The sequence below is a fragment of the Molothrus ater genome, chromosome 5, assembly GCF_012460135.2.
Source record: "Molothrus ater isolate BHLD 08-10-18 breed brown headed cowbird chromosome 5, BPBGC_Mater_1.1, whole genome shotgun sequence".
NCBI lineage: Eukaryota > Metazoa > Chordata > Aves > Passeriformes > Icteridae > Molothrus > Molothrus ater.
Genome location: NC_050482.2, coordinates 14304673 through 14375220, shown reverse-complemented (window position 1 = coordinate 14375220; position 70548 = coordinate 14304673). Strand labels below are relative to the sequence as shown.

General features: G+C 40.7%; 2 protein-coding genes across 5 annotated transcripts; one reads left to right on the top strand and one right to left on the bottom strand.

Annotated features, from left to right (window-relative positions):
- Window positions 1-10220: 10220 nt before the first annotated feature.
- Window positions 10221-43781, bottom strand: PIK3CG (phosphatidylinositol-4,5-bisphosphate 3-kinase catalytic subunit gamma). 4 transcript variants are annotated; one of them, XM_036401245.1, is made up of 11 exons: window positions 43722-43781; window positions 35373-37388; window positions 31157-31222; window positions 30826-31051; window positions 26835-26938; window positions 24466-24612; window positions 22786-22876; window positions 19698-19828; window positions 18979-19090; window positions 16939-17096; window positions 10221-12209 (listed from the first exon to the last, which is right to left on the bottom strand). In XM_036401245.1, the coding sequence occupies exons 2-11, from the start codon at window positions 37374-37376 to the stop codon at window positions 11928-11930; spliced, it is 3321 nt and encodes a 1106-aa protein (XP_036257138.1). In that variant the 5' UTR covers window positions 37377-37388; window positions 43722-43781; the 3' UTR covers window positions 10221-11927. The 4 variants fall into 4 exon arrangements, with proteins under 4 accessions (XP_036257138.1, XP_036257136.1, XP_036257135.1 ...); XM_036401243.2 differs by lacking the exon at window positions 43722-43781 and adding an exon at window positions 43187-43402; XM_036401242.2 differs by lacking the exon at window positions 43722-43781 and adding an exon at window positions 42610-42825.
- Window positions 43782-67298: 23517 nt separating this feature from the next.
- CCDC71L (coiled-coil domain containing 71 like) lies at window positions 67299-69510 on the top strand. Its single transcript, XM_036401769.1, has one exon. The coding sequence runs from the start codon at window positions 67415-67417 to the stop codon at window positions 68267-68269; it is 855 nt and encodes a 284-aa protein (XP_036257662.1). The 5' UTR covers window positions 67299-67414; the 3' UTR covers window positions 68270-69510.
- The last annotated feature ends 1038 nt before the right edge of the window (window positions 69511-70548 follow it).

Here is a 70548-nt window from a genome sequence, read left to right as displayed (position 1 = left end):
TTTGTTTACATAAATAAAAACCAGTGCATTTTTGGAGTTTATTCTATGGCCTTAAAAAGAGTGTCCTTGGCACAGTAAGATGACCTTATCCTTAGAAAAAACAGTATTATATGTCAGAAATGTCTTTATTTCCTGACACAGCAGGACAGAAAAGCCACTTTTATTCCAAGGAATCCAGGTTGTTCATATAACAGAAACAGAAACCTAAACAGAATGAACACATCATGACACCACAATACTGATTGTCTGACTCTTGAGATAAGGGTGAGTGCCTTGGCTATTTTCCAAACAAAGAGCACTCAGTTAAGAACCAGGGTACATGTTGAGAAGGTTTTAAAGGGGAACATTACTCACAGCTCAGGAGTAGTTAAAGAATATTAAATAGGCCACAGAACTCTATTTCTTCTTTCGCTGCAACAAGTACAGGGGAAAAAATTCCCCAAATCTATAAATCTTCTATTCTCTCTTTTCTACCTGGACCACCACCTTCTCTGATTTTGAGCACCTCTGTGCTGATCTTCAACTGAAATTTGACAGAAATGGCAGCAGCCCACTTCCATGATTCAGGGACAGTCCAGTTGGTGTGACCAGTCCCTGCATGAGGTCTCTGCCACACCAGGAGTTTCAAAATTCATTTGCAGCAAAAGGCACAGTGGAAGGTTCATAATTCTTTATTCTTCAAAACATCTCAGCTATGTAATTCACACTAGTAGTTCTCAGCCTGCAAACAGGCACCTAAACTTTTCAATTGCTGGTCCCATTGCCTTTTGCTCCTTTAAAGAAATTTCTGATTTTCCCTCTGAGAGATGATGATCCCCTGAGTAATTAAAAACTTCCTAACTTGCTTCTTCTCTGCTGTTTGTGGCAGACACTCCCCAGCTGTAGGTTGGAAATTAAAATACCCAGTGCAAAGCCCTTGGCATATGTTGGTGATTCTCCCACGGAGAACGTAATGGGAGAAATACATTTGCTTTTCTGTTCTTTCAGTGCACTTGATTGTCTTTCTTATCCACCTTTTCAATTAAAAAAAAAGATTCTTTGAACAGATCTAGTATAGCTTCTTATATGGGAAGCTCTGGAGAGAGTCTTCCACTCTGTGTATGGGCAGGTCTACTTTTAATTAATGCTGATTTCCCTTCTTACTTTTGGTTGTGTCTGAGCATAATTGTTGAATTTGGAAGAACAGAGCAATTACCTTCTCCAGATCTCAGTGTTTCCTCTGTTGTTCTTGGTTGTCATCTTGTAAGCAGTTGTGTGCCTGTGGACCTTTGTGCTTGGCCAGCTTTCACTGTTGGATGAAGGTTTTATATTTTATTGCTCAGAAGCATCTTCATAAATAATCTGTTTCCAGTGTAGGACTGCAGCTAATTAATTTCTTTCTGGGGGAAAGATCAGAGGCCCTAAAGAAATGGAAATGTCATGTTTGTGTGTCAGTTTAAAGGCTGTTCTATGACCTTGCTGGTGTCTAAGCTACTAAAAACTGAACTGGTCTGTCTGACTTTATGAGAATGTAATCCATCAGAATAGATCCACAAATAAGTTGAGTTTTTTCTTGTTTCTCTGGCTTAGCTCATTTCTGAGCAAAGTATTACATTGCATTAAATATGTCTCCCACCATTGTTTATTTGCAGACCTGTTCTTTAAAGGATAAGCCAATTTCCTCTCAAATGCAGGTGATTTCTTGTGACTCACTCTGACAGCTGTGACAATCTGTTAGTCACAGAGCTATTGGTACATACCAATTTATATGTTAAAAGTAGCCAAAGGTGGAGCAGTCTCACAGGTGGTTTGGAACCTGAAAACGTTGTGTGAAGATTCATCACATTACTCTCTGCTTTTGTGGGGTTTTCTAATGATGGTATTACTTTTTAACTTTGCACTTTAGGGAGTTGTCTTACAACAGTGACTCTTACCTGGGAAAATGTCCCATCTCTGCTCCATGCTGCAGGATCCAGCATGATTCCATGGCACTGTGGGAACACATCAGGCCAAGGCTGGTAGTGGGCTGGTTGCCATTCTGGGGTGAATTGTTTCTGGCTCAGTACCATATGCCTGAGGGTGGCATGTGTCTTCTCAGGAAGGACAAATTACTCTTCTTCATGTTTGGCAAGCTCCTGCTGGCATGCCAAAGAGGGCTATATTTAGTACTGGTACTGTTTAGCCAACAAGCTGGGAAAATTGTCATGATGATATGATGAGAGATTTACCAAGGCTGTTTTCCAAGAGCTGAAGAAGACTTGGTTGAAGTGAGCTTTGAATTTCCAGCTTTGAATCTTGCTGCTTCTATTTTCTCTGGGTACAGTACATCCTGCTCCCAAACCCAGGCCCGTGGTGCTGCAGCTTGAACTGAGCTCATTCACTCTGACTTGGCATTGGTGGAATTCCTACCAAGCTGGCTATTCAGATATACAGCTTGGTACCCAAAATTCTGCTCTCCTTGTTCTGTAGAATCCTGGCTGCTCCTGCTCCCCTGGTGACATGTGCTGTCCTGGCTGCCTAAATGGTCCAGATGTGCTGAGAGCAGAGATCCAGAGAGCAGTGGCAGCTGTTCCCTCTTTGCCTCTCATCTGCACTGGGCACATGGCTTACCCACAATTCAAAAACCTCATGGGACCAAAGGCAATATGAGCCCTGACACTGCAAGAATTTCACCTCCTCTGTTCCTTTTCCTTGAAACAGCAACATCAGGAACCTCCCAAATAAATGGAGCAACACCATGGGGTTATCTTCTTTCTTACTCATTTTATTTATCTTTTTTCCACCCCAAATTGGCCACACTGTTCAACAAGAGCATCTGAAGATCATTCTCCTGGAAGGCCACGACTATGAGAAGGTCTCAGTTATCCACTGTTTGTACTAAGCTGAAGTTACATTTTCCACTGGTAATTTACTTTATACTTAGGCTTTGCATACATAGCAGTGCTAAAAAGAGGGTAAAAGAAATTACCTCTTAAGGAAAAAAAAAGGCAACCATCCCAATGTAAATATGATTTTATTGCTTTTATTTAGGCTCAGTGAAGGAATGGAAGTTCATAGGGGACAAGCTAAACTAAATAGGCTTTTTATTAACAAAATATTTCGTGGTTTGCTCACAACTCAGCTCAAGACACATGAAAAAAAGATTAAGGAGGACTCTAATTCTCTAATATCATAGCCCTCCCTTAAAAGTCCATATGACCATTTAATTACGTCTTGACACACATTCTCATAAGCAAAGGACTTTTTGAGTAATTCTTTAAAATATTCACAAAATGTACCTTAATCCTTTGCTTGGCCCTTTAAATCTTCTTTTCCATCTGAAGCAAGTGTTGCTTTTGGCTGTTGTAGCTATAGCCAAAACATGAAAAATCATCTGGGCTTGGGTTGGCTGTGTTGGAATTTTCTCTTCTATATGGTAAGCAGGAAGTCCACAAGGCTGGCTAATACTGTACATATCTTCTCTTTATTTTTAGTTTTGCTATTGCTGGCAGGATATTGCACAGTGAAGAGCGCAGTGTTATCCTCTTTCCCTGTGTGTCCCTTCTGTGTACATAAAAAATTAGGTTGTTCTGCTGATTTAATTACTGTGAGGACAGATCACCTCCTTAGGAGTCTTGTCACAATACTGACATTTCTTGTGGAAGTTTTCAGTGATTTGACACTTCTTATTATAATACAATTTCTAGCCTATCTTCCAGTGAACGAGTATTGATTAATAATTCCTGGCATTACAAACAAATCACAGCTCTTTTGCTTATTTTCAGTAGTTAAGTAAACTAGGGGAAGGTCTTGACAACCCTAATTTGCTGCGCTTGGTAGATGATTGACTATTTTTGTATATTTCTCAGCTTTACATCCATTGGGCCAAGAAAAATCTGGAGAGCAGGTTGTGCATGTCTGGGACATCCACCCTGTACAGACCTGTTAAATCCCTCAGATGTTTGTTGCTGACTATAACTTTAATAAATCCCTGCAGGTCCCTTAGGTAGCAAACACTGCCATGTAACTCACAGCTATGAACATTCCTCGGGTCATAAACTCCCTCTAGTCTATCCTCTGCCAGGGAGGCATTTGTTTGCATCTTCCAATAGAGCCTTTTTCCATGAATAAAGTAGCATTAAGACAAGTGCAAGACACACACTAGTTGTTGAATGGCAATACACGCTCCTCCTTTTAGCTTGGTATGTGGCTTTGTAAACCATAGATTTTAGGAAAAATGACATGGTAAATTAACAAGAAACATAATCCCTGGCAATTTGTAGAGTCTAAATGGCATACAAAGATGTGAAAATGCATTGGAGAATGAAGTTTCTTTGCTGTACACCACTCCCCTCACAGCCTGCAAGCTTTGTGGGGCTCTGTCACAGCCTGATTTGCTGTATTGTCAGCTCCCAGGTTTGACTGAGTTTGAAGAATTACCACAGTAATCAGCTATCACAAGTAATGGTTTCTCTGAGCTAAGAAAGAGCAGCTGCCAGTCCCTGCTGTGCTCTGTGTGCTGGGCATTGCTGCCAAGCTCCTTGGGTTCCAGTTCTGTGGTTTTGAACAAAGGAAGCAGTCTCTGGCTATTTCTGACCTTTCTTGCTGGGGAAGTGCACAGCCCACCCTCCCTGCGTGCACCTTCCCAGAGGTCTCCTGAGTCCCTGCTCTGAGCCACTGAGGTGTGCTGGTTGTAATGACCAGGTACTGTTTCTGCACTCCATACTCCAGAGCTGACTCTGTTTCTCCCTTCCACAGTTCTTTGGTAGCCAAGAACACTTTGTTGTTTCACAAATTAACCAGAATTACTAAATCCTCCTCAAGGATAGATTGCCCTAAAAGATTCAATGTCTAATTGATCTCATTTTTTAATAGGCACTGAGCAGTCTGGGGGGGGTTAATAGTTTCTCCAAACGTTGTGGGTTTTTCAATTCTTTGTTATATTTTTTCCCTATGGGCTTCTGTGTTTTTGTGCCATATTTTATGTCTTTTAAATAATTCCCTTTGTGGATTTGTGACATTTCTGACATTTACAAATATGTCTTTTCCATTTTTGAATGGAAATGTTGCTACATGAGTGTTTGTTCCCATATCTACACACATGGAGCTTCTCCCTGTAGCAGTGCCAGCAAGTTGTCCACTTCCAATGGTGTTTAAATTGTGTTTCAAGGGTTGTGGTGTCCTTTTTTGAGGTCTTGCTCAAAACTATGTGACATCTGTATAACAACAAATCCTGGCAAGTTGTTACAAGCTATACTTTGGTTTCTAAGCCTTCTTGAAAAAATGGTGCATTTAATAATTTTTCTAAGATTCAGTTTCAGCAAGTGGCAGCCTCTTCTTTTGCATCCCCAGGTTATAATCTCTTGATCTTGTAAATAACACTAATAAATATTTCTTGTAGTTGATAATTGATGCAGTTTTAAATTAGGATAATACAATTATGATTAAGACTTTTCCATATATCTTTTTCATTGTCCTATCCCTTGTGAAGATGGCATTCCAAAGGGTGCTCTCTGCAGCACTGCTCTACAGGGAGTACTGAAAGCAAGTAACTTGCTTCTCAGAAAGTGCAGCTGCTGATCCCACTAGCTAAACTGGTCACAGGGTTGGACAGCATGCATACATGACACCAGGGGGGACAGCTAGATGGTGGCCCCACATTATTGCTTTTTTTGAGTCTTGAATGTTCTGGAAAAGGGCTGTATTTCGCTTATTATTGCAATTAATTTTCCAGTCAAATGTGTATTCACTATAAAGTCCTTTTCTACCTTGAGCCCATGATAATAGCATTAAGGAGGGTGAACATAGAGCATTAAATCTGGGAAAGCTTAGTCTTCCAATGCTTTACATCTTGAAGCATACACACACAGCTTTTCTGCATTTCTTTTATGTTTGTTTCCTTGTCAGAGTCAGGAGAATTTTTAGCAAGTTTCTCCAGTGCAGGTGTTGACAGCATGTCCAGCTACCAGTACTTTTGACATGTGGTTCTTTTGCTGACATTCAGCTGTGCATTTCCTGGCTGTAAGATGCAGGCAGTTTATTCTAGTTTTAGATTCTGAGGTCTGAAGAACAGCAACAAGAGAAGAGAAATGAGAAATTAGGGTAAAGATCCTGAGCAGCAGCAGAAAAATAGTCATTCATATTAAAGTTTTATCTACCAATTTAAAAAAAAAAAGAAAAAACATAATGTTTTATAAACTATTCTCACAGAATAGTCCTGATAACACCACTACTTGTGTGGCATGAATCCCATGAAAGGCCCTTTCAGTAACATACTCTATCTGCTGAGCTCTGAACCCTGCAGAGCACACAGTTCATCCTGGCACTTAAACCCTGTCCCTACACCCATTTTTGCCTGAGCTGCTGCAACTGAGTCCCCATTCCCCTGGGAGGGCTGAGCTGCACCCAGTGGCCACCTCTTACCCACTGGAATTTGTTTTCAATCCCCACAGGACCTTCAAGTCTCTGGTCTTTTTAGAGGCCACTCTTAACCCACATCTTGGTGTGGTGTCGCAATGACAGAATCCCAAAAACTGTATTCTGAACTATTAATGTGTAATTAGCACCTCCCTATAATTGCCTGCCTTTGCATGAACCATCACCTTGAACTCTCCCTGCCTGGAGAGTTTTGGTTTCAGACTACTTTAAAGTTACTGAGATCTCTGGTATTTTTTCTCTCCAAGTAGACAGAATTAGTTTTACAAGATTTGGAAAATACATCATATTCTGCGGGAAGGAAACAGGTTTGTAAAACAGAGATGCTGTCATGAATGTCATCAAAATGAAGAATATCTTTGGCTGGAGGGAAAGCATTTCCTGAGGAGACCTGTTTATTTCACCAAGATTTTTTCATGCAGACATTTGACAGCTGAGCAGAGGATCTGCCATCCTGCATCAGGGACAGAGTCTGTCCAGGCCAGTATCCTGTCCCTGACAGGGACCAGCTCCAAATACTTCAGAGAAAAATGCATTTCCATCATGATGGGAAATAGCTTCCTCATGTGATGAGTTTACTGCCAGTCCCAGACACTTGCTGGTTGATTTGGAGAAGAAGCAGTAGGCTAATTTTTTTTTCTTTCTTAATCTCAGGTTATTTAATAGTAAATACATTGGGCAAAATTCAGTTCTGGCTATATCTTGAATTGCTATTGAACTCTTCATCATGAACAGCATTGTGGCAGCATATTTCTTAGGTTATTAAACAGTCATAGCCCTCTTAGCCTTTTGCAGGATAATTAGTTTTGATAAGAAAGATACATTCAAAGGCAAAGGAACATCTGGTACAAAATCTGAGCTATAGTCTTAAAACTGTTTTCTACCATGGGTGATTAACATTTTTATTTTCTTTCAATTTCTCCTTTCAGGGATCTTTTCTGGGCATTCTTCATTACATTAGACTTGACTTTTCTCCTGTATCTACTCATTGTTAATCTTACAAAGAAATGCTGCTATCTACAGTGTATTATTTTTCTTCATGCACCTAATAAGTGGATGAGTGGCTAACTCTGACCATAGGGACTGGAGCAAGACAGCTTTGAGAGCATGACCAGCACTGGCACACGGTGACTCCTAATGCTGAGCACCAAGTGACTGCACCCAGGTGTGGGATGTGCTTGCAATTAAAACATACAGCACTTCTGCCATGCACAGGAATCTTTTGTTAGCTAAAATTAACTGGCACGTGTTCCTGGCAGTGCTGCTGCTGTTTCCAAAGTGACAGCCTCTTCTTTTGCATCCCCAGGAGAATACCTGAGCAATGGCACACGCTGCCTGCCCCAGCCTTGCCATGTCAGGTGCTGCCAGGCACCCTCTGAGACAACAAACCCCATTCCAGGAGTAGGAAGGAACTGATGGTGTCCAGTGTCCCTTGTTTATTACCAGCAGGCAGGACACCAGCACCTCTCCTGCTGGGTATGAGACCCAAAGATGCACAAAAAGCCAGGAGAAGCCATGGCCTTGTGCCTGTCTCCTTGTGTCAGCAGACCAGAACAGGTCACCACTGCCCCTTTTCCCTAAAGAGATAAAGATGTGCACCCCTCACATGGGTATAACCGTGGCATTTGTATCTTTGGTCAGTCCTTGTTTTTAACTGTGGAACTGCAGACACACAGTTTGTCTTTCTGTTTTTTCTTCTCCAGCAGGAATCTCACTTTCTGTCAAGACTTCAAATATATTAGTACCTTTTTGGGCCAATTCTGGCTTCCAAATGCAGAGTGGGGTGAGCACAGCAGGAGTCTCTCTCCCTGTTGTCCTCTCTCTAGGAGAATTCCTTGTTTCTGGAATATTGTTTTTAATATATATTATGTAAGTTGCAATGAGAAGATTCATGAAAGCACATGAGTGCTTTTTTGCAGTTTTGCAGAAAATTCAGTGTTGCTGGGATGCTCAAAGAGCCCACCAGACCCTGCAGATGGCATCCCAAATTTTAATTTTAATAATTTTTCTTTTCAAGGCTACTTTACACAAACTACATTATAAAGTCATTAGCACAGAGTTCAGACTCTATATAATCCTTGGGACTCATGTGGATTTGCAGAATGATGCTGGTAGTCAGGAGAAAGGTTTATAATTAAAATACAAGAATCATAATTTCCATTGATATTTTTCTAAAGTAATTTGCTCATATCTGTATTTCTGTATCATTGATCACATTTTAGAAAAAAAATCTGCCAAACTTGTTAAGTCTCAATACTCTGCTAATGATAGATTAAGCACTTCTAACAAGTGCAGCCAGTGTATTCAATGGAGATCTAAATATAATTACACTGTACACCTGAGCTCCATTTCAACTTCTCTTCCTGTCCTGGAATATAATTAGGATGGAGCCTTGGGGACACACTCACTGCTAACCAAAATCTCAATGACCTTGCTGGGGTCAAAGCAGATGTCAAGTCACAACTGAATATGAGGCAGTGACTCTAAGAATAGATTCAAATTTCCACTGTTAGGTTCAGTCATGATGTGAATGAAGCTACCAAGAAAACACTACAGATCTCAAAGGCAAAGTAGTCCTTAAAATAATTTTCAAAAAATAATCTTAAGGCTAACAGGAGACAGTGATGATAATTGAGACCTAAATTGAGAAAATTTAGTTATTTTCTTTTTCTGCATGCTGTGTTAGAGCTAGGTTAGTGGTTAATGACTAATTTACATTTCCTGGTTTATAACCCTTTAAAAACAGTTATTCTGCAGGGTCAGTGAGTTTGGGAGACTCAGAAAATTGTGGTTCAGCCTCCTGCTCCAGCAGTGGCATCTGTGCTAAAGCTCCAGTTCTCCAGGCCTTGGGAATGGCACTGCAGAACAGGACAGCCATGCTGTGTCTGGGACGTGCAGATGTGTCCCTGTCTGCACCTCCTCACCTGAAAAGCAGCTCCTCTCCCTGCTGAGCCTGCACTGCCTCAAACCACATCTCTGTGGTGCTTCTCCTTGTGTCAGGGCTCGCCACAGAACCAGGTCAGTGGTGGGTGGAGGTTCCAGAGGGACAGAGAATGCAGCCAGTAATCCACTGCATGATGGTGCAGCCATTTGTAAGGAGATGCTGGTGCCCACAGCTTGGTCCGTAGGTAAAGAGGAGATCTGGCAGCTACTTTTGATCTCCCAGGACTCAGGCTGGCCCAGAAGACACAAGGCAGCCCAACCATAGGCTTCACGGGCAAGGAAAGCAATGAAGAGTCTGGGAATTTGCTCAGCACTGAGGTGTTTCAGGTGTCTGCAATAAACACAATTCAATATAGCACATTGTAAACTGCTAAACTGATAAAATCATCAGTCTAAGTTTAGTGCAGGACCAAACTACTTTCTTCTGGGTGCAGATCTCTTGTAGATCTTTTCCAGCAAATAGAGGCTGCTTTAAGAGTGCCATTTCCCTTGAAGTTGTGATTAGCATTTATTTCCCCATGCTAGAGTTAAATTTAGCACTAGATCTACTTGTTTTTTAAAACTACTTTTTTAAAACTAGGAACTTACCAAATCTTCAGATTTTTCTTCATAGAACTAACCAGGAATGAATAAAATGCTCTTTGAAAGTGGCAATATTCTAGTCACATTTTTCAATTACAATAATTGCAATTCTAATACTATAGACTATTAAATTTCAATATATCTGACATTATACGGATTTATTAATATGGAATTAAAACAATTCCTCTGAGTGGGACTTCGAATATGATTTCTTACTAAGATTAGGTATTCTTTAAGAAACTGGATAAAAAACATTTATATGTATTTTGGGCTAAGCTGCTTATTCATGAATAATAATCAAATTAATAGAACATATCGATTTATTTCAGATCTATAAAATACAAATCTAAAAATATCATTTTACAGACAATATTCACCATTTAGTTTATATTTTAGTATGATCTAAAGCATATCTTTCACAGAATAATAATGTAACAGAATAACAAAATAGTCTACATTTTAACCTTAGAGATTTTCTTAACTGGAGTCTACCATTTACATCAAAAATACTTGTGCACAGTAAACAATTAAACATCTACATTTCAAGAATAGATTGGCTACATCTCATAACTGAGACACCGATTACAGTACATTTATTAAAAATCCTTCAAGAATGCACTCAGTTATAGCAGTAGTTAAAATCATGACAGTTCTGTGAAATGATCAAAGCAAATGATAACAGAATTTTAAAATTCAGTTAATCAATTATCCGTAATGTAAAGCCCACATAACACTACAATGAAGGAAGAAATTACATGGGCACAAGTGCAAAAAAGCAATATTATAAGCCATCTTCTCTCTTTGGTAACAATCAATTAGCAAGAAGTATACCATAATAATTCAAGTCAAAGACTAATACAGGCTATATGTCTTTTTCCTTTCCTACCATAGGCCGACTTGATTTGCAGGCAATCTACACTAGAGAGTTAAAATTCTACTTAACACTCCCCATTTTTTCCTCTTTTAAGTTTAAATATTGAAATTAAAGACAAGGGGTTGTTTTCTTTCATAAATAGCTTTTCAGTAGTATTGTTTCTTCAGGAATTTAAAAATAAATAGCAAAATATACACAACTTCAAAGATTACATTTAATTCCTTCTAGGTATATCCTGAAAATATATTACCAAGGAATAAATAACTTTGGGTTTTTCAGATATTTGGTAAGGTGTCAATTACTCTTAGATAAGGACTTTTCTCTGAGAGATAAGGAGTACCATTGCTTTTTCTACAAAGCTTTTCCTATACAGGTGGAATTTTAATAACTTTACACTAAGAATATAATCTGTAATATAATATGGATGTTACCCATTAAAAAGTACAGTAAAAAAAAATCTTTCAAAATTAAACCTTCAGAACTTCTTGTTCAAATCTGAGGAACTTCCCAGTAACTATGAAGCTCTCCTGGCAGTCAAGATTGGTTGTCTGTGTGAGGAGGTTACAATAACAGTAAGGCAATTTCCTCCAATGGCAGAGCCAAAGCTCTTTTCTACTGACAACATATTAAAAATCCAGAAAGGACAAAATGTTGAGGAAGGGACAACAGAAAGGGATGTAGATGAACATTCGTGTCTAAACCATCCTGAGATACATATGGATTGTCTACAGAGATTTCACTCTAACCATAGATTTTATATAAATTCTGGTTTTGAAGGACTTGACCCTCATGAACAATTAAGGTCATAGGGGTAGGTTGTCATCTTACTCAACCTCCTCCTTATATTTATCTGAAATTATTGCTTAAGAAAGAAAAAAAAATATCCAAGCCAAAACAGCAAAGGAACTAAAAGAATCCAGCAATCTGAGGTGTCATTAGAAATAGAAAAAAAAATATTATCTGCAGGAAGATCTTCTGGAGGGGCAGAGTAAAGTCCTTGCCTTTTTACAAGATCCATTTAAGCTGCCAGAAGAGTAAAGGCAATTTTGACTGCTCATTTATTCATAAATATTCAGAAATAACATGTAGGTTCAGTAACCTCCTATTCACACCTACAGTTAATTTACATAAAATATTAAGCAGAATGCTTTTCTACTCCTTGTTTGATTCCAAGCACAAGATGCAAAAACCAGTTAAACTGCACTGTCCAGCCCTTATCTCTGCAAACCTCTATCTGATCAAGAAAATGCTTCTTGGCATCTTCTTCACTTTTCCCTACTGTCAGTGCTTCCCTGATATACTCAATATCTTCTTTGCTGGTTAATTGGGGCATTCCAGTCATCAGCATCATGGAGAACAGGATGATCAGCAGGTTTGTGTGGTGTCGGAGAGCTAAATAAGCCTTCACACATACATCCTGTGAGAGAGAAGGGTTCTTTGTTAATTGAGGAGATGGATAGAGAGGGATGGTGTAGGAATTTCACAGGACTCTTATTAACCAATGCCATTCAATCACTCAAGTGTCAGTGACAGGAGACCCAACAGAGCCATTCAACTGAGTTGAAATGTGACACAAACTTCTGCACCTGCTGCTCAGTGTAACTTCATTCACCACAGCTTGGGGCAACCAGAACTGTTTGGGTGTACAACAAACAGCTCTTAATACTACATTAATTACCAAAGCATAAAACCTTAGCCTCACCAGAATTTCACAAGAATTTCTCTACCATATAACCTCTTCCTGTGGCTGTTAAAAGAGACAGCAATAATTCACTGTCTTCCTTTCCTGTTGGGATGTTCCCATTTAAAGACTGTGGCTGGCAAGTGAGACTGAACAAAGCAGCACCTCCAGGGGATTGCTCTTCATTTTCTCTAGATGCCTATTAACTGTGCAGTGGTGACGGATTATTTAACAGGGAAGATTTTCAGCCTTGGTGTTCTAAGGAATTTTGCTAGCTGACAGCTCTAGTCTTCAGGCACTCTGCCTTGCTGGAGGATTTCTATCACTATGCACTGTCATTCTGGATTCCAAAGGAGTTTTTTTAGAGCCTTTTCATTTCCATGTATAAATAATCTGTGCTTAACAACAGAACTTTTAGAAGAGTGGCGTTTCTGCAGCTTGGAAAAACATGCAATGCTTTAAAAACAATTACTTCCTGCTAAGAGACTAATATATAAACTGAAATTATTACTTCTTATATTAAATTTATAACTCATTTACTAGCAGAAATAATTACAATGCAATGAAGACATCAATCATCAATCAACTAAAAATTGGGTCTGCAATGCAGTAATGTAAAAAGATGAAAAATTTTCCAAGAACGTTGTTATTATTTAAACCACAGCTGAAGCAATGCTAATTTTTACCCAATTAAATATTCAATTTAACCTTTCAACAGCTGTATATTAAGCTTTTGAATAATACTTGGGAAATCCAAGTATTTTAATGTAAACTTCCAACAAATCCTAACAGCCCTCTAAAACACAGGGCATTTTTTACAAGATACATGTTTTTTTTCTTCTCTGAAATAGGAAGAAGTGCACAAATAGTCTTAACATCTATCACTGTTTACATCAGCAACACCAGGACACCCAACTAGACAGGTTAGGAAAACAGAAAGGAAGGAAGATGATACATTGAAGATCTGTCTGTACAATTTCTTTTTTTAGTATTGCCTGGGAACTTAAATCTTTTACTCTATTCCCAAATAAATTCTGTTCTGAAATAAGATCATACTTATGAACACCAGTGTCAGTTTAGCTCTAGCACAGCAAAAGATTAAATGCAATGGTCAAAGCACAGTTTACAATAGAAAACACCATCACCTTATCACAGGGAATAGCTTCTCTCCATAATAGCAGAAGAAAAATTTTTAAAAAGAAATTTTACTTATGTATTCTCAACTTCAAACAGAGAAATCTTGTCACAAGAGTTAGTCTGTGTTTTGTTACCCTTGAAAGAGATGAAAGGTCTTTATAGTTATATCAAAGAAGGTTTTACATTTCTGTATGGATGATGTATCTCACTGCTTCGGGTGTCTGAGACAGAAAAACAATTAGGCAGTCAAGAAAAACCTGGGATCACTGCAACTCACAGGCAATCCTTCCAGGAATTCAAAAGATTTAAAAAACCTGCATCTGTCTGTTACAGTTATTTATTCAGACAGGAACTGGATGTGGTTTTGCATTAGAATCTTCCAAGAAAAGGAATTTTTACACTTCTGAGAGAGGCGGCGAGAACCAAAAATAGCCCAGACGATAGGTGTGTGTCAAGGGCACATGTTTACTGTGGGATTGAGAAGAAAGCTGCTAACTCATCTAAAGCCAGAGGCAAAATGAGAGGAGCTGAGGAGAAACCAAAATCCCATTGCCCAACAGGAAAGAAAAAAAATAATAATAATTCTGAAAGCCTGAAACTGTCCTAATTATTATTGTCCTAAAATCTAGGCCTTTTTATAATACAAAGTGTCCAAGTTCTGTTACATAGGTCATCCCTTCCCTGTACAGTATACTGCAAAAAAGTATTTCTCAGTGATGAATTGGATACCCTTCTATTTTCTGTCACCTTTAATTACAAAATCTCATGTGTTTGATTGTCAAACAAATAAATTCACTCTTCTGCAGTGAACTTTGGTAAAAGTTATTTGTCATTTTAACCTTCTCCATCATCTGCAATATGAGCTCTGGCTAACACATCTACATGGACTATGTCCAGTGAATAACAAAGAAATAAAATTTTGTAAAAGTAGATTATTAAGTTAAAAAAAAACCCCAAAGACTGTAAAAAACAAAGGAGTCTTCTGAAGTACAAACTATTTTAATGTAGTGAAATACAAAATAATGAGAGATGTTCTTAAAAATTAATGAAGGATAAATGCTGAGACTTTCCATTAAAACATGAGTGAGTCAGCAGGCAGACTGAATGAATCCCTCAATATTAGGAAATATGATGAAACAAGCCAACTGAAAAGTGAATCTACAATTTTGGGGTTTTTTTTTTTAAACTCCTGCCATGTAATTAAAACACATACATTTTTTATAGCCAAATACGTAACGCAAATCTTGCTCTGTGTTACTTTTTTACTTGTATAGAATTATTTTTACTTTTACTGTTCTTTGAGACAGAAAAGACTTTTAATGTACTACTGCAATAGTGGTATATAAACAGTAGCTATTTGCAGCAGAACTACACATGAACTTGCATTTTTTGGTCAGTTTATTGCTGTCTGTGCCTAAACCATGTCACTAAAAATGCCCAGGTCTGCCACCACCATCACAGCTCACAACAGTAAAAGCACATTAATCACCTTTTATCTGGCTAAGGACACAAGTGGAAATGACATTGGTGCTATCACAGCATTCCTAAACTGTGCATTAGTGGGATGGTAGCAGTACTTAGAAATTAGTACTAGAGAAACAAAAAGTTGATTTAGTCAAACCCAGGACTCCATGATGTATTGAAGAGAGGCTATGACCAAACTTACTTCTGACTGATTTTGGTATTTGGGCTGCTGAAGCAAAGGTCAGATCCTCTCTAAAGAGCTGGATGATCCATATATATGAAAACAACTTTACCTCACTGCAGACACCTTTCAATTCTCCACAGTTTTAGCACGCTTTCATGCTTCTAACTATTTTCTGCTTTCAGAACAGAGGTCTTCTTTGAAATTACATACCCCAGACTGGTGTTTCAGTCCCACATTTGTGCATGACTTAACAGCTGTAGGAACAGCATCATTGTTGTACACAGCACAGCTCACAGGCTTCCCTGAGAGCATGGGCTCAGCATTCCCTTCCCATGTAGTTCCCTTCCCACAGTAGCTCCAACCCATGGCAAACCCCACCCTAACATATTTTGATCTACAAGTCCCCTTCAAAACACTTCCACTGTGATAAAGGCAGTCCTGGCAAAAATGTAGATTCAAAGATTGCAGCTGGTTCTTTAATTATTTTCAGAAGTTTCAAAGATCTTTGGTTCTTCTTTGCATGGGTCCTCTCCACACATGGCCTCTCCCTTTTGACTGTCTCTGGTGGACAATGTGATTTGTCCTATCATAAGAATACTGAAGGTGGGAATTGCAAGAGGATCCAAATGGATCCCCATCCCTGGCAGGGGAGCCTGCAGGATGTGTCCAGCCCAAAGATGGGGAACACTCATTTTTGGATGAGTGAGTAAAAGCACTGAAATGCAGTCACATATGGAGACAAAATGCTGAAGTAACTGCATATGTGCTCAGAGGGACATAGTCACCACCCACCAGGAAGAACCTTAATTAGGTACTTGGAAAAACAGACTCCATACTGGACTAGTTCACCCACAAGGAATCCAAAACATGAAATTCAGGCTTTGGCTTTGACTCACTCTACAGAAGAATTTTTCTCTTACTATCATAAGGAACCTGCTTTCTAAATCAGACACTTTACTCAAAGTCTCTAAAGACCTCAGACATACATGTACTTTTGATCAACCATGCTCTCATTCATTTCATTAAACATAGGAACTGCATACTAAACTCCCTCTTTGACCATGTTCTACACTAGCTCAAATAATCACAACTGGTTTGAAAGCACTAAATTTCAAAGAGAAGCAACAGAACAGATTTTTAATGCCATTTCTTTCACAGTTAAATCTATCCATCCACTTCACAAACCACCATCTGAGATAGCTGAGGGTCTCTACAGATTTTTACTCAGATGCAGCAGTCCAAGCCCCAGAACTCGAGGGCAGAATCAGGAGGGAATAACACTGCCCAAGCCAGCTGATGAATGCCTCACACCTGCTCATACTCCACAGAGGCTCTGCTTAGAGCCATGAGCTTCTTCTAATTGCACCAACACTGAAGCCTTCTGCAAAGTGTTTTCAATCAAGACAAGAAACAAAGAAAGAACTGCTTATCTGGTCTGCTGCTAATGAGCTTTTCAATGTGCCTTTGTGAATGTTTGAATTCTAGTTCCCATAATTGTACAGATAATTTTTTCTCTTAGATGGGCCTAAAATATCCTGGAATCGTATTACAATTCGGTACATTTTATTAACATAATACCCAGGAGCCTAGATCTTTGAAAATCAAGGCACTAATGTTCATTTTAGAGGGTAAAAAAACCCATTGCTTAATCGATTTGCAGTTAGATTCCCATTCTTTTACCTGAAATTTGTGGAAATGGAGACTTGTCTTCTTTCCAGAAGTTCCCATGACATACAGAAAATCTGGAGTCAGCACAAAAGGAACTCTCTCCTTATTAATTCCAAGGAAGCTTTTATAATTCCCAAGAATATGGCCAAAATCAATATGGAAAAGGTTACCTTCATAAAGAGAAGAAGAAGTCACATTCAGACAAATACAACAAACTGCTAAGAACACTTAGGTGTATTCACAGGAGTTTCAACCCCTTTTTTGGGTATATATGATCACTCTTAAGTTCAGCAGAAAAGACTATTTTCTTTCTTTTTCTGGGAAATAAATAGTTCGGTCCTCTTAGCAAAATTACTTTTTGTTTTTCTTTGGCAGTTGTTAAAAGTCTGGCAGAAGCTGCTGTACTATCTAAACATACACTCACAGCTTTTCAAAAATCAACCAAGGAAAGCTTGTGCCTCATAGCCAGTAACAATCAGAGCATCACTACACGAAAAGGCTTGGGGGTTATGTTTCAAATACCCATGGGATTCTGGCACTACCCATCTCCTTGGCAAATGTCATTGACTAGCACATGCTTTCTCCTCACAGACCTTCATTAGTGATTTCTAAACCACTCTGTGTGTTCCAAGTCTGCATTGTCACCCTTTGGATAGCTTTGAGAGAGTAGCAGGGCATCAGTTCCCACAAAAGCAATGAAAACCTCTCCTTTTAAGGGTCACTACACCTACAGGACTGGAGTGTGCTGCTACACTCAACATTACTTTATTACTTTCACTGGCACTCAGGAGATGGATACAATAGTATGGTTACTTAAAAACACAGATTTGTAGTAGTGGCATCTTTATAAAAAAAGATAAAACATCGAATTATATAAGATGATACTTAACAGTGATCTGTAGGTGGAATATCTTTAAACGTTCCAGATTTTAAGCCAGCTTTCAAGTTCCCCCAGCCTACCAAACCTGAGTCTCTGCAGACCTTTTAGACTGAGATCCTTCTGGCCCCTGAGGCTCAAGAGAGATCCTTTTAAAGACTCTGAGGCAAACCTGCTCATGACCACAACAGAACAACACCTCTTTTTCAGTTTCTGTCTATTGACCTGTGCCTCATGTTCTGCTCGTGGGAACACCACCACATTATATTATATATAATGTTGAAATTAAAGCATTTCTTAGTCACTTCTTCCCCAAGGGCTTCTGCTGAACTTTTTTACTGTAGTCTTCAATTAGATAATTTCTGCCTTCAGGGTACTTCTTCTCTCCAGCCTTCAACTGATAAAACTTTAATATAATCAATAATAAATATTCAGCCTTCTAACTATTTTCCATCTTCTACCAGAGACTAATTATGAAGTGAGAAGATCATGAAACTAAAAGTGAATTCCTTAGACTAAATAAAACTCCTCCATATGTACTGATTGTTCAGGGGTTCTTTCCATAGGTAAGTAAAATTAAGGATGAAACAATGTGCAGCTACAGAAGTAACTCCCAAAGTTTATAGTACAAAAAACCTGTGAGTTTCTTCAGGAGGATATAGCCATCCCACAGATTTTAGTAGGTAAAAAAACCACTCCATGTACACTTATTTCCTAAAATTTTTTACAACAGTACACAAAGCAATTACATTCCTCAGAAGTGAAAACAGTCCAGCAACATCTGAATTCTGACAGAATTCAGTTCCACTGAACACTGTGAGAATCATAGCCACACATCAGATAGATGAACAGCTGCCTGCTTTATAAAATTTTTTGGTGTTCAGACCTTAGATGTAGACAGTAAAAAAAAACATGGTTTACATTTCTAATGAGTTTGTATGAAACTGCTCCTTGGAAAATAATGACATTATTAATGATAGATATCTCCAGAATGCATGAAGGCCAACAGGGGTGAAAATACATTTCAATGATACTTGACCTTGTAAGCACCACTGACAGATCTGGTTTGTGTCTCTTCATTCATTGTTAAATGCACTATTTATTAAAATGAAACATAAATCCAATGAAGTATAGACAGTCTGCACATCTATGAAATTCTCAAAAAAACAACTCACCTGTTTCTGTAATCATGATGTTGTCATTGTGCCTGTCTCCTATTCCAAGTACAAAGGTTGCCACACAGTATCCAGCACAAGAATAAACAAATCTTTCCACAGCTGCCTGAAACTAAAAATAAATCTTAGAGATGTTAAATACTTCAATGCTAGGCACTAAATGCAACCATTCTCAAAGTTATGTACCTTTCTGTTCAAATGTATCTATCACCAGTTAGGCAAACTGTCTTATAAAATACAGCACTGCACAGCAGAGACCAAGATCACAGCCCTGCACTGCACCCCCTGTGCTGGCTCTATCCCTCAGCACAGAAAAGCAGCACAGAGCAGCTCACACATTCTGAGGAAAGAAATGTGGCAGAAAGCTGCAGTGGGTCAGTGGATGTACACAAGCAGAGTTGTGAATACCCAAACCTGCACCTGAATCCTCTAAAACCACATTTCCTTTCAGTGCTCTTAGATGTCCTCTCAACCTGCTCCTCATGTATCACTTCTAACTTCCATTGATAAAGGAGTGATTTCAGAAGCATCCTGTCTCCCAGGAGCTTGGCTGCCAGCTGGATGCTAAAGGCTCATTCACAGACACCCGCAGCTGAGTGCAGGGAAAATGAATGGATTTTTCAAAACCCCACAAGTAACAAACACAAATATATGGGCTCAATGCTCCTAAATTAGTAGGGTGCAATTAAAAATCCTTCCTAAAAATTTAAAGAACTCACCTTCTCTTCAATCATGCATCTTTCCTTGAGCCACTGGTTTAGTATTTCATCCTTAAATGCACCAGTGTTCCCAACTGTACTCTGTTGAATTTTGGCAATTGTTGTAGCATCTTTCACAATTTCGATCATTCCTTAAGAAAATAAGGAAAGGGTTAGAAGAAGTTATTAAATTTTTATCAATGCATATTAAAAATATTAAAATAAATTTTAAATTGTGTTTAAAACCAACTGCAGATCTTCATAGGTTGTGAGCAGAAACTTATTCGACAAGGAGCAATGGTTCCTGTTCATTCCCAGCTGAAACCAGCCAGAGTTCATAAAGAGCCTGGCATCAAAATTCCTCCTCTTTTAAAATGGATGTATCACATGATGAGTGGGGACTCACTGCACAAAGCTTTTCCCAAGGAGAGGGAATATTCCTGCCCTGATCCCAATTCACATTTTCCCCAGCTTCTCTCCAACCTCACAAATACAAGGAGCTGAAGAAAAGCTTTCATTTTGCTGCAGTCTAGGAATGCAAGTCTTGCCAGGGCTGTGACAGAGGAATAGAGCTGGCCCTCCTGCAGTAAATCCAATTTAAGCTTAAGTGTGCATAGACCCAGAAAGCTCAGAAATACCAGTGCACAGCGAGGTACAGCACTGGGATTGCTGGTGGAAAGCTCTGGTTGTCAGGGGCATGGGGTCTGTCCCTAAACTGAACAGACCCTTGCCAAGGCACACTGGCACATCCCAGCAATACCGTGCAGAAACAGGGCCTTGTCCTGCTCGTGCCAGCATGGCATGTGACAGAGAGAAAGCTAGAGGGAAATGCAGAAACACAGGCTGCAACACAACCCTGCACTGTAGCCAAGACTAGCAAATGCAGTCCAGACTGGGCATGCCTATATGGGGGAAAGTCAGATTTTAATTGAATTTATTTGGCAATTGGAAATTTTATTTTTTCCCCTCTGGTTCAAGTTCAACAGTGTCTTCTAGCTTCAGCTCCAGTTCAGAGATAAGCAAGCAAACAAAAATACCCATTTCTCTCCAAAGCAATTCAAAGCAGCTTCTGAGCTGGTTTCAATTTAACTCTGTTAAATTGATAATTTAACAGAGTTAAATTGAACCAGATAAATAACCAGATAAATTTGGTTATCTGGTTAACCAGATAAATTTATTTCTATTCATAATCCCACCCTTTTGCAATTACTGAATTATGGGCAAATTTTCCTGTAACAGAGTGACAACACAGCAATCTCTTCCTGCCCTCTCTGCATGGCTGAATTCATGGCTGAATACCCCTGGAGGTATTTTCTTCTGCCTTTACAGTGGCCTGGATATGTTTGCCATAAAATTATGGTAGAAATATGACCTCCAAAACCCACCACCAAGACCACCAAATTAAAAAGCTTTGCATTTTGATCTCTGCTTGTCAAACTGGTGTTTTTCTCCCAGGTGTGAAGTCCAGCTCCCATTCCAGCTGTTGGAAAAGCTTTCCCTGCCTGTGCTCACAAATCTCCCTCTGCTGGCCAAGAGCTCCTTGATGGCGGAGGAGCAGAGCTGGCTCAGGAGGTGCCAAGGACAGCAGGGAGGAAGAGCAGGGTGTGACCTTTTACCAGTGATACAGAGAAGAGAAAGTCCATCCTACAGAGGCCTGCTTGGCAGCAGCAGTGGAAAGGACAGATTTGCTTCCAAAATTACAAACTGCACTGGATGCAATGTCTTTAACAGAATGAGAATGCTCTATGCAGGAGGGGGTGCCAGCCCCAGATGTAAGACACCTGTTTCCCTGTGCTCAGTGTAGAGTGGGGTACTGTCCTTGTGTCAATACACAGAAACTGCCCAAGTTCCATGGAAGCATTAAGAGGGAGAGAAGAAGCAGCCTGGAAGAAGACCACATGTGAATACTGTGAAAGAACATTTGCATGCCACTACTCTTTGGTTCTGCTCCAAACAAGCATAAGCTCTACATCACAGTGTGCCACATTGGGCATTACTAATTTAGGCTGCAGGTATTCTCAGCAAAAAAGCAGGAGTGTTAATATGATTAACCATGCTCCTGCTGTGGTGCTAAAAGGATGCTAAATTCTTACATCTCTCCCATGTCTATAGGAAAATCAAATATTAGTTCCTTGAGACAGAAGAATGGGGAATCAATTAAGAATTCATGAAAGAATAACAGAAATCTGTAACTCAAGTATGAAAATGCTAGAATCACTAGCAGAATTCCTCCTTCTTCCTTCATTTTTTCAATACAATACATTATCTTGAGATAATTTTAAACCAAATTAAATCAGATCCTAAAAAGCTCTCTAAAAAATTAGGTTTAACAGTTCTAAAGAAGAGAAATCCCCCCAACTTTCCTATATTTATAGTTAGTTAGCATTTTGATGTACAATTTTCCATTTCCTTTATTCTTAAAATTCTATCAATAAATATAGTTCAATTTTAAAACATTTATATTAGGAGAAAAGAAACTCTCTTACGTCATGCTACCATTTAATCAGTATTTAATCAGTGAGTTTGGATTTTCTGAGATATCATGAAATCAAAAGGATATTAAAAAATTTTATGTGGCAATGGATTTTAGAGAGGAAGTACATGAATAAGTATATTAAAGAGTTATAAAGAGTCTTCATTTTATTGGAATTTCCTACTTGACTTCTTTCACCACAAGTTCTGAAAAATTGATCATCTCTGCTGCAGGAACTAATGCCCAGTGAGAAATATTACCACTGTTATGTGGTAGAGGGTATGAAGCTTTAAGTCACGAAAAAATAGAAATGTTTTGCTCTTTATTTTATTCCTATCAACACGTTAAAATACATAAGTCACTCACTTCACTGATATTTCATACTAAATGTTGTTATTAAAGAGGAGCTTGCAGCACAAGCCAAGCCATTGCACAGGAATCACAGCCAGTAAACAGCTCTGCTACAGCTCAAGGAAGGGCAGAAACCACTGCCAAGCTGCACCTGAAGGCTGTTCACAGAAAGTGTAATAAACTGCTGCTTACCTCAGGACTGCAGCACATATTAGAATAGTTCTCCCAGATCTTCTGTAAATTTGGTATTTTGAATTTCTAATCACAGCAAGTGTGATCACATACCTATTTTGTTCCCTGTAGAAATGCAACCATATGGCAACAAACAGAGGTCCAAGGATTCTGCTTCCCAAATGGATTCCATAATTCGAAGAATCTAGTAAAAACAAATGGATATGGCTAAGTTATTTCAAATTATTTGAACATTACAGATTACTCATACAAATAACACTTTTAAGACTTCTAAGATGGGGCTAAACTTACTTTGCTATTTGATTAAGAGATACATACAGAAAGTGTGCAGCCATTCAAGATAATCAGTTATAGAACCAGGGTTTATATTTCTTCATCTGTTCTGCAACCAGGAGATCTTTACTCTTCCATAAAGTATTAATAAATATATTATATGATTTCTACATAAGGTGAGATTGAATGTGTTAGCAAGCATGCCCACTTTTCCCCATTATACCTCCAAAAGCCCTAACAAACCAGTTGTCTGAAACAGAAGTGATGCTAGCTACTGATTTTTCATTTGCTAACTTCACCCATTGCATAAATAAATGATAAAAACACTCCATCAGAGAAACAGGGCATCTTGCACTAAATAAGATTCTGTCTCTAGTGTCATGGACATATTCTCTGAAAAATACTTTTGCTAGGATCTTTCTCCTGAGAAGCTGAGAGGCCTCAGAAACGTAATGTAAACAATAATTATCTGCTGCTGTGGAATGCAACAGGTGCATCTTTGATTGGTCTCATGTGGATTGTTTCTACTTGGTGATCAATCACAGTCCAGCTGTCTCGGACTCTCTGGTCAGTCACAAGATTTTATTATCATTCCTTTCTTTTCTAGCCTTCTGATGAAATCCTTTCTCTTTCTTTAGTGTAGTTTTAGTATATCATTTTCTTTTAATATAATATATATCATAAAATAATAAATCAGCCTTCTGAAACATGGAGTCAAGATTCTCATCTCTTCCCTCATCCTGGGACCCCTGCGAACACCGCCACATTCTAGAACACAAAAATGTGAAATATGTATGGCATATGGCAGCAAAAGCCAGGGTAACAGTATGCACTGTGTCTGGCTGGGATGAAGCTCCTTTTCTTCAGAGCAGCTTGTAGTGTGCTGTGGTTTAGGGGGTGACCAAAGCAGTGCTGGGAACACACTGATGTACCCGTGTCCCAGCTGAACAGTGTCTGCTGAGTGCCAAGGCTGCCAGTTTCTCACCCACCTCACTGTTGACTAGACTGAGGTGCACAAGAGATTGGGAGGGGACACAACCAGGCAGATGACCTGAACCAACCAAAGAAATACTCCATGCTGAACAATGCCATGCTCAGCAATAAAACAGGGAGCAAGGGCTTATGTAGGTTCACCATCTTTTGTGCAGGGACTGGCTGGGAACTGGTCCACCCATGGGATATGGAGTGACTGCCTTAGCATCCCTTGTTTTGTTTTCCTTCTTGGTTCTTCCACTTCTCCTTTGCTTTTTAAACCACTTTTAGCTCAATTCACAAATTTTCTTGCTCCTCCTCTTTTTCCATCCCACCAGGGTTAATCCATAACACAGTACAACAAAGATGAGCAAGTGCTGATGTCAGCCTTGCCATAGAGTTTTAAATACAAAAGACAACCTCGCATTTCATATGGTCAGCGAAGACAAGGTATACACACTTTGGAAAAGCAAATTTAAAAGTATTTTAAAAGATACATGTTATCTTTATAAGGTTTAGCTCTCATACCTGTAAAATTAGCATGTCCTGACGGAGGTCATCTCCATGTTTGAAGATGATGCCTATGGTTTCATTTGACAGAGCTGTTGGATCTGCACATTTAAATTCAAGCCAGAGGGGTTTCTTCTTGGACGCCATTACTTTACATTTTTCTATCTGTGAAAGACACATTTACTGTTTCCTGATGCCAGCCCAAGAAACCTTTTTAACAGAATAGTTTACCAGCTTCCACTCAGCTACCACAAACAACACACTGAAAGCAGATGTAAAGGATGGAGTTCAGTTGCCTCACAAAGCCTCTCTGAACCTGCACAACTTCAACCACTGTCCATGATAAAGGAAAAAGTGTATTTTAACTCTCCAAAACTGGATTTAGCTTGCTTCAGACAAATTTAAAACAGGAATAGAGATTCTGACAAACCTGGAAAATACGGACCTTCACAACTGCACTTTGGCAGGTGCTTTGCAAAACCAGAACATAATCATTGTCCAGTGCAATTTACCACATCATCCACCCTTCTGACTTCTAGCAACTAGATTCCAGATTGCTTGATTCGATTCCCTTAGCAATTTCTTCAAATTCATGGGGGAAATGGCATTTTTGAAACAAATTTAATGTAATTATTCATAAGATGATAGATTCCCTATTTAGTTTTATTACATTTTCAATACTGATAAATTCAGACTTGAAACTGCAGTATTTAAAATGTTTTTTTCATTTACTATGGCTAAGACAACTGTAGTATGTCTTACTTTCTATTCTGGAATTCCTGATTCATTGTTGAACATTTCTATGTACAATAAAGCCATCTAAAATTTAAAAAAAATAGCAAGTGCACATCAGTGTTTGAGAGCAGATAGAATTCACGATGTAGGAGTATTTTAGTATATTCATATTTCATCTACTGAAATTCTGAGCCTGTAGTTTTAAACAACATCGTTTTTACCATCCTTATTTTCAAAAAGGAAAGAACTTTTAAAATCTTTGAACTTATTTGAAACTCTGATTTTGTTTCCAATATTTGGTTTAGACTTAAAAAATTTTAGGTTTTGAAGATTATGGACAAACAGTACTTGTTAGAATGAACATTAAATGAAAGCTTAGTTGGTGGTTTTACCAAACGTTTTTATTCATATAGTTTGGAAAAAGAAAAGCTAACCCATCCATTTTTGGACATAGCTACCTTCCTTTGTAAATCTATTGTTTTGTTCATCTAGGAAGGTCCTGGTAGGACTGAATATTTCCTAAGTGAAGGGAAACTAGAAAATCCAGAGAAATCTTTTTTATTTTAAAACCTACTTTCTGTCAAGCTGTTGATGATTTCTGTACCAAAAAAAAAAAAAAGAAGACTAAAGAGAATATACAAAATGCTAACAAGAAAATAGTATTTAAGAAATCACAAATTACTTCTGAATAAGAAATGTCTGAATTGGCTTCTGTACTGACAGTGCTTCAGCCATGCTCACCTGAAAGGTGTTTCATTATCTCAGATTGAAGACAGACCCAGCTTATAGCCTGTCTTCCAAGGCACAGGTTTATTTAAAAGAATCAATGCCTGAACAATTGGCAATTCCTAAAATTGGATGGTTTGTCTGTCCTTAGCTAGGAGAAAATTAAGGGGTTCTTTCCTTGCAGGGTCCTGGCTGCACATGAAGTGAGTCCAAGGATCTTGACTGTGCTTCTTTACCTCACATTACATTTTAGATGCATGATCCAATTTCCTCTCACTACACATCTGCTGATCTATGAATCTTTTTTTAACTCTGAGTCAACATACACAACTGCAATCTCACCACAAAACTGAAGGCAGCAATAGAGAAAAACCCAAGTGTTTCTTAATGTATTTCTAAGAAAATCATAATGTACTTTCTAACAAAACCAATACAGAGATACTGAAAAATCAGAAATAGCTGAGGCAGATATTTTTTGTCAGTATGATGAAGGTCTGGACCCAAACCTAGTGACAGATATGAATCAGGATAAGACAGAGAAAGTAACTGGAAGAATGGAAACTGAATATCCCAAAGACCCTGAATCAGATAAGAGTTTTATACAGTTATTTAATTAAAAAAAAAAAAAGTCAGTTATCTGGTTAAATCTTGTACTCAACTAATGGAAAAAGAAAAGTATAATTGCCATTTAATGATTAGGATTTCATGGTTTATTGCAATTTTTTTTAGCACATGGTGGCATGTTTTTACATTTAGAAAAATAATAATACCTCTGGGAACAAAAACCTACTGAGTCCATGCAATGTCTCTGTGTCCACACAGAAATAAGACCTTTTGACATATTAGCAAACTTTTTACCAAGAGATACATACTTGCAAATATTTTTTTCTTTAAAAATTATTTGTATGAAGTCAGAATATACTTACCACTAGTGCTCCTGCTCTTAGCCCAGGATCATATGGAACTCTAAAACTTTCTGGAAGTTTACTGCCCTGTAATTTTTCAAGCTTTTGTCTCAGCTGTGCAATAACTGCAATTACAAGAAAGAAAACACAATGAAATCAAACACTGGAAGGCAAAAAGGTTATAGGTAATCAAATTCATTGAGCATTATACTTTGGCTAAAAAGCTCTGTTTAGCTGCCATTTTAAATTGCTTTCCTCCTGATTCAAGGAATGGAGGAAAACTCTTTAATTTGCACTAAAAATGGCCAGGGTTGTTTCAGATACCTAAATGTAAAGTCTTCAAACACCTCAGAAGTCTTGTGCCTTCTCTGCCACTGAACAGTAAGAGTTTACATTAAAAAGTCAGCTTTTGTTTAAAAAACAAAACACAGTACAACACACCAAAAAGTATTTTCCCTCATAACTGACAAGAAATGCAGACAGACTCATGGCTTTTGAATTCTGGAATCAATTGCTCTGTAACCATAAGGAGACAAACTACAGAGACACTGAATTTCCTATCCTCCTAAAACTGGTTTCATAGTGCAGCCTTCTTAATCTCACATTCCTGTAAGAAGAAATTTTGCTTTATATTTTTATGAACAAGAATTTTAATGATCATACCTAAATGCAATCTCTTAATTAATAAAACCTCAAGCTCCAGAATCTTCAACTTAGAATAGTACAGATTATACAATGCATGATGTATTTTTTTCACCTCAGCCAGTGAGTGTCAGCAGCATAAGCAATACACTACTGATTACCCTGCATTAGGGCAAAGACCTGAACACAGTCCTAAAGGAAATTGTAGCTACACAGCAGAGGATGTATATACATGTAAAGTAATTTTGTATATAAAAATTAAAGAGAAAAAAAAATCCTACTGATAAAGCTAAACATGGACCTGGACATGTAAAATAGAATCACAGAATCATGGATTAGTTTGGGTTGGAAAGGACCATTAAAGGCTATCTAGTCAATCCTCCTGCGATGAGCAGGGACATCTTCAACTCAACTTCCTCAGAGCCCCATCCAACCTGACCTTGAATATTTCCAGACATGGAGGCATGGGACATTTCTACCACCCTAGGCAACCTGTTCCAGAGTGCCAACACCCTCATCAAAAAAAAAAAAAAAGAAAAGCCAAAAAAAAAAAGAAAAAAAGAAAAAGCCTTCCTTTTGTGCAGTAAGAATCTGTCCTCCTTAAGTTTAAAATCATTAACCCTTGTCCTATCACTACAGGCCCAACTAAAAAGTTTGTCCCCCACCTTTTTTACAAACTCCCTGTAAGCTCTGACAGGCTGATGTTAGGTCTCCTGAGCCTTCTCCAGGCTGAACAATCCTCACAGGAGAGGTGTTCCAGCCCTGTCATTGTTTTTGTGACTCTCCTCTGGACTCACTCCAGCAGATCCATGTCTTTCCTGTCCTGGGAGGCCCAGAGCTGGATGCAGTATTCCACATGGAATACTGCATTCCCACATTCACAGGGGCTGTGTAGAGGGGCAGAATCACCTCCCTTGACCTGCTGCCTATGCTATTTTTGAGGCAGCCCAAGACACAGACTTTTTGGGCTCTTAGTGTACATTAGACAAAAATCAGGACAGTTCAAACACTGCTATCAAATTAAGAAAGTCAAGCCAAATGAATTGGCTGACAACTCACAGAACACAAATGTTACACCTGTCCTAGAGGGTTTAGAAAAGAACTACTAGCAGTGCCTGGCAACTAACACAGTATCACTTCTGGTAAAAAGTAAATCTAGCAGCAATATACAGAAGCTAACAAGTGGGCTTTAAAATTAGACACTTTAAAAAAAAATACCTCAAGAATCCCAAACCCAAACAAACAATAACACAAAAACAAACCAATCAAACAAAAAAACCCTAACAACTCCACCCTGCCCTCTCAAAAGCACCTAAGTTATAGTAACTTGGATAATGAAACAGCTTTCTAAAATGTAACTATAGATTTCCTAGACAGCTATCTAGGAAAGTTTCTGTTTACACTTTACTGTTAGAGTTTACTGTTAGCTCAGTAAGTCTCCTCATTGCAATGTGATGTAATGTAATTTGAAAACTAAGCAAACCAACTGAAGCTACAAAAGATTAGGAATAGCTGATTTTGCAACACAAGTAAAGGCACTTGCTAAAACCACTTTCAAGTTGATCTGGCTCAAGAACAAGGTGCTGTGCATTTTAAGCAATGAAACAGCTGCATAGACACATTCTTGGGAAAAAACATCATCTAGCTCAGAGGGTGATGAAAGCAGATAATCCCATGCAAGATGTAATATTATCATCTTATGAAATTATTTATTATTACTTGCTATCTTCAAATACAAGCAAGGAGATTACAGTGAAAAGTGAAAGAAACAGTTTGACCACGTTTGCTACTGGAATAGTATGGACCTAGTAGGAAGGAATTTGTTCTTTTCAGAAAATCCACAAACATTGGAGAAATATATATACAAGAATAAGATGAGATTGCATGACAGAATGAAATGGAACAGGATAAAACATTCAGACAGAAAATATGAACAACGATGAACTTAGAAATGTTGGGACAAAAAAGAAGCAATAACCTACAGAATAAATTTTTGGATATACATTTTTAAAAATATAAGAAGAAGAGAGTGCCTGTAGAAAAAATTATGTCCTCAATACTCAGAGAATAAATTACATTAGATATAGAATTATTAGGACACTCCACAGTTTCAGGAAGCCTTATTCAGTGAAAATGTCAATTATATAAGTCATCTTTCAGTGTTCTGCTGTACATTACATCCAAAGATTCTTTAACTTCAAAACCTGGTGGGTGTTAATATGATTGCTTTCTCTTGAAGCTTTTCTTCTTTGCCCACATATCCTTCAAAGATAATGTATTATAGAATCCACTGCTCTTACAGACATGTACATCTGCAAGGTTGTATAGTTTCTTTCTAAAATATGCAATTCTGACTAAATACATTTTGGTTATAGAATATTTTAAGAAAAAATTAGGAAGTTGTTTAGAAAAAGTGTTTTATATGGGGCTCCAGTAAGTATCTTAACTCACACTGTGTGGTAACATAACAGATTTTACACTATATATTGAAGAATAAATGCATATTTTCTTCTAATCTCTTTTGAAACACCACCACAGTTACTTCTGTATAACCAGAGTGGAAAAGCTTTCCCATCCAAGGACTTCCTGGTCTGGAGCATACCAGGCTGAACATGCAGGAAAAGGTGGTCTCTCTACAGCTTTTAGAACTTTAATACTGTCATACATCCTCTCGCACTTACTCCCAACACCAAGCAAGCAACAGGAATGAGGATAAACAAGCTTTTAAGATAGCTGGGGGTGGGGGGAAAGGCAGGCAAAACCCAGAGGTAAAGAGGCACTGCATAACCCTATTGTGGCTTCCAAAGCAGTGCTTGCAAGAACTGGAAATAACAATACAGTATCTGTCTGACAGGACTGCTCAAAGCCACGCCCTGTACATTCACGCCTGATCCACCAGATACTTCCATGGCATAGCAGAGGCTGGACTGGATTCCTCCCTGACCTTCCTGCCAAAAATCTTCCAGTGAGAGTTTGGAGGAAGGCTGTATTTCTTGGCAAGTCTCACTTTTAATTTCCAGTTAATATTTGTGTCTTTTTTCAGCACTGGCATTCAGCTAAAGTACAAGAACTTATCTGTTTCCCAGTTGGCATGGCTTGAGGTTCAAGAAGATAAGCCAAAGCTTGGAAAATACTGGGTGACTAGAACATTGATATTCTTCCCCTTTTGGGGTGAAATGAGCAAACAAATCTATTACTGGTTCAATCATTATTAACTTACAGTCACATTTTAAAGGAAGTAAAAATTATGCCCTTTGTCAGCAATTTATCCCCAATTTTCTTAATGAACAGTACAATTTGCTGCCTAGTTTTTCACATCTGAAGAGAAAAAAACAACATTAACAACAAAGAAATGCCTGTAAGCAAATACCTTGAGAAGTAACATCATACTTTTCTGCAGAAACTGATTTAATCTCCATTGTGACTTTATGCAGCAATTCAATTACTTGAACCTGCTTCATGAAATCGTGCAGCATTGCTTTTCCACAGCCCCTAAGGTAGGCTTCAAGGATGACTGCAAACCTCTGTTGGTAGTGCATGGACTGGGCAATTTCGCTTCTTAAGAACCAAAACAAGAAGTGACCAATTCTTTTGTTCTACAGGTAAAGAAAAACACTACAAATTAGCATTCATTTCTTGACAAAGGGTTTCAATAATGCCAGCAACTTTAGCATAAGTTGGCTATATTTTGAAGTACTTACTCTCAAACCACGTTTCAGCAAAAATCTGGCTAATGCGCTGTCATGATATGGCTCAAATTTCACAGCCTGAGTGATAGAAACATAAAAGAAATGTTGTTAACAAATTTAAGATCCCACTGCTTACACTTAACAGTGACATCTAGGCTGCTGCAAGAGTAGAAAATGTGTAACAAAGCAGGTCTTTTTGAGGCTTCTCTGTCTGTTTCAAGAAGCACATTTTGTTTGCAACAGGTTTTTTTCAGGTTTATTATTAATGTGACAACTCCCTAACCAGAGAGTCCAACCTGAGCATATGCAGAAAGCAACGTCATTCTTGGCAAAAGCCAGCAAGATCAGAAACCAGCTTGCAGCATGACTGATACTGAGAATGCTTGAAATGATTACTGACAGATGGAATAATGTGCTTGTAATAGCTCTTAAATAAAATGTTTCAATAATAAAAATACTGATTTTGGTCAACATTCACTACTTCAAGACTAGGGCATCAGGATTCCCTGGTGGGTTCCCCAGAAAAAGCAGGATACAGGAGCAGCTTTTCAGAGTACTTACCTGGCCTTTATTCCATAAATGAATGACAGATTAAAAGCTCTGATACACATCCTGCAATAATGAAGTACAATTAAGAGGAAGACTTCACCAGAGCTTTTTTTTACTGACTGTGAAAACAGATGTATTTTTTCTCCTTCAAGAGCTGCTCCCCTCCACCCAAGCCCACAGACATTTCCAAGCTATTGCCAAAAAAGGGGGTGGGAGGAGAAAGCCAACAACTATTTTCAAGTGCCAGTAATGGAATTTTTTTGTTGTTGTTGTTATTCTCCATCCCAATAACCAACCAGAAAACCATCACACTTCCAGATTCCGGGTAGTACCAGGAAACTTCTCCACTTCAACTCATTTTTCCAGCAGCTTCTTTCATGCTGCTTGAGGAATTCAAGCTTACAGAAGGTTTGTATTCAGATTAATGGTGGAAAAAAGTATGCACTTATATCCCAGAGAAACAAAGGAGAAATAAGAAGCATACAATCTATGAATCAGAGTCACAAAATCCCTGTCATGGACTAAGGGGGTTGCTGAATGGCTTCAGGTTCTGGAAACAGAGTGCCAGGAAGCAGCCTGTAGGGAGATTAGGGGAAAACAAAGGGATGTGCAGAGAGCTGGGTGCATGTAGTATGCTCAGCTTTCAGAAGCAACAAAGTATGCAAACCTCTAGCAACAGTTATTCAACAGAATATAATGGCTCTTTCAAGATCACTGTGGTCTGCAGCTTGCAAAGAAGCAACCAAGCCATCAGCAAAGGTCTGCTAAATTCATCAAACAAATCTTAGTTTTATAAACTCTTACAAATACTGTGGCACATAGTTGCATTTTTATTATTAAAATATCAACATGATTTCTGAAATGCAAATCATTCTGTGGGTTTAATCAAAAGAAAAAAACAATTAAGTCAAATTTCCAATGAAGCAGCTTATAAAAATGTCACAAAGACACGTTCTTTCTAGCTGCTGGCTAAGAGACAGACAAGAAAGCTAAGCACCAGACAGACAAAAAAGGCAAGCACCAGACTTGCCCTTCTCCTGTATCATAATTCTGCAAGAACTGTCTTGACTGTCTGCAGTACTGTTTTATATCCCCAAACAACATCATCTTATTTAGGAAAGACAATGAGAATTTACAAATATAACAATATATAGATCCTTTTACTTTGTGTATGAGATTATGAGGTATGAAGGGTTTTTAATAAAAATTAATTTTCACTGCAGTAAGGTGCCCAAAAGCAATAATTATCACATAAATTCAAATGGATTTTCTTACAGTTCCAAGAAAGCCTATTATAAACCTCACTCTGGTATATACTACGCCTGATGTTCACATAACCTTGAAAAACAAGTTAAGACTGAAATACAGCCAAACAACCAACCATTACTTCAAAACAAAACCTCCTTATTGAACTTGCAAATATATTTCAACATAAAACAATATTAAAAAATGCATTACGACCATCCTTATTGAGCTGATGTTTTGGATAATTATTTTTAACAGTCCAGACATTTTTTCTTCACAAAGTCAAATATCAGCTTTTGCACAGCAACAATAAAAGCTGGCCATGAAAAAAATGTCTGCTGGCACTGACCTGTGTGTACTTTTTCCTTGTCAGTTCAGCAGAAGGCTTTTACTCACTGCCACATACATGCAGTACAGCCATCAGTGTTTATCTTAAAAAGAATTTTGTTGCATTTTAACTATCCTATCCATGGTTTATCAACTGTACACAGAAGAACAGACATTATAGGAAGCTCAATAGGTTGATTTATGGTGTGGCTGCTTCTATTAGAAATAACCTGTGGGGAAATAAAATGCTTGATTTCTAACTCTAAAGAGGAAAAAATGGGAATATCCTGCGCAGAGTGAAAGAAGCCACAGAGCTTTCATAAAGGTAAGCATTTGAAAAGTGACAACCATTTGCAGAAGAGATGCATCCACTGGAGCAGAGGTATGGCCAACATCCACTCTCTGAAAAATGTAGATTTTAAATACACTGTCATACCAAAACTTTGCTGCAGAATGCTGACAGCTTATGTTCCATAGTTAGCTAAGAAATAAAGATAGGGAAAGCAGCAGAGAGGTAAAAGTTGGAATGTAGCATGTTTTTCATTTTTAAGGAGGGTAAGCTCATTATTTCTTACAACATCTCTAACTAAAAGTGACACAGTGAAGTTAAGTCACTATGATTTTATGCTACAATATTTTATTTAACTGTTAGAAAGGTTTATTCTTTTTCAAACTCACCAGATTTGCACTTCCTGAAAACAAACAATTTTTTTTTAAAGATGGAAACAACCCCAGTATTTCCCCTATTTTCTCAGGCATTTTGATAGCAACCAATCATCACCCCAAACTCCTAATTTAGATATAAAAAAAAGTGAATAAAATTGCTGAGCCACATGTAGACAGCAAAAGCTCAGAAGCCAAGCATATATATAGCAGCAGCAACGTGGGAGGCCCAATGAGGTAACCGCAGCGACTCCTTTGGTTAATGCAGAAGCGCATAAATTCTGCCTCATCTTCAGACAAGCAAAGACAGGACTAAAAAGGCTTTGTTTAAAGCACTACTAATGTGCAGCAAAATCTGAAATACTAACTTCATTTTCCTGGGATTCTGAGCTCTCTCTGAAGCTGCAGAAATAAAAAGCTGCTACCCCAGCTGCAGTAGTTCCTTTTTTTTTTTTTAATTTTGAATGTTGTCCTATGATTCTTTGAAAAAAAGGATTTCCTGCTCTGAGGGATACCAGCCTTTCCATGCAAAACAGAGCCCCACCTGGCTCCAGAGGCTGTGCTTACCAAGAAGAACACAAGGTTACATCTTCCATCAGACACCAGAGGAGACTTTGCCACTGCCAACTGAAGGCATTGTGTTGACAGAAAAGCAACCAAACCAAGTTGGAAGGTTTATATCAGTTTCTTGTGTAACTGATACAAACCTTCCCAATGTTTGATCTGGCAGATGTGCACACACAAAGTCCTTCAAATCTATATAGCAGTGATCCCTTGCCATTAGAACCACAATTTTGTACTCAAGCTCCCAGAAGGACTTAATCTTAGTATGTAGTCCTATCAACTCTTGAGCTACTTTCAAAATTTAGGGGGGGGGGGGCGGGGGGGGGAAGTTTCTAAAAAAATTTGCTCCCCTTAACAGCACAAGACTGAAGTTGCTGCAACATACTGTGTAATTACACTGGTATTCTTGACCTAAAACCCAACCACAGATTTTGCTTCAGGCCTTGCCCATGTCAACATCTGCATTTACTTTCTTTCTATCTACACTCTTTCTAAACTACCAGTAAAGTCAGTCAATGACTCTTCAGTGCTGTGTGATTCAAACCCAATGTGAACAGGATTACAGACAGCACAGTTAGGATTTTCTCCCATCATAGCTGTGCTGGCATTAACAATTTCCAGAAAAACTTACTACTGTAAACACAAGATAGAAATTGTAAGACAAGGCAATGGTTCCACAACAACATCAACAAAGGCAAAAGACAAAAAGTAAGAAAGTGTATTTTACACTAATCTGGTTACTACCACTGCTTTGACAAAACATTGAAGACTTCAAAACTAAGGAATACTAACAAGACCTACTAAAATGGGAAATGCAAATTATGGGGTAATGCAAATGTATTCCTGGAAGGCAGAGTTCAGGAATGCAAATACACCTTACCTGCACAAGCTGTAAAAGATAATGAAGAACATCATCATCTTCTAAACTTTCCAGTTTTTGAACTGCCATTGCTCGGACATTTTCATCTGAAAAGTTACAGTCTAGAAGTTGCATTGTGAGTCCAACATCTAAAGTGCTCTGATCCCAAGCCTCTTTTTTAGCTAGCAACTGGTATGTTTTGGCCACTATTTCTTGTTGTCCCCATTTCACAGAGCTAAGCAGCTTAGGATATGCCTTGGGGTGCTTTATGCTCTCATATCTAAAGTGCCACAACAGTTCTTTGTCCTCAGGAGAAAGTGGATTAAGTGGGTCAGTTGCTATGATCTCTTCAAGTTGCTTGCGAAGCTGGTTGGGCATTTCAGCTCGGGTCCTGTCCCCCTGGGGGTCTGATGATATCCTGTGCTTGGGCAAGGCAATTGGGTGACAATATTTGTCCAGCACAATAGAGATAGCCATGGAGTTTTCTTTATCTGGGTTAGTTGCTGATGTGAGTTTATCTGCATTTATACTTCCTTGTTCTTCCCCCTTTCCTGGAATTTTCCACATGTGGAGCACATACTCCCCACTTCGTAGCAAGAAACGGTGATCTATCAACAAAAGATTTACATAATAGAGAAGCTGGGTTTTGCATTTTGCATCAGAGTTGGAGGATTCATGTGACTGCAGGTTTGTCTTTGCAGATGGTCCCTGTGCTTTGCCACAGTATATCTGAAGATTCAGGAGTGCTCCTTTAGGCAAATCCTTGATTTTGATATCAAACTCTAACCAAATATTCCACAGAACCTCCTCAGTAAAGGGCTTTGATGAAGTTCTTCTCTGTGAAAGGAGCTGCTGCCCATGTTGAATGTTAGCCTCTACAAACACAGTAAGATCAGTATTTCTTGGTAAAACTGGGATATCAATGCCAATTATTTTCACTCTAAATTTCCTATTACAATCCCACAAAGAGATAGTGAAGACCCTCTCATGATCTTTTCCATCTATTGTCAATTGTTCATGATACCCTGTAACTCCTGTACAGTCATCCACCAAGGGCCATTCTTCCTTCTGAACCTCATCTTCATTTGGGTCCGGGGGATTGTCGAGGACAAGGTGGATTTCTTCCCCATTCTTAAGGCACTGTCTTATCCAGTGAAAATCTTTAATTGGTGTCTCTCCGGTAATGTACTCATCTCTGCCACAAATCCTGAGAACAAAATCCAGCTCACTATGATCTTCAGGAATGTCCATCAAAGACTTTTTCTTTGCCATTTTTGTGAAAAAGCTGTGGAGAATCATATCTGGAGTGTCATCTATTGACACTTTAATTTTCTGACTAGTTGTTCCCCTATGTATGATTATGAAAATATTATTATTAGTGATCTTTTTAAATAAATATTCTGGGAGTGGCTTAGATGTAGTCCATGGGTGCATTGCATATAATTTAGGATCTCTGCAGGCTACCTCTATCATTCGTGGAGTGACTAATCTGCGCCGGGTAAATTCTAGTTCATCATCATGTACATTGCTTACATCAGTGACATCATAACCAATCAAATCATTAAGTTGCCGCTGAAATTCCTGAACTTCTTCTGATGGTTTTTGTTTCTGGACAACATAGATCTTGCCTACCTTCTTCTGTAACACCTTCCAGTACAGTATGCAGTCCAATGTCTGTAACACTTGATGTTTATCATAAATTTCATACCACTGCCCTTTCTTCTGATACTGCAGAATAAACTGATCTGGGGTGAATGCATGGTAGAAGTCTGTGGTTTGACTCGTCTCTATTGCACGCATCCAAATCTGTGCCTTCATTTGCTCCACTGTACAGTTGCCAGCTATTTCAAGTAACATCATTTCTGGTGCTTTAGTATGTTTATTGCTTGTAGGTAAAATGAACTCGATGGGTATCAGTTCCATGGATGAAAAACTACTCGATGTACAATGAGGTTTCATTCTTCTTCTCCTTCGTTTGTTTTCGTCTCTCATAACAACGGGCTGTTCATGATCCCCCAACTCCATGCCAGAAGAAATCTAGCAAAACATAGAATTACTTCATTACTTTCTCATTTACATTTATCTTTTCTCTTACTTTTTAACTTTTCATATACATTTTTTGTATTTCCACTTCCCCTTAATTTCTGGTCACAAATACTTGATTTACATGAACCACTTCAGATGTAACCTGTTCAATTCAATACCAAATATAAATAAAAGACCTTGAACCAACTCTCCAGGGATTAAGTAATTTTTTAAGAGGTTTTAAACATCCTGCCCAGATTTTACTGAGGATAAGCAGTTTGAATGTGCAATCTCCATATTTATTAGTTCTTGCTTCTATTTGATCAAGCACTGATTCTTCTGCTGCCTCATCTGTTTTGTTGCTGCTGATGTGGGTTTTCATAGAAATCAAAAGGCACACTCCTGTATATGAATAGAATGCAGTCCCACTGAGCTGCAGGAATGGCAGAAAGTAACAAAACAAGCAATTTATTTGCAGTCTGGACAGACATGAGCTTATTCCCAGTTTTCTCTGCCTCTCTTTTGAGTGATGAGGAATCAGGACTTCAACCTAAAAAACAGCCCTTAGGATGCAAAAGTCAGGGACTATTTCTGAAGATATATTTAAAGTGCATCTAAATTCAAGGCGAGCGTCCTTAGATGTGCTTCTTTTACATAAATCAATTCCCCAGACTGATAATATCCATCCATTTTCAAAGTACACATTGCCAATATGAACTTTTAGTTTGTTACAGAAGAAAAATCTCCCAAGCTGATGCTGATTTATTACCCTATACATCAAATCACACCTAAACCACCAGTAAAACAATATTAAACATGAGTAGCCTACCTTACCAGCATTCAGTAAACAAAAAGTATTGTTTCTCAGTTAATCTCTATTGACCAATATTGAAGTGGAAATTGTTCAGTGCTGATTGAGTGCACTCGCAAAAGCCAAGTTACAGCAACATACTGAACTTCTTTACCAAGCAACACTTTCTACACATAAAATCCTTAACTGCTGGAGAAAAGTAAAGCCAGTGTAATGATGCCCTAGCAGATAATAAAAGAAGCAGATAAAAATATAAAAGATTAAATTCAAACAACATAGCATGTTAACTAAAATTCTTGAGTTCCAGAAAGCAGCGACTGCGGACACACCACCTCTATAATTGACAAAGTACAAGGAAATATTACCTGCTTATAAAACCAAGGCTGAATTGCTGAAGATTATTCATTGGTTTAATTTTTGTAGTTCCTATTTTTTAAAGGAAGATCATTCACACAAAAGATTTCTTTGTTTAAGCTGTTCTGCTTTTCTTGCTCGGTCTCATACCCAGATGCAAAGGAAGTTCTGCACTTACCAGGAAGGAAGTTTTAACCAAGTTGATTATACATATGATTGCTCATTTTAAAAGAAGTCAGAATGCTTTTCCTGTTACAACAGTAAAAACACACCAACAGTACATAAATTTAACACACACATATAGAAGACATATTTAGAACCTTTTAAAATAGCCAAGAATAATCTGGGCAATAAAATTTAATTAATTCAAATAAGATATTTAAACCAAATATATTTTAAGAGATTAACTCCCAAAAGAATTAAATACAAATAGTAGATAATAATACAACTAAATATGCAATGTTGCATGATTTTTATTTGCATGGTGATAGCCATTTAAGGACTCCCAACTTAAATTCACTAGAGATTTTTAAGCCAGTCTCCATACAGGCATCTCAAAGAGATTGTATATGCCAAGGATCTTGCATGGTAACATCAGCAGCAGAACCACTGGGCAGCCTTACCCCAAATATCTTTATCTCATTCATTTATGATTACAAACACACAGTGAAATCCACTAGAAATGGCGACTTTAGATTCAGGAAGAAATCAAACCAGACTTTCAACCCTAATTCTTGTGATTAACTACAACCTGAGGTGCTGTTCTTTTACTAAAAAATAATCCCCACAGAAAAAAACTACTATGGAAAACATGTACAAAACAGAAAGAAAAGACAGAAAACCCTCTAATTTCATCCTTTTTCCTTATGCCTTTTCCAGTGGAATACTGATCTTTTGAAGAGCAACCAGCAGTACAAATCCTACAGTGGTAGATATCATGCAGGAATGATGAGTCTTGAAAAGAAGGGAAAAAAATGAAACAGCTGGAAGGTTGTCTACCAACAGTGAAGTGCCTTTTTTTAAACATATGCATGTTTCCTATTTATAAGACACATTTTTATAAAAATGTGAAAAATAACCCCTCCCTCTGTATTGGCAAAAAAATCTGACAGTATGTTACCTGCCTCCAACATGCCAGGCTTGATTAACACTCTGCCAAGATTGAAAAGCAGAAAATACCCTCCACGACTGACACAGCTCTTCCCTCTCTGAGCATCACTCTGCTTGTCAGCTAAGATCTTTTCTTTTTAGAGGTTATTTTTCTCAGAAAGTCAGTTTGGAGAAAACACACTCTGTCCCAGATCCCTCTATCTTTTAAAGCCAGTATTTGAATTTTCTTAAGGTAGTGGTGAAGTTACCTGAACATTTTGTTGTTGACATGAAATCTACCCATCTTGGCCAAGACACCTCCAAAACTCATCCTCCACCCACATTCAGCCTGTCAGCATCCATCAGTCACAGCCTTTGCAGCATCTCAGCACTACACACGAAGCTTCTCTCTCATCTCAATTCTAAAATACAATGTAGTCATATATTTCTCTTCATTTAGACATAAGCAACTAGTATTAAGGTTTTTTCATGCCAACAGGCAATATAAATTTTTTGCAGAGTCCTTCCTCTAAAAGTCATTGTGCTGCCCCATTAACTAAACTTGGAGTCATTTCAATTTCATTGGGTTCTGCAGATCTAGGAAAACTTTGTGGTTTAAAATGTCCTCAGCCTGCTCCTTGAGTCATGCACTTAAGATTAATTCTTCAAACATATATACATACAAATAATTTTTCTACCACTACTCCATAGATCAAGACCATCAAGACAAGCAAGGCAGCATCTCTCCCTCATGCAGCAGACCTGTACATTTCTCAGTGAATGCAATCCTTTCACACTCTCATCCACTTATAAAGGCAGGTAGAACAACACTTCTGTGGGTTCAGATATCCCCCCCCCAAATTGCATCAGACACAGCACAAAAATGTGTGGCACTTCTGTAGCTGCCTTGCCCATACAAGGCTGTCTTTTCTCCTGCATTCATTTGGCTGTACTTGTCATTGTCTAGTCCATTCCAACCCAATATCCATCCCCAGTTCTGCTCTGACCCCTTTTCCTCAGCTTCAGAAGGCAGTTCTTGGTGCGACAGCTGTCTCTCATCTGTCTCTGCAGTGACCCATTCTTATGGTGACACCAAGTAGTATCCATTTCCTGCTAATCCACTGGCAACACCATATTTCCTCATGCACATGAATCATAATACTTTGATATTTATAATGAAAAATCATTTCACATCAAGTTCCTAAATCCTTAGTCATGCCTAAGCTTTACTTGCAATATTGACACTTCAAAAACGCCACTGCAACAACACCCCAAAAAAAGGGAAAAAAAAATCACTGTGTTTCATTTCTAATTCTAATGAGCCTCATCAGCCCTGAATATCCCTGTATTACAAGAACTATCCTACAGTGGTCTAAAAATCCTGACAGGGTCCAATGGAGAAAGAAAAGATGGGCCTGTAAAAGGTAACTAAGACAAGCAATCAGTTTTGCCTTTGTCTCCAGTTGTATTTCTATCTCATCACTCAGGTCAGTAACCTGATCATAATAAAACCAGCAAAAAACTGGTTAATTTTCAGCTGGATCAGTTCCTGTATCTGACTCAACACTTGCACGAGTGGTGGGCAGTGATGGAAGAGAAGGAAAGGGAATGGAGCCAGTACAGTTAAGCATAACTGAGACTGAAACATGATTCACAGCAGGATTAGAAGATACACTAATGAATAAAGTCATCAAATTATTTGAAAAAACTGGCTGAAATTTACTTTAAAAAGACAATGCGGTATTACGATCTATTACTTATTTGCTACAAAAAATTTAGGATAGTTGTCAATCTTGACTGCTCTGTTAAGACTATGTTAAAATTCTACCAGTTACTATCATGCTTATTCTATATTAGCTCCTGCTTCTGTTTTAATCCATCATGTGAAAACCTTATTTCAAAATTATTCTTTTCACTTTAGTGTGAACTTCTTCCCAGACAACTTAACTTTCAAGAAAATAAGCACTCTCTACCAGAGTAAGAATTACCTTGCTTTTTATTTATGAACTTATATAAATTCAAGAATTTACATGCTTATGTTAATACAACACTAAAGCTTACATTCAGAGTTTTAGATGAAGTTCACTTGAAAGATAAATTTTAAAAACCAAAATTACTATGACAAGATTCAACGTTTTCCAAGCAGCCTTGCTTGGAACATCTACTTGCCCACACTGTTGTGTAGCAGGGCATTACTTTCCACTTGCTGGACAGGAGTACATCTTCCCTACACCTGCAGTGATCCAGTGCTGAACTTCACAGGTAAGATACAGCACTAACATTTCAAGTGTGAACACAACAACAAAGTACCACTTGACTCAATTTCTTTGTCAGATCCTCTAACAACTACTAGCACTAATGGGAAATAAATCACTGCAGGTTCCCACTAGCAAGTCAACTTTACAGGTAATGCAGCCACGTTCCTCATCAAAAGTATATGAGCCAGCAGACACAGCTTGGTCGGGAGGCTGAGGAGTCAATCAGACTGCAATTACAGCTGTAGCATTTTCAGGATGCCCTGCCTTCACCACCTTTAGTTTCTATATGAGTTATCTATTTGGGGCTCCTGGGAAAAACAGTAACTCCTAGCTGGTTCTGTAAATTTAGGTAAGAATTTCGGCAAAATTCTAGTTAACTGGGGTTACACAAGTGATGTAGTAGTAATCTCAAAGTAATCCACCTTGGAAGCAACACTTCACAGAGTTTTAAAACCCAGAGATCGCTGCTATTGTTCCTGACGGGACACGCTATTTAGACAGTGCCTGTCAACTTGGACCCGGTTTTCCCACACTGATTGTTAACTGAGCGATCTAATCTTCACCAGCTACCAACTCCCGAATGCCCTCAGCTATTATTTCAAGGGATTGTGGTGTGGACAGGTTTCATGGTCTACATGGATCAGATAGACACAAGAAATTTGTTGGAGGAGGAAACAGTTACTTATTGTTTAAAAGCCGTGTTGTAGCGTAGCTGACTCACTGATCTCAAGACTCGAGGGAACTGTCTACTGTGATCCTTCACTTCGCATTGTTCCATTCACCGTTCCAACAGCTTCCTCAGCGGGTCTGGCATCAAACTCGTTAACTCCTGTTCGGGCCATGACGTGAGGCGGGACCAAGGCCGCGAGAGACCGGGCAGCACGGGGGGCTCGGCAGTGCCGGCAGTACCGCGGGGCGCCCCCGGCCAGCCGCACACCCTGCGGAAGGGGCTCTGCACACGGGCAGCACGGGCAGCACGGGAGGCGGCGGGAGCAGCGGGCCGGGGCCGCCTCCCTCCCTCCCTCCCTCCCTCCTTCCCTCCCGCCCCCGGCCCACCGCCCCGGCCCAGAGATGGCGGCCGGCGCCGCCCGCGGGAGGGTGAACCTCGCCGCGCCCGCCCCGCCGGGGCTGCCGGGGCCGGGGGCGCCCTGCGGCGGGCGCGGGGCCGGGGCGGGTCCGCCCGCGGCCGGAGCGGGTAGCGGAGCCGCGGCACCACCTGCGAGCCCGGGCCTCGGGCAGCGCCGGCCCGGGGCGGGATCCGCCGCGACCCCCGCTGCCCCCGGCACGGAGCTACTCACCGCAGCGGCGGCCCCGGCTCCGGCCCCGGCTCCGGCTCTGGACAGGTGTTTCCCTCAGCAGGAAGCGGCGCGGGCCGGGGGCCGGCGGGGAGGCTCCATAGCCGGTGGCAGAGGCAGCTCCGGAGCCGCCGCCAATCACACGCCGGGCAAAAAGGGAACCGGCAGCGGGGCCTCCCCGCCCCGCCCGGCCCCGCCGCGGCCTCGGGCGCCCGGGCCCGGCCCCGGCCCGGCCGCATCGGCCGGAGCGCGCACAGAGCCTCTGCTGGGGTGAAAGCACTGCGGCCGCGGTGAGGCTCAGTCAGCACAAGGCACGCACGACGTGTCCTGGTTCAGCTCCGGCAGCAAAACCTCCCTGGGAGCAGCTTCCCGAGGTGTTCCTTGCCCAGGGCCCCACGGCCGGCTTGCCCATGGCACTCCTGCAGCGACCCCCGCCTGCCCGGCCAGCCCTGACAGCTCCTTCAGCCCCACACCTCAGGGCAGGGACAAATTAGTTTGTCTAAACTGCCCTTGAAAACCCCTGGAGATGGCAACCTACTCCAGCGTGGTGGTCTTCTGCTTAGCAAAGATTTTCATGCTGTCTGATTAAAATTCTTCTCCTACAGACTGAGCATCTCGCTTGTCTTATTCCTCTTATTCAGTTAGGGTGTTTTCTTCCTTCCTCCCCTCCAGCTACTTTCTTATTTGAATTTGCTGTGTTAGTTGTTTTTCTACTATTTTTCCATCTCCAGACGGGCAGTCCTGGATCTCCCTTTTTAGGTCATGTTCCTTAGACCTCCTGTGATTCCTGTAGCTCGCCTCCGGGGTCTTGCCAATTGGGCCACTTGTTTTTTTGGAAAGCAGTGCTCAAAACTGGACATAGTAGTATTCCAGCCAAGGCTGTGCCAAGGCTGCCCACAGCAGGAGGATTAATTCATCAGCCTTACAGTGCCAGACTCCAACTGCAGCTCAGGCATAACTATTCACATTGAATTCAAACAAACAAACAACTCCCCCTCACCACTCTTTCCCCATTCAGGCTGCTGTCTGTTTGGCTCTGAATGGAGCTGAGTGTTACAGTCTCCACAGCTCTTCTTCAGAGTGAACAGCAAAACTCTTTCCATTATTATGTTGAGACTTTTTTTGACCCAGATCTTGCAATGAGATTCACAGGTGAACTCTGTATGGCACAGAACACACACACTTGCCCTGAAAGCTATGCTGGCATAAGGTTACATCTTCAGGAAACACTCTACAAGGCCATAAGTTGCCACAAAGACTTTAAAAATTATTGTAATTTTTCTAGGTACACATTCTAAACTTCTATAGAAAGATAATACCAGAAGGAAATAACTAGTCTGTTACATGTACAGATGCTATTATAAAAAGTTGGATAATTGTTGTTATAGCATGGATGGATTCTTTTGACTAAAAAAATCATTTGTGTGATGTTAAGAATCATACCAGCCTGAAGCAGAAAAGAGAAACCTCTGTTTCAAAATGAATATCTATTACAATGAGCTGTGTCTGTAAGGAATCATCATAACTGTACTGGCCTCAAGTTCCCTTTTACATGAAAGCAAAGCAAAAGCCTTCAACAACTTCCATGTGATGTGTGTGCAGCATAGGGGAAACACAGTGCAGACTCGCTTCATGCTTGGTTTTGCCTGGTACAATGGGTAATATCTGTCGAAGCAGTTCAGCTTTGCACAGCATTGCTGAATGCTTTAAAAGACAGTTAAAGGCCTTATCAAAATAGGAAGTCTTTTTTTGTTGTTTTTGGCTGGATCCCCAGATGGATCACTCCGGGAACACAAGTGTAGCCAGTTTGGCAACTAATCCTGTTAAAATCCGTGGACTTTATTTGGGGATGCACAAACATATGGAGATTTGAGCAGCTGAATAAAAAACTGTCATTTGTCAAAAGACAATTATAGAGGGGATAATTTACAGCCAGAGCAAATGACACGTTTTGTGTTGATTTCAGCCAGAATTGTATAACATTTTTTAAATAGCTATAAGTCAACGTAGTGTTATCTGCAATGAAAGAATAAATTATTGTACCTATTATATTTGAGAAAGGTTGGTAAACTGAAAACCTTGCTCTCTTCAGGATTTAGTATGTTAATAAATATTACATTTTTACAGTTAATCTTCAGCTCAACTATATACAGCTTATTTTCTTTATTGCTTTTTCTGGCAAATGAAGTAATACAAACTTTTCTGTAGGTGAGGATGCTCTTCTTGCAGATTGTATATTCTTTAGAAATACACATTTTAACATTATTTTATTCCTGTTCATTTCTAAATGTGACTTAAAACCTTTCCCATAAGTTATCATTTGGTTGTTGTTTTTTTTTAGTCAAGAACAACCTGCACAATAAATTGAAATGCATATTTGACTATATCAAAGCCAGAACTTTAAAGCAGTCAGGAATGCCATAGCTTAATGAAGAAAGGTGAAGAACGCAATTTGATATTTAAATGAAGCTGATTTAATCAAAATTAGTCATGCAAAGACGCAATCATTTTGCTAATATAATCTTGTGGGGTGCAGTCAAAATGCAATTATTTCCTTTATCTACCAGCTGTAATAAAAATATGACAAGAAATTGCTGTCATGATTTTAAATGGGAGTTTTGGAGGTTGAAAAAATGTAAGATGGTATCTTTTGTATCCTCTGCACAGTCAAACATCAGTTTTTATGCCATTTAGTGAGAAAGAGCGATAAAGAATAACAGCTACATTAAATGCTCAGCAACAACTTTATATACTGACATATGTTGGATGTAATGTTCTGTTATCATTGACAAACTGGGTTCATTGCAATTTAGGAAATAGTATCTAATACTTTGAGTTGGTTTTTATTTTCAATATTGTCAGCAGAGAAAAAAAATTAAATGCAGAAGCTTTGTAGATCTTGTACAACAAAGTCAATGCCTACTTGCCTAAATACAGCAATAGCTATGTTCAGTTTTGTAACTGCTTCTCTATGTAAAGAAAATGGCAGAACCCCAATGTATGTATATACATTGTCTATCCTGATGGAATGATAGGTAGCCTTCTCCTTTCTTGGGGAATTTATAAGCTGGAATTTTCTAAGTGTGTTGTAAACTCTTTCTGATGCATTCAGGGGAAGATTTAAAATAAGTTGACAGAATCCCTTCATTTTACAGCTCTGCTGTGAAAACTGATCATGTAAATATGTGATCAGTTGTATTAACATCATTGTCATTGATTTTTTCCATATGCGCGATCACATGGTAACTTTGGTATCCAAAATAAGCTTTTCTTCTTGCTATAACTTGCCAACAAGCAGAGGAGGAGTGAACTGAATTTTAGTTTGGCTTTTGCATCATGTTCTAGGTATGGTAGCTGCTTGTGAAAGGGATGTAAGTGACAGATAAGTGTTGCCTGCAGATCTGTCCTCCATTCACAGCTTTATGTCATGGGAAAGGCAGCTCTACTGATGCTGGCTCTGGGTCATTGCTTGGGGAAGCAGGAGAATGCTTTGGGGAAATAGGGGGATCCAGAAGAGCACATTAAGGCTGGGCTCTTTCTGCATCCCTCTGTAGGCAGTGAAGTCCTCTCTGAGATGTCTCCTATGTGAGCTTGGCTTCAGCTAGAAGCTTGGTCCGGGGGAATCCTTTAAGATCTCCTGGGCATGAAAGAAGCCTTGTGGCCTGATCCAGAAATGTTTGCTGTGAACCTCTGTAGGGAGAGCAGAGCCAGAAAATCTCTAACAAGGAAAAGACAAAGAGTCTTTCCTATCTCTTTCCCATCTCCTCCAAGAAATCCCCACTCTTTCCTTTCCTCCTAATAGATTGGTGCTCCTGGTGATTGAGATTTTGCACAAAATCCCTCACTTCAAACACCTTAAGCTTGCAAACAGGAAACAGCAGGTGTTCAGAAGTCTTCTGAGATACATCTGCTGAAGACTTTGTTTCCCATTTTACTGATTTAGGCTGTTATGCTTCAGAATAGGTATTTAAAGCACAGGGGTGGGAGTGCAAGCTGTTTCCTCTGTACCACCATGCATACACACTTCAGCTGAGATGTAAAACTCACATAATACCTCTTACTAGCTTGAATGTCTTTTTTTTTTGTCTGTTCACACATGTATGAGTTTGTCAAGGAGAGATGCTGTCATTGTGGTAGCAGAGTGTGTGTAAACAGATCTTTAAGATCACTGGTTATTCTTAAGGGGTGGAGAAACCCACAAGTTTTTATGGCTGCTGACAGAGGGAGGTCTCAGTATTAGGTGGTGATGCAATATTGCATCATCTCGTGGTGTTGGGACATGACAGAGGAAATGAAAGAGGTCAGAAATAGAAAATTAAAGAAAAGGAGTTCCCAATACCAACAAGGCCTCTAGTCTGATAGCACTATATTACGTGCTCTTTAGTATAAGGTACGGACAAGAATTCCTCAGTCTCTGAAAGTTTCTGACACAGAAAATAATGAATCTAATTTGCTGATACATTATGAGGTTTCTTTAGACAAGATCTCTGAACTGTGTTGCTGTGCTATCCTCCTGTCCTGATATTTATTGATCTTAATCTTTAAAAATTTGCTCATCTCTATATTCATTTGTTGGGGCAACCTTCACTCTGTGAGGAGGTAAATATATTTGCATTACATAGGAGTTATGTAAGGCTAGAGTTTTATCAGAGGATTTCTGTATTTTTGTTCTCGTAAATGAGTAATGTAAAATTATTTCTCCTTTAATTACCTCATTGCCTCTCTCTGTATATTAAAGCAACATATCCTTTAGACAGAAATGTTTTCCGTACCAGAGGTTCAGGCACCCCACAGGCTACTTGATCAGCTGTCATAATACTCAGGAACACTAAAAAGATATTTAAAGATTTCTATTTGTTCCACAGAGTTCAGTTGAATACAAAATTTGCTACAAAGAAAGCTCCTTCCCAGCCTTGTCTTTTCTGGAAACATACCCTTAATCTTCTCCAACAGCTTTAAACTTTAAGAGGTGGCCTTAGCAGAGTGTCCAGATCACCACATCTGAAGGGATTTTGGGGACTGAACAACAGGATTTCACTCCAATTCATTCCATTAATTCCATTTTCATTCCAAAATGCTGAACCCCTTGTATAGGAAGCCTGTGGCAGGTCTGTTTCAGGAGGAGGCTGGGGATCCTGTCTGGGAGCTGGGAATCCTGTTGGGATGCTGGGTTCACATCTGTGACAACACTGCATCCACTGGAGCTCATCGTAGTGGCAGCTTTGCTAGATAAACACCTGTCCTCAAGATTGGAATATAGAGCTTCTGGCTTTACAGACAAGTCAAAGCCTTGCCAGCCAGCACAGCCATGATGAGTAAAAGCCATTTTCAGTCCTGGAACTTTGTATATTTGCTTCCTAGAAAGAAAGCTGAGAAACCAAATTTCCACATGGGAAGTGTCAACCCTTACACACAAAATGAGGACAGCATTATGCTGTGGATATTAGTGTTTCCTCATGTGTCAGTCTGGTCTGTATAGATGGCTGTCCATTTTCTATGTTAGCCAGAGGTGGTTGTAATATATGGTAGGAGATAATTCATGCTATATAGGTATATATGTGTATAAAATATTGTGTAGATCCAAAGTTATGTCTTTGACCACTCTGGCTGGGAACGGAGTTCTATTTTCATGTAACCAGTTCCCAGACAGCATTAAGATAATACCAGGTCTGTTTGTTACCGTATGAATGGGACAGTCCTGGGCCATCATCGCCATCATCAATGATTTCCCTGGCATCTGCACCTGGGAGATAGCATCTAGACCTTCCTGGACCATGATTAATGCAATGTCTCAGAAACTCACAAGACCTGCACCTGGAATGATTACATCTGCTGTGTTCAGGAACTGGTATCACCCTACTACATATCAATACAGCCTCTGCCTGGACACTCAGGCATTCGTCTGGATCTCTGGATTCGTCTTTGTCTGTTCCTGCACATGTATGGATTCTGCTCTACATGTGAAAAGACACAAAGAAATGCGTGGTCATCCCTGCCTCAGACAGAATAAACTGTATATAAGCTGGCTGCTGGAAGCACTCAGGGTGAACTCCTGGGGACACGCTGTCACTTTGGCAGTGGAACCCTGGTTCACCCAGTGCCTGCACGTGGGGCTGACGCTGTCTTGGCTGTGGTGCTTTTTCGAAATTCTATTTTTTTTTGTTATTGATCCAATAAATCTTTGTTAAATTTTTCATAAATTTGGCTACCAATTTGATCATTTATAACATGGTTAAAGACAAACATGGAAATATAGCCCAGATTAAACAGCTGGTATTGCCAGACATCCCATGTATTTTAGTATTCCCTGAGTTACCGTCACAAATATTGCATTATCTATAAAATGCATATTTTCCTGCTAGCAGTGGAAAGCCAGACATGTCCAGCAAAGTTTTGCAAAGCCTCTTCAGTATTTCACAGCTTGAAGCCTGAGCCATTCAGCAGGGGAGGATGTGGTAACTAAGGCCAGTTTGGGTGGGATGTATCCCAGTCATTTGTGGAAGGCAGTAACTGCTGCAAAATGCCAGTCAGAGCCTGCTCTTCACACTCTCCACAAAGAAAGAAGTGCTTTATTCTCCCTTGATCCACACTTTGGGTTGCAGTTCTTCACCCCAAAGCACAAAGGCAATGTAGCAATATCAGTCTCTGCACCATGACTCAGAGTCACGCTACCTCACATATCAGCTGGATACCTGCTACACTACTTAGGTGTGATAGAAACCTTTAATATCTCCTATTTCTAAAGTTAAAATATGTCAGTTGGCCAGATCATGTTTTCCAGGGCACGTAGAACACCGACCCCAAGTATGTTGGTCAAGGTAGGCCAGCTTGCCTGCAGCACCTGTGTGGCTGAAAACAGGCAGGGCATTGAGCTGGATCTCTTTATAGTTGTTCATCTGACTGTCTGTCAGCAATTGAACAGACATAGCCCACAATAATAATTTCATGAACAACATTCAGAATTTCTTTGATGCATTTCAGAAGCTACTGGAAGTCTTCCTAATTTCACATAATGAGGCAGACATGCAGGAACCTTGTGTTTCATCCCAGCAGGGAGCAATTGTTCTTCTCTGAGAAGGTGATGTTCTTTCCCAGTATTTTCCCCTTGTGTCTCCAACAACAAAATGTTTTAGCTGAGATGGTGTGATTTTCCTTCTTATAGAGAGTAACCTAATTCTGGAAAGAATAGATGCTGCAGTCTTTCCAAAGTACAACAGTACCCTAAAAGGGTGTGGTAGGTTGTCATGAATAAACACATAGAGATGAGGAACACATGGGAGGATCCTAGGATGGTATTTCCTTTATGATCTCAGATGATTTAAAATACTCCAGATTGGCTTTGGACTTTTCCTGGATTCCATTCAAGAGAAGAAAATAAAATAAATGTGTAGAAGATCCTGCTATATCCAGAGGAAGAGGACAAGACCACACCATAGAGGAATTATTGATATTAGAGATGTGTAACAAACCCAGATGAATGAGTGACTTTGAAGACTGCATTTTAAAAATCCCTCCAAGGCAGTTACTACAAAATGCTACATAGAAGAGCTTGTTTTAGGCACATAATTTGCTGGTATTGGGATAGCAGGCACTGCAGGGCCTGTCCCTGAGGAGTGGCTGCAGGTATGGTGGGAAGCTGGTCCTTATGAATGAGGATCAATGCTACAGAGCTTCCCTGGGGAAGGGTGACCTGCTGGCACAGGACTACCTGGTCCCCTGGGCTCCAACACCTGTGAATGGGGCTTCTAAGACTTCGATGAAAAAGTGAAGCCCAGAAGAGTTTAGTGATTCTGTCGTCTTGACAGGCTGAGCACTGGAGGTGGCAACCACACTTGGATTCTTACTTTTCATTGGTTTTGCCTCTGTTTCAAGTAATTAGCATCACAATGATTGTAGAGGAGAGGGACATTTGAAAAGGTGTTGCTGGGAGTTTAGGACTTAAGTGTTTGCACCCAGGAGGTTACCAATGAAGGGAGCAACCCAGAAGACCATGGCTTGACTGTTCAGTACATGAATTGACTGGGCATGTTAACAGCTCAGGAAAGAACAGTGTTGGCTGAGTTAAGTCTGTTTCACCTGGATAAACAGCAAGATATTCAGAGCAGTGTCCTTCTGCTAAGAGTGAAGGCATGTCAAAAGCTGATTGATCTGAAATCCCAGATTCAGCCTGTGATGCTCTGGTGAGTACCATGAATGAACCTCACTGAAACTCATAGTAGATAAAATATATTAAAAAATATTGTCATGGAGGCCCATGACAATACAATGCATTCTTTAAAAAATAATTATTTAGGTGATGCATGGTCCATTGAGAGGTGCCACAAGAATGAATATACTTTAGGGTTCCATGTAGTTAAGGGTTGAAAAGTGTGGAGCCAAGAACACTGAAGGTCCAGAAAGGATCTGATTTTGGTGGGTGCACATGCAATGGTAGCAGTGTTTGTGTTTGCAGTCATTTCAAAGGAACTTGGCGTTACCCTGTTTTCCAGCCTTAATTCCATGAAAGGAGGAGTACAAAAAACAAGGATTTTTACTAGTGATTAAGGATGAAACCAGCTGTTTCAGTTTGAGTTTGTCTGATAATCTCATTTAACCAAATTATGTACGTTGAAACGCTGTGGAGTTTGAGATAAGCAAATCCATCACAGGTCCTGTAGCCAGGGACAAGGGAAGGTCTTGCATTTGATGTGCTTGGAGAAGTATTTGTGCAATTTTTGGCAGTGAAACATGTTAGGAAATTGAGCACAAGTCCCAGTTCAGCCCATGGAGGAGGATTCAGACCAGCCTTTGGAGGTATATCTGTGAGGAGTACACTGGCTGGCATGAACCCAAACCTTTCAGCTGACCACAAACCCTCTATGACATCACTGTAGCCAAGCTTTTTTACCAAACCTCTCTGACCTACCATGAACCCAGACCTTTCAGCTGACCACAAATCCTCTGTGGCATCACTGTAGCCAAGCTTTTTTACCAAACCTCTCTGACCTGCCATCCCACCCAGGGACACGCCCTGTGCCCCCAGTTTTGTGCCGAGGCAATAAGTGGGTGACCTTCCCTGTACCTTCGGGCATGTACCTTGTGCCCGACCCTCCCCGGCCACCCCTGCCCTGCTGCAGTGCCACAATGACGGCAGCAGTGGCCGGGCCAAAGGGCACAAAGCCAAGGGGCTCCTACAAAGCGACCTGTGGCATTTCCTGCTCGCCATGGCTGTGTCACTGTCATGGACATATTTTATGAAGAATCCTTTTGACAGGATTGTTTTCTCCTGAGAATCTGAAAAGCCTCGGAGGCTTTTCAGGAAAGAAAAGCAATAATTATCTGCTGCTGTGGAATGCAACAGGTGCATCATTGATTGGTCCATGTGAGTTGTTTCTACTTGATGACCAATCACAAGTCCAGCTGTGTTGGGACTCTGGTCAGTCACAAGAGTTTATTATCATTCCATCCCTTTCCTTGCTAGCCTTCTGATGAAATCCTTTCTTCTATTCTTTTAGTATAGTTTTAGTATATCATTTCCTTTTAATATAATATATCATAAAATAATAAATCAGCCTTCTGAAAACATGTAGTCAAGATTCTCATATCTTCCCTCGTCCTGGGACCCCTGCGAACACCACCACACGTCACCGGCCGTGGGTGTGACGTCACCGACCGTGGGTGTGACGTCACCGCACGCCCGGCCAGCGCCGGCATTGCGTCATGCGCAGGGACAGAGGGACCCTGGTGCTGTGGTGACACCTGCTGGGCCGGCAGGAACATCACCGGGGCTTTGTCCCGGCCGTGAGACAGCGGGGAAGGAAGGGCTCTGGATTTCTGCCTCCAGCTGTCCTGCCTCACCCATTGGCTGTGGAGAATGGGGTTACTCACCAGAGTTACCCAAATGTCAGCCAGCAGGGTTACCCACGTTAGTTAACCTATCCATAGTTAGTTCTGGTTTCAGTCATTAATATCTAAGTAATTAAAGATCCTTAGGGTATGGAAATACAAAGTATTTGTGTGTTTCTGGAAGAGTTGGTGACAATGATTTTGACTTATCTGCGTTTCAACTACATGTGTTTCATCCAAAACAAGCGTTTAGCAGAGCTTTCACATCCCAACAACTCACCATGTAAATTGTGTCATGTAAGCATCTAAATCCAGTTCTGGACATCCAAATCTTGGCAGAGAGGAGTAAGACAGGAAAGGGAGGACAAGCTCCATGGGAGAGCTCAGGGTGCTGTGCCAGAGCTGCCTCTCAGCTGCCTACCAGGCTTTGAGCTGAGGCTTTGCCAGAGATGAGCAGACTCCTTAATCCTTGGATTAAGGAGCTCACATCGGAGCTGGGATCTCCAAACACTTTTCAAACTTGCCTTTGCTGGGGATTACAGCTAGGGGTGCCCAGAAAAACTCACCTATCCAGGGGTGCCACATGGACCAGTGAAGCTTCTGACATCTTCAGGACACTAACATCCACACACAAGGGTGGCCTGAAATTGTCCCTGAGCAACATGCATTTCCTGAGAGGGTGGCTGCTGATGCTGGGGCTGGTTCACGTTCTGGCTTCTATAATCTTCCAGCAATGTGAATCTTGATGACTCCCTTGTAATTTCAATTTTTTTCATCTTCCTGATTTAATTTTCTGCAAAATGTTTCCCTTCCTCGTACCTAGCACTGCCCATGCTTTTGTCAAACCTTTTGGTAAGCCCAGCAATATCTCTTCTCTCAGCTCAAATGGCTACATTTGAGGAACGTAACAACTTTATTTCTCCCTCTGTGTGAAGCAGATAACCATCACAGGCACAAAGCTCTGCATGAGTGATACCAGGAATACTGAGCCAGCCATATATGTTGCTGGGCATCAGATAGAAGCCTAGCCTTTTTCTTCAAACCATCTGCTTTTGTGCAGCCACCTCTGCTTCACAGCTTCTCAGGTAAAAGTCTTTAAAAACTCTTAAATGAAATCTACTGTCACTTCAGTTATTAGACACAATGGGATATCTATGACAGAATATTATCTGCCAGAATATCACCATGTAGCATGGTAAAACTCAGCACCCTCAGAGCACCAGCAGATTGCTGATGGGACGGCTTCTATTCAAGCTCATAAGATAATAATTATCCTTGGATTTATTGTCACAGGCAAGCACAGTCCAGGACAGATTATTAAATTCAGATGTAAAGATCTTAGTCAAGATATTAGCAAAAGGGATACAGCAAATATCAAGTTCAGTAAAAGAAGTCAAATGGTTATGAAACCATTATAAATACTTTTCCAGTAACATAAGAAAATGATCAAGTTATGCTTTATTCAAAGAAAAGAATGAAAAGCATCCCAGTAGAACTGCATGCCGACTTATGGGAAATGATATTTTAAAAAGGAGAAGCCACCATTTCTGATGAACAGTATGAAGTTAAATTGTATGCAGTCACCCCAATAGTAGTTACTTTCAATACTAGGCTTTTCTGGAGCAAATTGAGTTTTTTAAGAAACATCTATCTCTAAGTTGAAAGATAAAATTTTAAAATGTTTGATCTCTATTAATAAGTTTAAAATATATTCAGAATAATACCAACCCCCAAAAAAGCCTCCTTGGATTAAAAGACTTTCAGAAATTCTGTGGGTAGGTAGAAGGATGAGCTGTTCACTTTTGAAGCTGGTGGTGCACAGCCCTCCCTGCCTCCCATCCTTAGTCACTAGCCATGGGAGATGGACTTTATTTGATAAGTTGCAGATACTCTTGGCCCTTCACCAGTTAGGAAGAAACCCCAAATACCACTGAGGGCACAATAACTTATTTCTGTCAGGGAGAGCTAGAACTCACTGGGAACCTCAGCACAAGGATCTGCTGGGAAATGTGTTTCTTTGGCACTCACTTGGTGGAGTGACAGTGAAGAAAAGCCTGCTGTAAAGTTTGTTTACTCCTAGAGAAAAGAAAGAGAGGAAAATAGAGAAGCTAGTTGTTTCCCTTTAGAAAGAGAAAACATCTGCCATTTGGTTGGAGTGGTTGTAACTTGCTGACATGTTCAGCCAAAGACTTTCCACAAGGGCATTCTCCTGCCTTCAGTCTGTTCCTGCTAGACACGGGGACAGCACGGGCACATGAGCTGTCCCATGTGGGGGAACAGGTCTTACTGTGTTCAGCCACTCTGCAGTGATGATGGAGACCACAGAGCTGGGCCAAAGGCAGGAGTGTTCTGCCTGCTACACTAGTGAAGCCAATGACTTCTCTGTTGCTGCTGCTTGCAGTGACCTCCAAAGTATCTATCAGGAGAAGGAGGAAATCTATGCACAGAGCTGGGGTTAAGGCATCAGGGATGTAGAACAGGCAACTAGGAAATAAGTGACTCATAGAAACTAGGCAGGGATGTAACAGACAGGGAATATCTTGTGCTCACAGCCTTGCAGTGACAAATGATAAGAATTCAGATAAGAACCTTTTAGACTATGGTGAAGGAATATGGCACTGTGCAATGAAGAGGGTATATTCCCATTCCTTTTCAGTCAGGCGTGTTATTGCTGTTTGTGTGATGTTTGTTTTATGACAGGTAGCTTGTTTATGGTTTGTATTCAATGGCTGGCTTTCTTGCATGTGCTCTTACAGCCACGTGGCACATAACCAAATCCTTTTATTAGTTATTCAGTGTTAATACATTAACCTAGACATTATTGGAATCTTTGCAGGCAGACAGCTGGCCAGCTGCTAACAGCTATCTACAAATATGTACCCTGCAGCTGTTTGGCTTTAACTGAAGCACTGTTTCCCTAAGGGTGGCCTTATTTTCAGAGCAACACTCAGTGTAGGGAGGTTTACTGTGCACAGATGAATGGTCTGGAACACATCTGCCTGTCCTGGCACTCAGGATGCCTGGTTCCAGGATCTTCCTGTGTTTTCCACAGGTAACCAGAGTGAACATCTCTACAGCCCATGGCTGGCCCACATTCTGTCAAAAAATCTTTAGGGAAGTGACAGACATCTATCTCTTCAGAATGGTAGGTCTCTTGTTCTCCCTTTGCTTTATATTGATAGTGATCTCCATTTGTCTTGGGTGAAATGTGATGAATCTCTCATTACTGGCACTTAATGTTTTTTCTGCTTGTAGTGGATACAGAAGAATTCCTTTGTGTCACCTCAGTACACCTAATGCTTAGACAATGGAGGAGGAGCACATGTATGTCAGTGCCTGTAAAAATCCAAGAATGCAATCCTGGAGCATGCACACTATCAGCTTTAGTGTATTTTAAACACAAATTCACACCATCTGAAACCAGAATGCCCCTTTTCTCTTTAACAAAAATTCATTCATTTTCTATAGGCATTTCAGATCACACTTAGATAGTATGTGATTACATCCTTCACTTGCTGCAATAGGACAGGACAAGTTGGATATTTTTCTCAGCCTTATAAATTTCTATTTTCTCATGGTAAACTACTTTGTTCAGCAGGTACCACCTTATATTAACATATTCCCAGTTGAAACTGGTTATGGTAAGATTCTAATTTTCTTCCTTTTTCCCCCTTTCTAATTATAGTCTTTGAGGCCTGCTTATGGGTTACATAAGTGATGACAGATGACTTTTTCCAGTATTTATTCTTTTTAAAATTAATAAGTGCAAAAATTTGTAAACAAAATCACAAATTCCTTTATAGGATTTAGTTTTCACTTGCTCACTCAGCTGGCCCAGAGGGGAGCCCTGGGTCTCTGTCTCCACCATGCTTCCCACCCTCAAACTAGGCCTTGTTGCAGTATCCTTCAGAACTATAATTTTATCTAGCCTTGTAATGTTAATTATTATTTTCATCATGCCCAAAACAGCAACTGCCACTTATGTACCTGGAGGAGGATTAGCATCTCCAGGCTATCCTCCAGGTTTAATCCTGGGGAGACACCCAAGCTTCTCACCAGCACATCCAGGCCAAGGCCTGATCCTGTGGTAGGATTTCTTTTAATAGTCGTTGTTAAATTATTTTTAACCATGAATTTGTCTAATTATTCTTTGGATCATGTAAGTTTTTGAAACCCTTGGCATCTTGTAATTACTTCCACAGCTCAATTATGCACTGCATTGAAGAGTCTCTCTTGTTTGCCACCTGAGAATTTGATTTTTCACCTTCTAGATCTTGAATTACAAGAGACAGCAGACAACCATTCCCCATTTTTCTTCCCATAAACATGTTTTTCACAGGCCAGAAGTCTAAGCACTCAATCCTTGCACAGAATTGTTTCTTTACCATGCTAAATCGTTTCCTTACCATGTTAAATTTCATACTCACAACTTTTCTAGGTCTAGGTGGAAAGGAATGACGTGGTTTGGTGGCAGGTGAAAGAAAAATAAAAAGGGGACAAAGAGGAAAATGAAAATGGATTGAAAACAGAAGGAACTGCGTGCAAGAGGAACATTATAGGGAGAGGAAATGAAAGATGAATGGGGGTTGTTTGGGTTAAAAAATCAGGCATTAGCTTGACAGAGAGAAGTAGTAGCTGAAAAGGGTAGTGATGCACATAATGAAATAAAGATGACCTCAACAACCCTTGGGAATGGTGGGAGCAATTTCTTCAGGTAATGATTTGTGGGGGCAGCTGTACTAAGCTGTGGGGTGCAGCAGTAGTTACAGTCCGTGTCTCTTCCCAAAAATAATGAGGTGAAACTTTAGAAGTTGGTGATGTCACTTCTCACACTGTTGATGGGGAGAGGGATGGAATCTGAGTGCTGCAGTCACAGTGGTGCTGGTTCTTCTTTTTTCTCTCTTTACCTGGGTGTTAGAGGAGAAGAACATACAGAAGGCAGCTAGGAGCAAAACTTCTTGTTCATTCAGAGTACCTGGCCTACAGGGCAAAACCAAGAGGGTGAAGCCAATTCTACAGCTGGCCACTATCACAGATGGACCTTCAGTCTATTCAGACCATTTATTCAGTGCTTCTCCCAGCTCAAAAAAATGGCTGTTTGAATCCAGCTCAGCTTCTTTGCTGGTAAGAGTTGTTGCAAAGGAAAGGGAGTGGGCCTGCCTCTTCTTCCCTTGGGAGCTGCTTTTAAGTTAAAGCTCTTCTGCCTGCAGCTGAGTCTGCACTTCCTCTCAAACCTTCTTCTTCTGACCTGGACCGTGCCACCCTGGTTTGACTTGACTTCCTGGCTTGGCATCAGAGCTGATTCATCATGACAGTCCTCTTGGCGGATCAGTGGCCTGAGGCTGACCCTGACCACTGCCTCCAGACCTGCTCCTGATCTGGACTCACCAACACACCTTCCTGACACCCGTGGGTGAGGCAGTACTCCTGCCTGTGTTGTCACCCTCAGCTCCCCTGGTCTGTGCCTTCCCTGGTGAAGCAGCCTGCCTGTTCTGCTCCCAGGATTGTTCCTGTCACCTTATAGGGCTCTGCATTTCAAATGCAGAAACTGTTGGGCTTGGTGAAGTGTATCTCCATGTCAGCTAAGCCTGGACAGGAAAGAGGGGTTTTGTTCTGAAGATATTTTCAAAATTCCAAAACATTTTTATCCTGCCATAAATGTCAGAATATTCAGAATAGTTATTTTGGTGATAAATTTAAAGCAAACAACAGCTCAGGGCTTACATCACTTTTGGGAGATTATGGCTCATGTTTTTCTACCAGCGCTTGATTAGTCAGCCTTACAGAAGGCAGTAGTGTTAATGAATTATACTAAAGAAATACTACACTGTATTACCCATAGTTTGAGACAACTGGGTTGAGTGATAGTGAGAGAGTTGAAGTCAAGTATGGATGTGCCAGATAACCAGTAGCTCTATATCCAAATGGTTTCCCAGTGAAAACTATTTAACCTAGTTTCACTAGCTTTGTTCATCTTTAATATCAGCACATGAAGTACTGCTGAAAATAATACCTTTTTACCAGCAGTAACTAAATGGTGTATCTTTGGATCAGAACCTGGAGATGCTGTTTGAAGTGGAAGGAACTAGGGATTTGATTCCAAATATGAAGTGGTGAGTAACTTACAGGAAAGCGAATGTACTGGAAGATAGCCCATAAGGAGGAAGAGGAGGCTGCATAGGAGTGGAACCAACTTAACAATGACCAATTTGTTTTTGTCACATCTCCCCACTTCTGCTCTGGATGTGACATAACTGTAGGTTAATTTAAAGAAGAGATTGGTGTAAGGAAATTATAATTTTGACTGAAAATATATCTACAACTGTGATAGATTAATTTCAATGTAATCAGGATTCCAAGAGGATACCTATTGAAACTAAGCATAACATTTTTCTGAAATCAGTGGAGATAAATAGGTGAAATGCCCATATCCATGCTGACAGCTAGCCTACATCAGACTTCAGTGATTTAAAATATGTGTGATTCAGTTTGCCATCAGGTGAAGCATTTTCTTGCAATCCACTTGTCTTCCTCTGTTAATATTTTAATCCCTATCTAATCTTTCCACTTCTGTATGGAAAACTGGAAAACTCTTCATCTACACATGATTAAACTTCTCCTGGCACAAGAACAGTCTGCTAGGAAATGCCTGCCGGTGGGGAAAGTCATTTCTACAATCTCTGCCTTGGTGAGCTGGACATTTTTGGTGTTCTTTTTATTTTGGTGTTGGTTCAAATTCTATGCAAATAGAGATTATGCCTGGCAACCATTTACAGCAATGTTTTATTAATCATAATTCTTACATCAGTACTGGAGTCCCAGCCTTTCAGTTTTCTCTATTGTTTTCTAATTTAGTTTTCATTTGCTATTGTGTGTGGCCTGTACATAACATGATCTACATCTTATCCATTTTGTACCTAAATTGTTTAATTCTACAAGCATTGTGGGATAAAACAGAACACACAGTGAGCAAAGCAAACCTGTATTGTAGGATATTGTACTATATTAGTCAGTGGGAGGAAGTGGTGCTTTTGAAAATACCATCTCGTACTGGCAGGAAGCAAATGGGCAGGAATTTCAGTGATTCAGCTTTCAGACAGGGAGGGACAACCAGGAAGAATCTGGATCAGGAAGAAGCCAGAAAAGGAATGGAGAATATAAAGAATATGAAAAGGACGATGATTCCGGTGCATGTAATGTTGAGGATAAATGTGGTGTTTCTCTGTTATGACACGTCCAATCCATCGCTACAGACCAGAGACACCAGTCTTTGTTTTGGACAAAACCTGAGGTTAGCCTCTGGCATCTTCATTTACACTTCTAAATAATGATCACTTTTTCCAAAGTGATGGGCCATTTGCAGTTCTCACTGCCTGCAAGGGAAAAATGAATGGCTCGGGCCATGAATTGCAAATGCCGAGCACTAAGCAGCTCCTTCCAGACAATGCAGTGGGACTTTAACTTTGAGTTCCCAGTGTTGAAAGCTCACGACTCAAAATGCAGATGTAAGAGAATGCTAATAGACAGTTAAAATTCTGGCTTAATTATATGGCTTTAATTAGACCAATAGTAACCCGTATGTGGATTCTCTTAAATGAGAGCAACAATGGCTCGCTGAGCTTAAACTGAATAATAGCCTGTATAAACTAAACCAAACAAACTGGAGTAAGTGACCATGTTAGGGCTCACCATGGGTTTAATTAAGTCAGTAAAAGATTGAACCATTAGCATTTCTTATTTGGAGGAGCCTTCCAAAAATAGCTGAGGGGAGTGGGGATCAAATATAGATGATTTGTTAACTTCGACTACTTTTTGACTTTACAATGAAAATTTGGGTCACTTGGATATTTTGGAAAATATTTAATTCAATTGCTGGCTGATAACGCTTGTATATGTCTCTGTGACAACAAACACATTAAAACATCACAGCATTTCTGAAGGATAATCTTAAAATTCTGCTAAATATGCTACTCATCCACCTGGAGCCCTTGCAGGTTCACCGAGGATGAATGAACTCGCCTCTTTTGTGGAGAGCCTTTATAATAATGCAGATCATGTGCAGGGTCAGAACCTCTGCTAGTATCTGTCGTTGTGCCTGTATTAAAATGAAGGGTATCTATAGCTACAGAGAGTCTTTGATTTTAAAACATGCAATCTAAAAGCCCAGTTCTCAAGATATTATCAATCCATTTTTATTCTTTCTTTGTAGCAATGTTACCGAAAATGGTCAAAATAATTAATGTCTTCAAATGATCCAGTTTTGATATTTATTGTGTGCTGACATGAATTCACAAGAATTTTAAAATGATTATAAGAAATGCTGTGAACCAAGTGCTATGGAACTATAAATAATTAGAATATTTGGAGGAATTTATATAAATCACACTTGAGGTGTTTTGAATTGAATCTACGTTGAATAACATAACAAATACTTTCAAGGAAAAGAAAACGATGCCGCCAAAACTAATATGGCAGACTTCTAGCAGGTGCAAGTCGGGGCAGGATCCCAGCGTAATAAAAATATTCAGCTCCTGTGCTGTGAGGTGAGGCGGGTCTGTGCCCGCTCCCAGCGCGGCACCCGCACCGCAGGGGCCACCAGACCGACCCCCCTGCGGCGGGGACGGAGGGCCCTTGCCAGGAGTAAGGGAGCTGGGCGGAGATAAGCCTCGCAGGCTTCTGAAGCCCATGCCTAACTCGGAGAACAAAAGAGAGATTCAAAAGGAGGTGTTAAGGCTAACAGCTAAATCTACATAATAATCGGCTGCTCGCAACTTTCACTGAAACAGAGAGATCAAGATCTTTTCCACCTAAAGTGTCTAAAGCTCTCTCTCCTCTGCCCTGTGAAAGTGCCGAAGACGACGTGAAAAAATAAAGAAAACGGGTTCTGTCTCTTTCCATTAAAACAAACACAGCGGGCAGTAGGTTTTGCAAGATTCGTTTGGACAAAGAGAACAAATAAGAAGGAGCCTGACTAAGACGTTGTCCAATGACACAGTAAAGCTGCTGTAACTATTTAATAAAGCCACATCCATATGACATACAAGCATACATATCAACTCCCTCACTCTAACTCACTCAAAGGATTGCAAGGGTAACTTCTCTCCATGGACTTTATGCTGGATCACGTATTGTGTCCTCCTTAGGCCAGCATAATACATGAATCCAATATAAACATTGCATTGTATCCTGTGGCAAGTTCAACACAAAAAAAAAATAAAAATCAATTGTGACTCTCTCTGTTCTGGAGTGAATTTGTCCTGTCAGCTCATCTGGTAATGCACAAATCTGGTAGGAAGGAAAATGGCAGCACAGGCCGAAGAATTATATCACAAAAAGAATTCATTAATTGACATGCTCAGCCACATGGTATCAAGAAATAAGATCCAATTAATAACGTTTTAAAATAACTGGTAGTAGGCTTTAAAAATTGTCTGGTTTGAGACAAGGGAATGAAATTCACACTTGTTTTAACAGTGATGGTACTTTAAATAGAGTGCCTCAGGAAACAATGTAATCAATACTACAAAATGACATGATCTGTGATGTGTGAGAACCATGTTCTTGAGCAACATATTTCTTATGCTGGAATTATATTCAAGAATCTGAGGAAGGTTAGGGAAAGAATGTGAGAATGATGCAAACACTGATAGTTTCTTCTCCAGTTATATTGTTCCTTCCTTCCTTTCCTAGCCTTTGGCTTACAGCCTTTCTGAGCCCACGGTTTTCATGTACAAGACATTGATGGATATTTTCTTCCAATCATGTCTAATACTTTTGAATAATGACTGCAAAGGTACTGGGGTATATTTTTTCATTTTGGGATCCACAACTTTACTGAAAAATGAGCTCCACAAACTAATTATGAGTCATATGGGGGGAAATACCACCCCCCCCAAAAAAAAAATCAAACACAAAAAACCAACAAACCAACTCATGCCTTTTTGGTCATTTAAAGTTTTCTGCTTTATAGTTTCATGTGCTTCCTGGTCATTCTTGGATTATGAAAACTAAGACATGATAATTTCTTATCTGCTTTCTTCATACTATCACAATTTTATAAATCTTTATCATATTCTTCTTCAGCCATCTGTTTTTTCAAGCTGAAGAGTCTTAGCCTATTTAATCTCTTTTCATAGAGAAGCTGTTCCATATTTCTGCTCATGCTGGTTGCCCTTCTTTGTATCATTGTTATTTCCTTTTAGAGATGGTAAGACTAGAAATGCACAGTATTCAAGATTTGTGGAGGCACAATGGACTTGCACTCAGCTGTCTTCTGGGTTTTTTTCTATCCCTAGTGATTCCTAACACCCTCTCCTTTTTTTATGCAGCTGTGATTTCTACAGACAATCTACAGTGATTCCATGATTTTTTTTTTCTCCCTTATAACTGATCGAGAAATAATTATTGTAAATTATTTGCTTTTGTCTCTCTTTGAAAGTATTTTCAGAAATTTTGCCAATACTTGTGTGGGCATTTCTCAGCCTAGGAACTTGATGACTATTGGATAACATGTGAAGTTTAGTTGTGAATGGAATCTGGAGTCATTCTTGCATCACCACACAAACTTTCCTGAAAATATGCTAAAGGCACTTGGGAACCAAATTAACTGAAGCAGGATGCCAGTTAATGCAACCTCTCAAGAGCAAAAGTAAAGATACTAGGAAAGAGTATTTCTCTTTGAAGACATTGGATGGTAAGACTGCTCTTGCTAACCTGGGTAGAAGAGCTTGAGTATGCTGAAGGAAAAGTCCTGTCAGCAGAAGTGATGTGACTTAATATCCAGGATTTAAGGGCTCATCAGCAAGACTCAAAACTGTGAGATCATTTGTACAGATAAGATTGTTAGTGTTTAAAATAATTAGCAGTTACCAGTGGGGTTTTTTGGTGCCAGGCAGGCAACGTTAAAGAAAATAAAGTGTCTCTATTGTGCAGCAATTAGTGTACCACTTTCATAATTGGTACTTTGTTCTTCCTTCTTGAGAATTCAATACAGAAAAGAAATTCTAACAAATAATCTGAAACAAAGATTACAGGGTTTTTTTACTCTTCTCTCTTCCAATGTGGAGATTTCCTCTATTTTTAGAATGATAATTGTTAGAAGATCTGCAGAAAACAGAGTCTATACATCTTAGTCAAGCCATTTTGATCCGCTTCTTCATTTTACTCATCTATTAAGGAAAGGCAATATTTACTCACATAACTCAAGAGTACTGTGAGTGTTAATTAATGCTTACAAGAATTAGTACGATTGAAGAGCTATGCACTTCCAAAGGATTATTAATTTTATTATTATTGTTATTACTGTACTGAGCTATTGGAAATTACTAAAAGATAGGCAATTACCATGGATTTTCTTGAGATTACTTTGTAGGGTATTAAAAGAAGAGTGTTACACTGCAGAAAACTCATAATGAAGTTGTAAAAGTGAGATTACATCCCATGCCTTAAAAGGGTACTGTCCACCCATTAGGCTACAAAGTAAAAATAATGAAGAAATAGTACCTGATAAAATGTGCTGATCTTTCTTTTCACTTGCAGTTGTAGTGACTCATTTACTGCTTGCTTGAGAAGGTTCCCCCCCTCTGCCTCAATGATTTTTGAGTCATAAGCCAGAAATGTTTGTAATTTTGGGAAAATGTTATGGTCAGTGGGCAACTGGGTTTCTGCATATTAACGAGGTCCATTTGTCAGCTGACCTGCTGAATCATAGCTGCCTCCACCGAGAACGTGAGCCCAGGGCAGCTTCTGTGGTCCAGCAGGCGATGAGCCTCTCCTAAGCCATGGTGACCCAATAGCCAGAGTGTGACCAACAGCAGCACAGCTGGGTCAGGGGATGCCTGTCCCTGGTGCTGCCAGCTCCAGGCTCTTGCTTTCTGCTTTATAGGACACCTCCTTCTGTTAAATTAGTCTGGCTACATGACTGCATGCTAAAGCACGCTGTGAAATGGATCCCATTAAAAATGGCTCTAATGCCATCATTTTGGGAAAGGTTTCTTTTTAAAAAATGGGTCATTTATGAAGCTGGTTTAGAGTATGGCTGTACCTCGAGACTTTCCCCATGAAGATTTAAAATAGCTTCATTAATATCCACTTTAAATGGCTATTTGGATTCATATTCTTGAGTTTCCCACGAACACAATTTGAATTATCCTGTGAAGAAAATGAATTCATTTCCACTGGCAGTAAGGAATAATTTCTTATGCAGAATTTCTGCCTCTTACTTGACTGGATTTCTAGACATTCCAATTTAGGTTCTTGATGATTTGAGAATAAAAGATTTCCCTACTCCAATATGAAAGATTAATTACAGAACAAAGATTGTATATGAAGAAAAATGTTATTCCTCTCCCTTTACCCATGCTGAGAGAAAGTAATTAGTTAGGGGTCTAATCAAACTCCAAATAGGATTTGTACAGTAGGTTAAACCACCTCTGCCCTTGCTGGCACCTTGCTGTTCTGGGTGCTGGAAAGAGCTCTAGTATAATTGTAGCAATCCAGGAACATAACAAGACACTCTGCCTGTGACAACAATCTGAAGTATTGGAAAGCATGATCCAGAGAGACATAGAACTTCACAACAGCTGACAAAACTCTGCTGCAAAAGCTGCAAGTGTAGCAGTGCCATGCAGGTAATGCCTTGCTGTGGACTCAGCAAGGTGGTGACTCTCACAGCGGGCTCACCCAAGTTTTTACTGCTTCATTTGGGATATGCTTTGTTGGGATATGAAGCCAATCCCAGTGATGCAGTATCTCAGTGTTGACAGAAAGCAGCTTGGGAGAAAAGGATCTGGGGTCCTGGTGGGCACCAGGCTAAACAAGAGCCAGCAACATGCCCTTGCTGCAAGGAAGGTGAATATTATCCTGGGCTGCACTAGGCAAAGTGTTGCCTGCAGCTTGAGAGAGAGATCCTCTCACTTTATTCAGTGCTGGTGAGGCCACACCTGGAGCACTGTGGTGGGCGCAGTTCTGGGTTCCTCGGTATAAGAGAGACATGGATACACTGGAGAGAGTCCAACAAAGGGCTGCAATGATTAAGAGGCAGGAGCACCTCTGCTGTAAGGAAAGGCTGAGTGAGCTGAGACTGTTCAGCCTGGAGAAGAGAAGGCTCAGGGGTATCTAATCAGGTTATACATATACCTGAAGGGAGGGTGCAGAGAGGATGGAGCTGGGCTCTTCTCAGCAGTGCCCACTGACAGAGTCAGAGGCCATGGGCACAAATGGAAACACAGGAGGTTCCCTCCAAACACCAGGAAAAACCTTTTCACTCTGAAGGTAACTGAGCACTGGCACAGGCTGTCCAGAGAGGTTGGAAGCATCCATAAAGAACATCGAGTCCAACTGTGCTCCTCACAGGAATACCTAGAACTAAACCATATAACAAAGAGTGTCACTGAGATGTTCGTTGAACTCTGACAGGGTTGGTGCTGTGACCATTGCAGTGGGGAGCCTGTTCAGTGACTAACCACCCTCTCAGAGAACTTTTTCCTAGAATCAAATCTGAGCTTCCCCTCACACAGCTTCATTCTGATTTGTCATGTCCTATCAGTGGTCAGCTGAGAGAGGAGCCTCCATCCTTGGAGATACTCAAAATCCATCCAGATACAGTCCTGGGTAACCTGGTTTAGGTGGCTGATTGAGCACAGAGGTTGGACCAGATACCTCCAGAGGTTCCTTCTAACTCCAACTGTTCTGCGATTCCATGACTTATGATGTTGTTGACTGACCACCTACAGGTTCATGCTAAAAAACTCCTCTGCAACAGGATGGATGTATTTAATATCATGTAAAGCACTTCACTGTATTATGTCTGCTGGCCCATTTGACTCAGTCCTCTCATGGCTACTCCTTCGGGGAGTTTGCCCATCGAAGTGTCCAACCAAATTCTTAATCCAACACATTTCACACTACAAGCCACCTTTGTCCACCGCCCTGTGAGGATCCTCACCTCTCAGCGAGGCGCGACGCGGACACGCGCTCACCCCGCTGCGGGGGCCTCGCCCTGAGGGAAGGGGCCACCCTCTGCAGGCGCGGGGATCGCGGCTCCGTGTCGCGCCGGGGGCCGGGCTGCCGGACCCCGCCGGACACCGCTCCGGGGGCAGGGAGGCTCCGGGGGCACGGGGCTCCGGGGGCACGGGGGCTCCGGCCCCCCGGCCCTCACGGCCACCGTCCCAGGCGGGGCGGGGCCGGGCTCGCCCGACGCGTTTCGAACGGGCCAACGGGCGGCGCAGGGGGGGCGGGCGCGCGCAGGCCCCGCCCGGGATTTTAAAGCGCCATTTTGTGGTGGGCGCAGGACATCGATCGCTGCTCACACCCGGCGGGCGCCCGGCGGCGGCCGGAGCCTGCCTTCGGCGCTGCCTCCGCTCTGCCTTCTCGGCGTCTGTCCCGCCATCCCGTCCCGCTGCCTCCATGACCCGCAGTAGGAAGCAGACGGCGCCGGAGAGAGGAGCCGGGAAGATGAACACAGAGGCGGGGAGCGCCGCGGCGGCGGCCGCGGGAGCCCGGGCGGCGACGGCGGCAGGGGCAGGGGCAGCCGGCGGCGAACCGGCGGCCGCCGCCTGGGGGCTGGAGGGGGAGGCAGAGAAAGTTGTGTACTCGCGCTCGCAGGTCTCCTTCGCCGGCACCAAGGCGCTGGGCGACGCCCTCAGGCTCTTCATGCCCAAGTCCACGGAGTTCATGAGCTCCGACTCGGAGCTGTGGAACTTCCTCTGCAGCCTCAAGCACGAGTTCTCCCCGGTCATCCTCCGCAGCAAGGACGTCTACGGATACTCCTCCTGCCGCGCCGTCGTCCCCGACCCGCCGCCGCCCTCGGAGCGGCCCCGCCGCCGCGCCGGCAAGCGGCGCCTCCCGGCCGCCGACGCCAAGCGCCGGGCCGGGGCGGCGGGAGGCAGCGCCAAGCGGCGGCGGCGGCGGCGGCGCCGCAGGAGGGAGCGGGGCAGGCAGCGGCCCGCGGCCGGTGGCCCCCGCGCCCAGGAGGAGGCGGAGGCGGCGGCGGCGGAGGCGCCTGAGCCGCCGGGCCAGCAGGCGGACAGCGATCAGGGCAGCCCGGCGGCGGCCGCCTGGAAGCCGTTCGGCGGCAAGTCGCTGGAGGAGATCTGGAAGGCGGCCACCCCTCGCCTCACCACGTTCTCCACCATCCGTGTGCGGGGCAGCATGTGGAGCCGGCGGAGCCTGGCGGCGGCGCGGCGGCGGGCGCAGCGGATCCTCGGCGTGGACCTGTCCCCCGTGGTGCGGGTGCGCCGCTTTCCCGTGGCACCGTCCTGAGCCCGCGGGGGCTCCGCTCCCCGCGCCTCACCTTGGCCGCGGTGCGGACAAAGAGACCGGTATCAGTCACCTGTTTACATTGCTTTTGTCTGGATCGTGTTCTGCTGCTGCACTTTATGGGCCGCTCGGGCGGCGCCGGACCCCCCGCCGCACGGGGGGCGGCCTGCCGGGCCCCGGCCTCGCCCCGGGCTGGGACCGCCTGACAGTTATCACGTGTGGGGACCAAGTTCCACTTCCACTTTTTTTTCTCTCCCATTGGGCTACCTCACTGGTCCAGAAGTCCACCCAAGAAGTTATTTTCCAAAGGAACTTACTTTCATGCTTGTATAATAAAGCACCATCTGATTCTTGCTATTTTTTTTTCCTTTCCCCCCCCTTCCCCTTTTCCGATGGATTATGTATGCTTTGTGGTGTTGCACTAGTATGTGCTCAGGGTATTTTGAATCCCAAGCATTCCCAAGTTTCAGTTTACTCTGATAAAGGATGCGTAAAGAATGGAGGTTCAGGACTTGTGGCTGTTCTTGATGGTGCAAAAACTTTTTAAAATTTAATTTCATGAGTTTAGTGATATATAAAGATGTATCGCGCAGTATAATTGTTACACTTTTGTATCTAAAGTCATTTTTAAAGTTTTCTAGTTGAACTAAGTATTTGTTTCTATGGAGCACCTAAAGATAGAATCATCCTGATATTTTATAACCCTGTTTGCTTTAGGTCAACCTAAGTGAACTTAATAAAAGTCAAAGAACAAATGGTGTTTCAGTTCAATGAAACTGCACAGGGATGGGTTCCTGGTGAAGTACACCACCGCTGAGGTGCTCTGTGTCAGTGAGCTCTGGCTTTGAGAAGGATGTAACTGCTCATCAAAGCAATATATTGCTGTCTGGAGGTGAACTGTGATCCAGCATTGGTACTGACAGCCATAAGTGAGTAGCTTGCATGACACAAATATGTCACTGAAGTGCCTCTCTGCGGAAAGAGTAAGACTTGCTATCTGGTCACTCGATAACAAACTAACGCTCGTTGTCCTATGGTTGTGAGATAGTTAATGATGGATAATGGTGTTTAATATAATTACTTGCACATAATTATTTTTATAAACCTTTCATGGGTTCCACAGTAGACTGATGAAAAATTCATTATGTGGCTTGATTATTTTGACTGAAAAATAACACGTAGTCATTATATATGATAGACAGTCTCTCTTTAAGCTGATTTATTAAAGGTTTTTTTAGCTCTTATGCTTTGCAGTTGGTGTGTGAGGAGCAAAGGTGTGTGTGTGTGTGTGAGGGAGAAAGTGACTGATTATTCTCTTTTTACATTCATTTTTTTATGTGTGCCAGAGGGTTAAGAAATGCTGGGTAATGCACAGCTTACGTTCCAACTATCCTGGCAGATGGGACTAACCAGTTTTCATGATGGAATGAACAACCTCACAACTTACTTATAGAATCATTCGGTGATTTAAAATTTCTGATGTCTCTTGACTCCTCGTTGCCTGCCTTCAACAAAGGCAGTAAGACATCTTGATGGTGTAGGGGCTGCTTGTAAAAACTTGCTAGTGTTAACATACAGCAGCCAGCTTCTTCTAAAAACCTGTATATTTTGTTGGTTTTTTCTTACTTAGTGAAACTGCAAACTCCTTATTCTTCCAAACTAATGCTTAATCTATTCTACATCCATTTGGCTTTTGAAATTGTTTACATAACGTTAGACTGTCTGCTGATGGCTGCAGTAGTGCCACGTTGCATTTCAGAAGTGAATTAAATGAAAGTTCAAGGGTGCATGTGGTTGTGCTGTTTCTCTGGGTATAATACCTGCTTAACTGTAAAAGCAAAACTGGGTTGATTTAAAACCCAGTAAGGCAGGCTGCAGAGTTACCAGGTGCTGAAGCTCCAGGTGTTTCAATTGAAATTCTACTGCAGAAACATAAGAGTATCATTACTAGTTCTTAAAGTGTATAGGTGATTTCAGTACTCCTATTGTCAGGTTGAGGGGTTTTTTAGTATTATTTTCAACTCTGTAGAAAGATGATAAAATTAAGGATCTGGCTTGTGCAGATTCTTAACTCCTAAACAGGCGCAGGACAGGCTAGGTCAGATTTCAAGGGTGAGAGTTACGGCTGCCAGAGGTATGATATGGGAGACACTGTATTGAATTTGTGCTGCCTTGTTTGGAGGCATATCCTGAAATGCTCTGTGTAAGAACAAAATATAGTGAAGTAACTTACAACTCTGTTGAGTGACTCTTCCTCTGGAGGCTCTGTGAGTAAGACTTGC

Bases quoted from the DNA above. Each gene is read 5' to 3' on its own strand.
- PIK3CG (XM_036401242.2), bottom strand. From the start codon at position 42,666: ATGGAACAATGCGAAGTGAAGGATCACAGTAGACAGTTCCCTCGAGTC. The intron at 24,613-26,834 runs GTAAGTATATTC...TGTCTTTCACAG, and splicing joins TAAGAGCAGGAGCACTAGTG to ATAGAAAAATGTAAAGTAAT. The intron at 19,829-22,785 runs GTATGTGATCAC...TATTTTCTTAAG, and splicing joins TTCTACAGGGAACAAAATAG to GAATGATCGAAATTGTGAAA.
- CCDC71L (XM_036401769.1), top strand. From the start codon at position 67,415: ATGACCCGCAGTAGGAAGCAGACGGCGCCGGAGAGAGGAGCCGGGAAG.